General features: G+C 69.6%; 2 protein-coding genes across 2 annotated transcripts; both read left to right on the forward strand.

Moving 5' to 3' along the window:
- Positions 1 to 5,974: 5,974 nt before the first annotated feature.
- Positions 5,975 to 40,124, forward strand: LOC125443298 (zinc finger CCCH domain-containing protein 18-like). Its single transcript, XM_048515317.1, has 4 exons — positions 5,975 to 5,989; positions 36,703 to 36,935; positions 37,500 to 37,625; positions 40,003 to 40,124. Exons 1-4 carry the CDS (start codon positions 5,975 to 5,977, stop codon positions 40,106 to 40,108), a joined length of 480 nt encoding a protein of 159 aa, XP_048371274.1. The 3' UTR covers positions 40,109 to 40,124.
- Positions 40,125 to 48,105: 7,981 nt separating this feature from the next.
- LOC125443245 (zinc finger CCCH domain-containing protein 18-like) lies at positions 48,106 to 51,278 on the forward strand. Its single transcript, XM_048515226.1, has 2 exons — positions 48,106 to 48,254; positions 50,339 to 51,278. The coding sequence occupies exons 1-2, from the start codon at positions 48,121 to 48,123 to the stop codon at positions 50,535 to 50,537; spliced, it is 333 nt and encodes a 110-aa protein (XP_048371183.1). The 5' UTR covers positions 48,106 to 48,120; the 3' UTR covers positions 50,538 to 51,278.
- Positions 51,279 to 66,528: the final 15,250 nt, after the last annotated feature.

Consider the following 66,528-nt stretch of genomic DNA (forward strand, 5'->3'; position numbering starts at 1 on the left):
CCAACACTATTGTTCTCAGAAAACAGCATGCTGAGTGTGTTTAATAGCCATGAGCTGCATAAAACCCCTCAGAGGCAGAAGGGAAAGTTGTGTTTGACAAAGAGAATTTTTTTTGTGATTCCCAAAGTATGGTTTTTGGCATGGTTTAGAAGTGGGCTAGAACTTTTCATAACTGGATCGCATGCATTTTTCATAACTGGATCGCATGCAGTCCTTGGCATCTGTGAAAACACTCAGGAATGTGTGTGTGTCAGGGGTTCTTTGCCATATCTCAGACTTTGCCAAATCCATCCTTGGAAATGCCACTTGTAAAGTGGCGCAAAGTCTGGCTTGTTTTGCTGTGAACAGCCTTGATTTATTACATGGAGGAACTGGCCCCTGTTTGTATGTTGTCCGCTACCAAATGAATCCTCTGGTCTCGTGCCTCCTTCTGTACTAATCAAGCCCTATTTTAATCCACAACCTGCCAGTGTATAATGGAGTGGTTGCTGCAATGCTCAGTTTTGCTTCTCCTGATGAGTCAAGCAGTGGGGTCTGCAGCTAATTCTCAGCAGGCTGTCTTTGATTTGTGTCGGACTCATTCCGTTTGAAGATTCTGCCTTCTTCCCCCCAAAAAAGAGTCCTTTAGCACCTCAAGAGAAATGTTTTGGTGGGTTTTGAGCCTGGTTCAATCTTAAAACATGGTCTGTCACAACTTATCTTTTTAGAATAGAATAGAATAGAATCTTTATTGGCCAAGTGTGATTGGACACACAAGGAATTTGTCTCCGGTGCATATGCTCTCAGTGTACATAAAAGAAAAATACATTTGTCAAGAATCATAAGGTACAGCACTTAATGATTGTCATATAGGTCTAGTAAGCAATCAGGAAACAATCAGTAGTAATGAAAACATAAAATGTAAAATCATAAAATAAAATAAAATAAAATGTCAGCACAGGCTATAGTCATACAGTCACAAGTGGGAGGAGATGGGTAATAGGAATGATGAAAAAAGTAGTGCAGTAATTATATAATAAGTATATAATAAATAGTTTAACATTATCGAGGGAATTATTTGTTTAACAGAGTGATGGCATTCGGGAAAAAACTGTTCTTATGTCTAGTTGTCTTGGTGTGCAGTGCTCTGTAGCGACGTTTAGAGGGTAAGAGTTGAAACAGTTTATGTCCAGGATGCGAGGGGTCAGTAAATATTTTCACAGCCCTTTTTGACCCGTGCAGTATACAGGTCCTCAATGGAAGGCAGGTTAGCAGCAATTGTTTTTTTCTGCAGTTCTGATTATTCTCTGAAGTCTGTGTCGATCTTGTTGGGTTGCAGAACCAAACCACACAGTTATAGAGGTGCAGATGACAGACTCAATGAGGTCCTCTGTAGAACTGTATCAGCAGCTCCTTGGTCAGTTTGAGCTTCCTGAGGTGGGGCAGAAAGAAGATTGTTTGTTGTGCTTTTTTGATGACATTTTTGATGTTAGGTGACCATTTTAGGTCATGAGATATGATGGAGCCTAGAAATTTAAAGGTCTCTACTATTGATACTGTGTTGTCTAGTATTGTGAGAGGAGGTAGGATGGGAGGGTTTCTCCTGAAATCTACCACCATTTCTACGGTTTTAAGTGTGTTCAGTTCTAGATTGTTCCAGTGGCACCACGAGGCTAGTTGTTCAACCTCCCGTCTGTATGCGGTTTCATCGTTGTCTCGACCAATCACTGTTGTATCATCTGCAAATTTCAGTATTTTAACAGATGGATCGTTTGAGATGCAGTCATTGGTATACAGAGAGAAGAGAAGTGGTGAAAGTACACAGCCTTGGGGGGCCCCTGTGCTCATTTTACAGGTGTCTGATGTAATTTTTCCTAGCTTCACCTGCTGTTTCCTATCTGTTAGGAAGCTTGTGATCCACTTACAAATATGCTCAGGTACTGCTAGCTGATTTAGTTTGGTTAGAAGAATGTCCGGTCTGATAGTATTGAATGCTGAACTAAAGTCAACAAAGAGGACCCTTGCATAGGTCTTTGGCGATTCAAGATGCTGTAGGATTGTCAAAGGCTTTCACGGCCGGATTCAACTGGTTCTGGAGGGTTTTCCAGGCTGTGTGGCCGTGGTCTGGTGGATTTTGTTCCTAACGTTTCGCCTGCATCTGTGGCTGGCATCTTCAGAGGGGTATCACAGAGAAAAGTCTGTTTCTCACTGTGTCTAAGTGTGTCACTGTGTCTAAGTGAGAAACAGACTCTTCTCTGTGATACACCTGTGAAGATGCCAGCCACAGATGCAGGCGAAATGTTAGGAACAAAATCCACCAGACCACGGCCACACAGCCCGGAAAACCCTCCAGAACCAATTATCTTTTTGGAATTGTTCAGCTTGGGGGATTTGTCAGTAGACCAGCAGGAGTACTGATGACCTTTGTCTAATAAGAACGTCTGTGACCTTTTGCGTTGGCTGTAGTTGCTGGTAATGAATTTACTTGGTTAAGATAAGCAAGGGAGCATCTATTATGCCTGAAGAAGCTGTTTAATCCTTTGCTGACACAATCCAGTCTGCTGGTCTTCCAGGGGGCACAAGACACTGCCGCATGCGGCTGCAACAGGTTTACGTGCCTGCCCGGCTGGAATTTGCCAGACTGTGCTCTTCCGTTTGAGTCACTGAAAGCTCCAGCTGAGGACCGCATTCAGGAGAGCTGCCCTTTCCCCGTGAATTCTGGATTGGCAAATCTGGCGTGGACACTGTGTATGGGGGCAGAACTCTCAATCATTTGCATGAATAATAAAGAAGCTGTGTGGGTGTAGATTCACGCTATGCCAGCAGCTTGTCAGAGCTAGCAAAGCATCATTTAGAAGTGGTTGATTCCATTTCTGTAGGTAGCCGTCTGCTTCGTCACCCTTGTGAAGCAGCTGAGTAAATGCCTGTATGGATACACAGCTCTATAGATATATATATATATAGATACACCAAAACACTTAAGAGGATGAGTGACTGTGAAAAACGGACCAAATTAAACAGGCATGTTCTAAAAATAATGGACCCTTTTACTATCTGTTATTTTAAAATCCTGCCTGTGAAAAGCTATAATATAACAAAGCGTCAGGAATATAAAATGAGAACCAGCGTGTTATTGCAAGAGTGTCGGAGTAAAGTCTGGGAAGTGCAGGTTTAAATCCCCACATGGACGTGGGAGTTTGGCTGGGTGACTGCAGGGTTGTTGTGAGGAGAACATGGAAGAGAGGAGAACTAGCTGAGCTGCTTTGATCTGAGATTGCAAATGCCTTAACAGACCAGGTGATCGGGAGCAACAGCCGCAGAAGGCCATTGCTTTCACCTCCTGCATGTGAGCTCCCAAAGGCACCTGGTGGGCCACTGCGAGTAGCAGAGAGCTGGACTAGATGAACTCTGGTCTGATCCAGCTGGCTTGTTCTTATGTTCTTATGCTTGGAGCCCCCACTGTGAAGAGGTGGGCTATAAATACTGTAAATGAATAAATGCATCCACAGTGCTTGAGCTTTGAACCAGTAACCTCCTGGAACCTCCTTCTCTCTGCTGCTATGAAACGTTGGGTGCACAGCATTATACCCTGCAGAAGAATCCCCAGCAGAGCTACCCCCACCAGAGAGCACCGACCTTAGAAGAGGGAAACTCTACGAACGTCTGAACTGTTCAACTTCCCCAAACTCCTCAACCCGACACCCACCTTTGGGCACAGAAGCAGGAAGCTGAAAGGTAGCAATTTCCATGTTACTGATTGTAATAATTGCTTGAGGAATAATTGGTCTGAACAAAAATGGGGTCAGCTGACTCCCTACCAGCCAACAATCTCCAGTTGGATGTTGCTGCCCAGGAGTAGCATAAGTCTGTGTGACCTGCCTTTCCTCCAGAATATAGTTCTATTACTCTGCATGTATGATTCCCCCCTCCCCCCAATACACACCCCTTTATTCACTGGCAGGCTGGCATATTGATGTTGATCATTGCTGGGTTTGAGCTCCCCCTGGTGCTAGACTAAACAACAGCAAGTATTAAATAACTCCCCTTTTAAAAGCGGGGTACCATAGAATCATAGAGTTGGAAGAGACCCCAAAGGCCATCAAGTCCAACCCCCTGCAATGAAGGAACACACAACCAAAGCACTCCTTGGCAGATGGCCATCCAGCCTCTCTTTAAAAACCTCCAAAGAAGGAGACTCCACCACACTCCAAGGTAGTGCATTCCACTATCTAACAGCCCTGACAATCAGGAGGTTTTTCCTAATGTTTAGGTGTAATCTCTTTTCCTTCACCTTGAACCCACTGCTCCTGGTTCTAGTCTCTGGAGCAGCAGAAAACAAGCTTGCTCCCAGATTCAACTGGTTGTTGTGGGGTTTCTGGGCTGTGTGGCCGTGGTTTGGTAGATCTTGCTCCTAACCTTTCACCTGCATCTGTGGCTGGCATCTTCAGAGGTGTATCACAGAGAGAAGTGTGTTATAGTACGTTAGGAACAAGATGTACCAGATCATGGCCACACAGCCCGGAAAACCCACAACAACCAGTTCTTATGTAGTGTTTGAGTTTGGCTACAGATTTTTATTTTATCTTATTAAGTTTTTTTATACAGCCCTCCCAATATAGGCTCGAGGCAGTTTTCCAACGTTTACAAAATCATGCAAGAATTCAGATATAAATTGATTTATATAAATTTGATTTAAATATAATTGTGCCCTGAGACAGTCTGCCTCGAGCCATGACTGTTGCTTTGGCTTTTTTGGCCTGGTGCCATTTCAACACCGCTTGTCTGTTAGGAGGTGGTTTTATTCATCGCTGGCTCAGTAATGATTTGTCTGCCGCTGCCTCCACCGATCTCCCAAGCCGGGACAGCCGCTCCCATAGGCAAAAGCAGCGGGCATATTGCGCAGGCGCAGTTGGCCTTCCCTCCTCCTCGATGGAGGCGGGGGACTTGGGGAGAAGTCACAACTCCTCTCCTGCTGATTGGCTTCTTGCTTTCCGAGGGGTGTGGCCAAGCGCTCCTCGCCGATCTCTTTTCCCCCCCGTTCTTCTCCGCCTTCCAACTCGGGCCACGCCCCCTCTCTGTCTTCTCTGGTGTGAGGGGGCGCGATTCACCCCGCGCGTGCGCATTGATGCACACGCGCTTCGCCCTAACTGGGCCGTCGTCGTCGCTCCCGGATGACGTCACGCGATGGCCGCCCCGCTCTGCCGCCGCCAGTAGAGGCCCCGTCGCGCGCGCTGCCGCTTCCCGGAACCGCTTTTCCCACTCCCCCCTCCCCGCCCAGCCAGGTGAGGAGCGGCGGGCCTGGTCTCGGGGGCAGGAAGGGGGGATGGCGGCCAGAAGGGGCGGCTCCGGCGTCTCTGGGAGGGGGAAAGGGAGGCCGAGGCCACGGGGGAGGGGGCGGGGTGGCGTCATCGGGAGGGGAGGGGGCGAGCCCCTTCAAGAGCCGTGGGTGGGTGTTGACGGGGGAGGGTGATCTCGGTGGGTTTCCCGTGGGAGGGGTCTGATCCCGCCCCTGGTCCTGGGGGGAGCTGTTTGCGGTCAAGGGGTTATTCCGGGTCGCGTTCAGGGATTGCCGAGGGGGGCGATGCGGGCTGCTCGAGGTAATCCAAACGAGGCTTTGACAGGCGCTTGCAGATCTGGTTGTCAGCCTTCCCCTCCCCCCCCCCCACCAGATCGGACGATCCTCCATGTTCAGGAAGAGCAGCCAAGGGAGGCAGTAGCCGGCTCGCTGGGCTTGTGGCCGTCATGGGTCATCTGGTTGGCCACTATGGCAGGAGGGCTGCTAGGCTAGATGGGCCTTGGGGCTGATCTGGTGCGACACTTCTTCTGGGGGTGGCCTGGGGGACATTGCCATGGTAGGGAGTGATGGGGCAGAGCTTGTCTTCGTTCCCTGAAGAGGGGTCCTCACCCCTGATGGGAAAAGGGCAATGGCCTCATTTGTGCACAATGCCAAAGGAACTTGTCAGAAGTGAAGCTTGGGGCTGAGGAGTGGTGGGTGATGGGGGCTGAGAAAGTGGGTTTTCCACATAATGGAAGGAGAAACAGGAATGCATTTCTACACCCCCTTGTTGAGGAGAAACCTGATATTTGTAAAAGGTGAAGTGTAGGGAGGAACCTGGGTGGGTGGGGAGACTGAGAGATTCGAATATCGTTTAGAAATGGCAGCTAATCACGAAAGGGGATGCTCACCCCAGTGGTGTTAAGCCCTGGATCTGGACACATATAGGATTCAATTATTGTGATCAGAAACCTTTATTGGCAGATAGCAGCATGGCCTAGAACAGGGGTAGGGAACCTGCGGCTCTCCAGATGTTCAGGAACTACAATTCCCATCAGCCTCTGGGGGGGTGGGGGGGGGGGGGGGTGGGGGGGGGGCCGGCGGGCGTGGGGGGGGGGGGGGGGCTCGGGGTGGGGGGGGGGGGGGGGGGGGGGGGGGGGGGGTGTGGGTGTGGGGGGGTGGGGGTGTGTGGGGGTGGGTGGGGGGGTGGGGGTGTGGGTGTGGGGGGGGGGGGGTGGGGGGGGGGGGGTGGGTGTGGGGGGGGGTGGGGGTGGGGGGGGGGGGGGGTGGGGGGGGGGGGGGGGGGCGGGGGGCGGGAGTGGAGTGGGGGCGGGGGAGGTGTGGGGGGGTGGGGGTGGCGGGGGGGGGGGGTGGGGGGGGGGGGGGGTGGGGGGGGGGGGGGGTGGGGGGGGGGGGGGGTGGGGGGGGGGGGGGGTGGGGGGGGGGGGGGGTGGGGGGGGGGGGGGGTGGGGGGGGGGGGGGGTGGGGGGGGGGGGGGGTGGGGGGGGGGGGGGGTGGGGGGGGGGGGGGGTGGGGGGGGGGGGGGGTGGGGGGGGGGGGGGGTGGGGGGGGGGGGGGGTGGGGGGGGGGGGGGGTGGGGGGGGGGGGGGGTGGGGGGGGGGGGGGGTGGGGGGGGGGGGGGGTGGGGGGGGGGGGGGGTGGGGGGGGGGGGGGGTGGGGGGGGGGGGGGGTGGGGGGGGGGGGGGGTGGGGGGGGGGGGGGGTGGGGGGGGGGGGGGGTGGGGGGGGGGGGGGGTGGGGGGGGGGGGGGGTGGGGGGGGGGGGGGGTGGGGGGGGGGGGGGGTGGGGGGGGGGGGGGGTGGGGGGGGGGGGGGGTGGGGGGGGGGGGGGGTGGGGGGGGGGGGGGGTGGGGGGGGGGGGGGGTGGGGGGGGGGGGGGGTGGGGGGGGGGGGGGGTGGGGGGGGGGGGGGGTGGGGGGGGGGGGGGGTGGGGGGGGGGGGGGGTGGGGGGGGGGGGGGGTGGGGGGGGGGGGGGGTGGGGGGGGGGGGGGGTGGGGGGGGGGGGGGGTGGGGGGGGGGGGGGGTGGGGGGGGGGGGGGGTGGGGGGGGGGGGGGGTGGGGGGGGGGGGGGGTGGGGGGGGGGGGGGGTGGGGGGGGGGGGGGGTGGGGGGGGGGGGGGGTGGGGGGGGGGGGGGGTGGGGGGGGGGGGGGGTGGGGGGGGGGGGGGGTGGGGGGGGGGGGGGGTGGGGGGGGGGGGGGGTGGGGGGGGGGGGGGGTGGGGGGGGGGGGGGGTGGGGGGGGGGGGGGGTGGGGGGGGGGGGGGGTGGGGGGGGGGGGGGGTGGGGGGGGGGGGGGGTGGGGGGGGGGGGGGGTGGGGGGGGGGGGGGGTGGGGGGGGGGGGGGGTGGGGGGGGGGGGGGGTGGGGGGGGGGGGGGGTGGGGGGGGGGGGGGGTGGGGGGGGGGGGGGGTGGGGGGGGGGGGGGGTGGGGGGGGGGGGGGGTGGGGGGGGGGGGGGGTGGGGGGGGGGGGGGGTGGGGGGGGGGGGGGGTGGGGGGGGGGGGGGGTGGGGGGGGGGGGGGGTGGGGGGGGGGGGGGGTGGGGGGGGGGGGGGGTGGGGGGGGGGGGGGGTGGGGGGGGGGGGGGGTGGGGGGGGGGGGGGGTGGGGGGGGGGGGGGGTGGGGGGGGGGGGGGGTGGGGGGGGGGGGGGGTGGGGGGGGGGGGGGGTGGGGGGGGGGGGGGGTGGGGGGGGGGGGGGGTGGGGGGGGGGGGGGGTGGGGGGGGGGGGGGGTGGGGGGGGGGGGGGGTGGGGGGGGGGGGGGGTGGGGGGGGGGGGGGGTGGGGGGGGGGGGGGGTGGGGGGGGGGGGGGGTGGGGGGGGGGGGGGGTGGGGGGGGGGGGGGGTGGGGGGGGGGGGGGGTGGGGGGGGGGGGGGGTGGGGGGGGGGGGGGGTGGGGGGGGGGGGGGGTGGGGGGGGGGGGGGGTGGGGGGGGGGGGGGGTGGGGGGGGGGGGGGGTGGGGGGGGGGGGGGGTGGGGGGGGGGGGGGGTGGGGGGGGGGGGGGGTGGGGGGGGGGGGGGGTGGGGGGGGGGGGGGGTGGGGGGGGGGGGGGGTGGGGGGGGGGGGGGGTGGGGGGGGGGGGGGGTGGGGGGGGGGGGGGGTGGGGGGGGGGGGGGGTGGGGGGGGGGGGGGGTGGGGGGGGGGGGGGGTGGGGGGGGGGGGGGGTGGGGGGGGGGGGGGGTGGGGGGGGGGGGGGGTGGGGGGGGGGGGGGGTGGGGGGGGGGGGGGGTGGGGGGGGGGGGGGGTGGGGGGGGGGGGGGGTGGGGGGGGGGGGGGGTGGGGGGGGGGGGGGGTGGGGGGGGGGGGGGGTGGGGGGGGGGGGGGGTGGGGGGGGGGGGGGGTGGGGGGGGGGGGGGGTGGGGGGGGGGGGGGGTGGGGGGGGGGGGGGGTGGGGGGGGGGGGGGGTGGGGGGGGGGGGGGGTGGGGGGGGGGGGGGGTGGGGGGGGGGGGGGGTGGGGGGGGGGGGGGGTGGGGGGGGGGGGGGGTGGGGGGGGGGGGGGGTGGGGGGGGGGGGGGGTGGGGGGGGGGGGGGGTGGGGGGGGGGGGGGGTGGGGGGGGGGGGGGGTGGGGGGGGGGGGGGGTGGGGGGGGGGGGGGGTGGGGGGGGGGGGGGGTGGGGGGGGGGGGGGGTGGGGGGGGGGGGGGGTGGGGGGGGGGGGGGGTGGGGGGGGGGGGGGGTGGGGGGGGGGGGGGGTGGGGGGGGGGGGGGGTGGGGGGGGGGGGGGGTGGGGGGGGGGGGGGGTGGGGGGGGGGGGGGGTGGGGGGGGGGGGGGGTGGGGGGGGGGGGGGGTGGGGGGGGGGGGGGGTGGGGGGGGGGGGGGGTGGGGGGGGGGGGGGGTGGGGGGGGGGGGGGGTGGGGGGGGGGGGGGGTGGGGGGGGGGGGGGGTGGGGGGGGGGGGGGGTGGGGGGGGGGGGGGGTGGGGGGGGGGGGGGGTGGGGGGGGGGGGGGGTGGGGGGGGGGGGGGGTGGGGGGGGGGGGGGGTGGGGGGGGGGGGGGGTGGGGGGGGGGGGGGGTGGGGGGGGGGGGGGGTGGGGGGGGGGGGGGGTGGGGGGGGGGGGGGGTGGGGGGGGGGGGGGGTGGGGGGGGGGGGGGGTGGGGGGGGGGGGGGGTGGGGGGGGGGGGGGGTGGGGGGGGGGGGGGGTGGGGGGGGGGGGGGGTGGGGGGGGGGGGGGGTGGGGGGGGGGGGGGGTGGGGGGGGGGGGGGGTGGGGGGGGGGGGGGGTGGGGGGGGGGGGGGGTGGGGGGGGGGGGGGGTGGGGGGGGGGGGGGGTGGGGGGGGGGGGGGGTGGGGGGGGGGGGGGGTGGGGGGGGGGGGGGGTGGGGGGGGGGGGGGGTGGGGGGGGGGGGGGGTGGGGGGGGGGGGGGGTGGGGGGGGGGGGGGGTGGGGGGGGGGGGGGGTGGGGGGGGGGGGGGGTGGGGGGGGGGGGGGGTGGGGGGGGGGGGGGGTGGGGGGGGGGGGGGGTGGGGGGGGGGGGGGGTGGGGGGGGGGGGGGGTGGGGGGGGGGGGGGGTGGGGGGGGGGGGGGGTGGGGGGGGGGGGGGGTGGGGGGGGGGGGGGGTGGGGGGGGGGGGGGGTGGGGGGGGGGGGGGGTGGGGGGGGGGGGGGGTGGGGGGGGGGGGGGGTGGGGGGGGGGGGGGGTGGGGGGGGGGGGGGGTGGGGGGGGGGGGGGGTGGGGGGGGGGGGGGGTGGGGGGGGGGGGGGGTGGGGGGGGGGGGGGGTGGGGGGGGGGGGGGGTGGGGGGGGGGGGGGGTGGGGGGGGGGGGGGGTGGGGGGGGGGGGGGGTGGGGGGGGGGGGGGGTGGGGGGGGGGGGGGGTGGGGGGGGGGGGGGGTGGGGGGGGGGGGGGGTGGGGGGGGGGGGGGGTGGGGGGGGGGGGGGGTGGGGGGGGGGGGGGGTGGGGGGGGGGGGGGGTGGGGGGGGGGGGGGGTGGGGGGGGGGGGGGGTGGGGGGGGGGGGGGGTGGGGGGGGGGGGGGGTGGGGGGGGGGGGGGGTGGGGGGGGGGGGGGGTGGGGGGGGGGGGGGGTGGGGGGGGGGGGGGGTGGGGGGGGGGGGGGGTGGGGGGGGGGGGGGGTGGGGGGGGGGGGGGGTGGGGGGGGGGGGGGGTGGGGGGGGGGGGGGGTGGGGGGGGGGGGGGGTGGGGGGGGGGGGGGGTGGGGGGGGGGGGGGGTGGGGGGGGGGGGGGGTGGGGGGGGGGGGGGGTGGGGGGGGGGGGGGGTGGGGGGGGGGGGGGGTGGGGGGGGGGGGGGGTGGGGGGGGGGGGGGGTGGGGGGGGGGGGGGGTGGGGGGGGGGGGGGGTGGGGGGGGGGGGGGGTGGGGGGGGGGGGGGGTGGGGGGGGGGGGGGGTGGGGGGGGGGGGGGGTGGGGGGGGGGGGGGGTGGGGGGGGGGGGGGGTGGGGGGGGGGGGGGGTGGGGGGGGGGGGGGGTGGGGGGGGGGGGGGGTGGGGGGGGGGGGGGGTGGGGGGGGGGGGGGGTGGGGGGGGGGGGGGGTGGGGGGGGGGGGGGGTGGGGGGGGGGGGGGGTGGGGGGGGGGGGGGGTGGGGGGGGGGGGGGGTGGGGGGGGGGGGGGGTGGGGGGGGGGGGGGGTGGGGGGGGGGGGGGGTGGGGGGGGGGGGGGGTGGGGGGGGGGGGGGGTGGGGGGGGGGGGGGGTGGGGGGGGGGGGGGGTGGGGGGGGGGGGGGGTGGGGGGGGGGGGGGGTGGGGGGGGGGGGGGGTGGGGGGGGGGGGGGGTGGGGGGGGGGGGGGGTGGGGGGGGGGGGGGGTGGGGGGGGGGGGGGGTGGGGGGGGGGGGGGGTGGGGGGGGGGGGGGGTGGGGGGGGGGGGGGGTGGGGGGGGGGGGGGGTGGGGGGGGGGGGGGGTGGGGGGGGGGGGGGGTGGGGGGGGGGGGGGGTGGGGGGGGGGGGGGGTGGGGGGGGGGGGGGGTGGGGGGGGGGGGGGGTGGGGGGGGGGGGGGGTGGGGGGGGGGGGGGGTGGGGGGGGGGGGGGGTGGGGGGGGGGGGGGGTGGGGGGGGGGGGGGGTGGGGGGGGGGGGGGGTGGGGGGGGGGGGGGGTGGGGGGGGGGGGGGGTGGGGGGGGGGGGGGGTGGGGGGGGGGGGGGGTGGGGGGGGGGGGGGGTGGGGGGGGGGGGGGGTGGGGGGGGGGGGGGGTGGGGGGGGGGGGGGGTGGGGGGGGGGGGGGGTGGGGGGGGGGGGGGGTGGGGGGGGGGGGGGGTGGGGGGGGGGGGGGGTGGGGGGGGGGGGGGGTGGGGGGGGGGGGGGGTGGGGGGGGGGGGGGGTGGGGGGGGGGGGGGGTGGGGGGGGGGGGGGGTGGGGGGGGGGGGGGGTGGGGGGGGGGGGGGGTGGGGGGGGGGGGGGGTGGGGGGGGGGGGGGGTGGGGGGGGGGGGGGGTGGGGGGGGGGGGGGGTGGGGGGGGGGGGGGGTGGGGGGGGGGGGGGGTGGGGGGGGGGGGGGGTGGGGGGGGGGGGGGGTGGGGGGGGGGGGGGGTGGGGGGGGGGGGGGGTGGGGGGGGGGGGGGGTGGGGGGGGGGGGGGGTGGGGGGGGGGGGGGGTGGGGGGGGGGGGGGGTGGGGGGGGGGGGGGGTGGGGGGGGGGGGGGGTGGGGGGGGGGGGGGGTGGGGGGGGGGGGGGGTGGGGGGGGGGGGGGGTGGGGGGGGGGGGGGGTGGGGGGGGGGGGGGGTGGGGGGGGGGGGGGGTGGGGGGGGGGGGGGGTGGGGGGGGGGGGGGGTGGGGGGGGGGGGGGGTGGGGGGGGGGGGGGGTGGGGGGGGGGGGGGGTGGGGGGGGGGGGGGGTGGGGGGGGGGGGGGGTGGGGGGGGGGGGGGGTGGGGGGGGGGGGGGGTGGGGGGGGGGGGGGGTGGGGGGGGGGGGGGGTGGGGGGGGGGGGGGGTGGGGGGGGGGGGGGGTGGGGGGGGGGGGGGGTGGGGGGGGGGGGGGGTGGGGGGGGGGGGGGGTGGGGGGGGGGGGGGGTGGGGGGGGGGGGGGGTGGGGGGGGGGGGGGGTGGGGGGGGGGGGGGGTGGGGGGGGGGGGGGGTGGGGGGGGGGGGGGGTGGGGGGGGGGGGGGGTGGGGGGGGGGGGGGGTGGGGGGGGGGGGGGGTGGGGGGGGGGGGGGGTGGGGGGGGGGGGGGGTGGGGGGGGGGGGGGGTGGGGGGGGGGGGGGGTGGGGGGGGGGGGGGGTGGGGGGGGGGGGGGGTGGGGGGGGGGGGGGGTGGGGGGGGGGGGGGGTGGGGGGGGGGGGGGGTGGGGGGGGGGGGGGGTGGGGGGGGGGGGGGGTGGGGGGGGGGGGGGGTGGGGGGGGGGGGGGGTGGGGGGGGGGGGGGGTGGGGGGGGGGGGGGGTGGGGGGGGGGGGGGGTGGGGGGGGGGGGGGGTGGGGGGGGGGGGGGGTGGGGGGGGGGGGGGGTGGGGGGGGGGGGGGGTGGGGGGGGGGGGGGGTGGGGGGGGGGGGGGGTGGGGGGGGGGGGGGGTGGGGGGGGGGGGGGGTGGGGGGGGGGGGGGGTGGGGGGGGGGGGGGGTGGGGGGGGGGGGGGGTGGGGGGGGGGGGGGGTGGGGGGGGGGGGGGGTGGGGGGGGGGGGGGGTGGGGGGGGGGGGGGGTGGGGGGGGGGGGGGGTGGGGGGGGGGGGGGGTGGGGGGGGGGGGGGGTGGGGGGGGGGGGGGGTGGGGGGGGGGGGGGGTGGGGGGGGGGGGGGGTGGGGGGGGGGGGGGGTGGGGGGGGGGGGGGGTGGGGGGGGGGGGGGGTGGGGGGGGGGGGGGGTGGGGGGGGGGGGGGGTGGGGGGGGGGGGGGGTGGGGGGGGGGGGGGGTGGGGGGGGGGGGGGGTGGGGGGGGGGGGGGGTGGGGGGGGGGGGGGGTGGGGGGGGGGGGGGGTGGGGGGGGGGGGGGGTGGGGGGGGGGGGGGGTGGGGGGGGGGGGGGGTGGGGGGGGGGGGGGGTGGGGGGGGGGGGGGGTGGGGGGGGGGGGGGGTGGGGGGGGGGGGGGGTGGGGGGGGGGGGGGGTGGGGGGGGGGGGGGGTGGGGGGGGGGGGGGGTGGGGGGGGGGGGGGGTGGGGGGGGGGGGGGGTGGGGGGGGGGGGGGGTGGGGGGGGGGGGGGGTGGGGGGGGGGGGGGGTGGGGGGGGGGGGGGGTGGGGGGGGGGGGGGGTGGGGGGGGGGGGGGGTGGGGGGGGGGGGGGGTGGGGGGGGGGGGGGGTGGGGGGGGGGGGGGGTGGGGGGGGGGGGGGGTGGGGGGGGGGGGGGGTGGGGGGGGGGGGGGGTGGGGGGGGGGGGGGGTGGGGGGGGGGGGGGGTGGGGGGGGGGGGGGGTGGGGGGGGGGGGGGGTGGGGGGGGGGGGGGGTGGGGGGGGGGGGGGGTGGGGGGGGGGGGGGGTGGGGGGGGGGGGGGGTGGGGGGGGGGGGGGGTGGGGGGGGGGGGGGGTGGGGGGGGGGGGGGGTGGGGGGGGGGGGGGGTGGGGGGGGGGGGGGGTGGGGGGGGGGGGGGGTGGGGGGGGGGGGGGGTGGGGGGGGGGGGGGGTGGGGGGGGGGGGGGGTGGGGGGGGGGGGGGGTGGGGGGGGGGGGGGGTGGGGGGGGGGGGGGGTGGGGGGGGGGGGGGGTGGGGGGGGGGGGGGGTGGGGGGGGGGGGGGGTGGGGGGGGGGGGGGGTGGGGGGGGGGGGGGGTGGGGGGGGGGGGGGGTGGGGGGGGGGGGGGGTGGGGGGGGGGGGGGGTGGGGGGGGGGGGGGGTGGGGGGGGGGGGGGGTGGGGGGGGGGGGGGGTGGGGGGGGGGGGGGGTGGGGGGGGGGGGGGGTGGGGGGGGGGGGGGGTGGGGGGGGGGGGGGGTGGGGGGGGGGGGGGGTGGGGGGGGGGGGGGGTGGGGGGGGGGGGGGGTGGGGGGGGGGGGGGGTGGGGGGGGGGGGGGGTGGGGGGGGGGGGGGGTGGGGGGGGGGGGGGGTGGGGGGGGGGGGGGGTGGGGGGGGGGGGGGGTGGGGGGGGGGGGGGGTGGGGGGGGGGGGGGGTGGGGGGGGGGGGGGGTGGGGGGGGGGGGGGGTGGGGGGGGGGGGGGGTGGGGGGGGGGGGGGGTGGGGGGGGGGGGGGGTGGGGGGGGGGGGGGGTGGGGGGGGGGGGGGGTGGGGGGGGGGGGGGGTGGGGGGGGGGGGGGGTGGGGGGGGGGGGGGGTGGGGGGGGGGGGGGGTGGGGGGGGGGGGGGGTGGGGGGGGGGGGGGGTGGGGGGGGGGGGGGGTGGGGGGGGGGGGGGGTGGGGGGGGGGGGGGGTGGGGGGGGGGGGGGGTGGGGGGGGGGGGGGGTGGGGGGGGGGGGGGGTGGGGGGGGGGGGGGGTGGGGGGGGGGGGGGGTGGGGGGGGGGGGGGGTGGGGGGGGGGGGGGGTGGGGGGGGGGGGGGGTGGGGGGGGGGGGGGGTGGGGGGGGGGGGGGGTGGGGGGGGGGGGGGGTGGGGGGGGGGGGGGGTGGGGGGGGGGGGGGGTGGGGGGGGGGGGGGGTGGGGGGGGGGGGGGGTGGGGGGGGGGGGGGGTGGGGGGGGGGGGGGGTGGGGGGGGGGGGGGGTGGGGGGGGGGGGGGGTGGGGGGGGGGGGGGGTGGGGGGGGGGGGGGGTGGGGGGGGGGGGGGGTGGGGGGGGGGGGGGGTGGGGGGGGGGGGGGGTGGGGGGGGGGGGGGGTGGGGGGGGGGGGGGGTGGGGGGGGGGGGGGGTGGGGGGGGGGGGGGGTGGGGGGGGGGGGGGGTGGGGGGGGGGGGGGGTGGGGGGGGGGGGGGGTGGGGGGGGGGGGGGGTGGGGGGGGGGGGGGGTGGGGGGGGGGGGGGGTGGGGGGGGGGGGGGGTGGGGGGGGGGGGGGGTGGGGGGGGGGGGGGGTGGGGGGGGGGGGGGGTGGGGGGGGGGGGGGGTGGGGGGGGGGGGGGGTGGGGGGGGGGGGGGGTGGGGGGGGGGGGGGGTGGGGGGGGGGGGGGGTGGGGGGGGGGGGGGGTGGGGGGGGGGGGGGGTGGGGGGGGGGGGGGGTGGGGGGGGGGGGGGGTGGGGGGGGGGGGGGGTGGGGGGGGGGGGGGGTGGGGGGGGGGGGGGGTGGGGGGGGGGGGGGGTGGGGGGGGGGGGGGGTGGGGGGGGGGGGGGGTGGGGGGGGGGGGGGGTGGGGGGGGGGGGGGGTGGGGGGGGGGGGGGGTGGGGGGGGGGGGGGGTGGGGGGGGGGGGGGGTGGGGGGGGGGGGGGGTGGGGGGGGGGGGGGGTGGGGGGGGGGGGGGGTGGGGGGGGGGGGGGGTGGGGGGGGGGGGGGGTGGGGGGGGGGGGGGGTGGGGGGGGGGGGGGGTGGGGGGGGGGGGGGGTGGGGGGGGGGGGGGGTGGGGGGGGGGGGGGGTGGGGGGGGGGGGGGGTGGGGGGGGGGGGGGGTGGGGGGGGGGGGGGGTGGGGGGGGGGGGGGGTGGGGGGGGGGGGGGGTGGGGGGGGGGGGGGGTGGGGGGGGGGGGGGGTGGGGGGGGGGGGGGGTGGGGGGGGGGGGGGGTGGGGGGGGGGGGGGGTGGGGGGGGGGGGGGGTGGGGGGGGGGGGGGGTGGGGGGGGGGGGGGGTGGGGGGGGGGGGGGGTGGGGGGGGGGGGGGGTGGGGGGGGGGGGGGGTGGGGGGGGGGGGGGGTGGGGGGGGGGGGGGGTGGGGGGGGGGGGGGGTGGGGGGGGGGGGGGGTGGGGGGGGGGGGGGGTGGGGGGGGGGGGGGGTGGGGGGGGGGGGGGGTGGGGGGGGGGGGGGGTGGGGGGGGGGGGGGGTGGGGGGGGGGGGGGGTGGGGGGGGGGGGGGGTGGGGGGGGGGGGGGGTGGGGGGGGGGGGGGGTGGGGGGGGGGGGGGGTGGGGGGGGGGGGGGGTGGGGGGGGGGGGGGGTGGGGGGGGGGGGGGGTGGGGGGGGGGGGGGGTGGGGGGGGGGGGGGGTGGGGGGGGGGGGGGGTGGGGGGGGGGGGGGGTGGGGGGGGGGGGGGGTGGGGGGGGGGGGGGGTGGGGGGGGGGGGGGGTGGGGGGGGGGGGGGGTGGGGGGGGGGGGGGGTGGGGGGGGGGGGGGGTGGGGGGGGGGGGGGGTGGGGGGGGGGGGGGGTGGGGGGGGGGGGGGGTGGGGGGGGGGGGGGGTGGGGGGGGGGGGGGGTGGGGGGGGGGGGGGGTGGGGGGGGGGGGGGGTGGGGGGGGGGGGGGGTGGGGGGGGGGGGGGGTGGGGGGGGGGGGGGGTGGGGGGGGGGGGGGGTGGGGGGGGGGGGGGGTGGGGGGGGGGGGGGGTGGGGGGGGGGGGGGGTGGGGGGGGGGGGGGGTGGGGGGGGGGGGGGGTGGGGGGGGGGGGGGGTGGGGGGGGGGGGGGGTGGGGGGGGGGGGGGGTGGGGGGGGGGGGGGGTGGGGGGGGGGGGGGGTGGGGGGGGGGGGGGGTGGGGGGGGGGGGGGGTGGGGGGGGGGGGGGGTGGGGGGGGGGGGGGGTGGGGGGGGGGGGGGGTGGGGGGGGGGGGGGGTGGGGGGGGGGGGGGGTGGGGGGGGGGGGGGGTGGGGGGGGGGGGGGGTGGGGGGGGGGGGGGGTGGGGGGGGGGGGGGGTGGGGGGGGGGGGGGGTGGGGGGGGGGGGGGGTGGGGGGGGGGGGGGGTGGGGGGGGGGGGGGGTGGGGGGGGGGGGGGGTGGGGGGGGGGGGGGGTGGGGGGGGGGGGGGGTGGGGGGGGGGGGGGGTGGGGGGGGGGGGGGGTGGGGGGGGGGGGGGGTGGGGGGGGGGGGGGGTGGGGGGGGGGGGGGGTGGGGGGGGGGGGGGGTGGGGGGGGGGGGGGGTGGGGGGGGGGGGGGGTGGGGGGGGGGGGGGGTGGGGGGGGGGGGGGGTGGGGGGGGGGGGGGGTGGGGGGGGGGGGGGGTGGGGGGGGGGGGGGGTGGGGGGGGGGGGGGGTGGGGGGGGGGGGGGGTGGGGGGGGGGGGGGGTGGGGGGGGGGGGGGGTGGGGGGGGGGGGGGGTGGGGGGGGGGGGGGGTGGGGGGGGGGGGGGGTGGGGGGGGGGGGGGGTGGGGGGGGGGGGGGGTGGGGGGGGGGGGGGGTGGGGGGGGGGGGGGGTGGGGGGGGGGGGGGGTGGGGGGGGGGGGGGGTGGGGGGGGGGGGGGGTGGGGGGGGGGGGGGGTGGGGGGGGGGGGGGGTGGGGGGGGGGGGGGGTGGGGGGGGGGGGGGGTGGGGGGGGGGGGGGGTGGGGGGGGGGGGGGGTGGGGGGGGGGGGGGGTGGGGGGGGGGGGGGGTGGGGGGGGGGGGGGGTGGGGGGGGGGGGGGGTGGGGGGGGGGGGGGGTGGGGGGGGGGGGGGGTGGGGGGGGGGGGGGGTGGGGGGGGGGGGGGGTGGGGGGGGGGGGGGGTGGGGGGGGGGGGGGGTGGGGGGGGGGGGGGGTGGGGGGGGGGGGGGGTGGGGGGGGGGGGGGGTGGGGGGGGGGGGGGGTGGGGGGGGGGGGGGGTGGGGGGGGGGGGGGGTGGGGGGGGGGGGGGGTGGGGGGGGGGGGGGGTGGGGGGGGGGGGGGGTGGGGGGGGGGGGGGGTGGGGGGGGGGGGGGGTGGGGGGGGGGGGGGGTGGGGGGGGGGGGGGGTGGGGGGGGGGGGGGGTGGGGGGGGGGGGGGGTGGGGGGGGGGGGGGGTGGGGGGGGGGGGGGGTGGGGGGGGGGGGGGGTGGGGGGGGGGGGGGGTGGGGGGGGGGGGGGGTGGGGGGGGGGGGGGGTGGGGGGGGGGGGGGGTGGGGGGGGGGGGGGGTGGGGGGGGGGGGGGGTGGGGGGGGGGGGGGGTGGGGGGGGGGGGGGGTGGGGGGGGGGGGGGGTGGGGGGGGGGGGGGGTGGGGGGGGGGGGGGGTGGGGGGGGGGGGGGGTGGGGGGGGGGGGGGGTGGGGGGGGGGGGGGGTGGGGGGGGGGGGGGGTGGGGGGGGGGGGGGGTGGGGGGGGGGGGGGGTGGGGGGGGGGGGGGGTGGGGGGGGGGGGGGGTGGGGGGGGGGGGGGGTGGGGGGGGGGGGGGGTGGGGGGGGGGGGGGGTGGGGGGGGGGGGGGGTGGGGGGGGGGGGGGGTGGGGGGGGGGGGGGGTGGGGGGGGGGGGGGGTGGGGGGGGGGGGGGGTGGGGGGGGGGGGGGGTGGGGGGGGGGGGGGGTGGGGGGGGGGGGGGGTGGGGGGGGGGGGGGGTGGGGGGGGGGGGGGGTGGGGGGGGGGGGGGGTGGGGGGGGGGGGGGGTGGGGGGGGGGGGGGGTGGGGGGGGGGGGGGGTGGGGGGGGGGGGGGGTGGGGGGGGGGGGGGGTGGGGGGGGGGGGGGGTGGGGGGGGGGGGGGGTGGGGGGGGGGGGGGGTGGGGGGGGGGGGGGGTGGGGGGGGGGGGGGGTGGGGGGGGGGGGGGGTGGGGGGGGGGGGGGGTGGGGGGGGGGGGGGGTGGGGGGGGGGGGGGGTGGGGGGGGGGGGGGGTGGGGGGGGGGGGGGGTGGGGGGGGGGGGGGGTGGGGGGGGGGGGGGGTGGGGGGGGGGGGGGGTGGGGGGGGGGGGGGGTGGGGGGGGGGGGGGGTGGGGGGGGGGGGGGGTGGGGGGGGGGGGGGGTGGGGGGGGGGGGGGGTGGGGGGGGGGGGGGGTGGGGGGGGGGGGGGGTGGGGGGGGGGGGGGGTGGGGGGGGGGGGGGGTGGGGGGGGGGGGGGGTGGGGGGGGGGGGGGGTGGGGGGGGGGGGGGGTGGGGGGGGGGGGGGGTGGGGGGGGGGGGGGGTGGGGGGGGGGGGGGGTGGGGGGGGGGGGGGGTGGGGGGGGGGGGGGGTGGGGGGGGGGGGGGGTGGGGGGGGGGGGGGGTGGGGGGGGGGGGGGGTGGGGGGGGGGGGGGGTGGGGGGGGGGGGGGGTGGGGGGGGGGGGGGGTGGGGGGGGGGGGGGGTGGGGGGGGGGGGGGGTGGGGGGGGGGGGGGGTGGGGGGGGGGGGGGGTGGGGGGGGGGGGGGGTGGGGGGGGGGGGGGGTGGGGGGGGGGGGGGGTGGGGGGGGGGGGGGGTGGGGGGGGGGGGGGGTGGGGGGGGGGGGGGGTGGGGGGGGGGGGGGGTGGGGGGGGGGGGGGGTGGGGGGGGGGGGGGGTGGGGGGGGGGGGGGGTGGGGGGGGGGGGGGGTGGGGGGGGGGGGGGGTGGGGGGGGGGGGGGGTGGGGGGGGGGGGGGGTGGGGGGGGGGGGGGGTGGGGGGGGGGGGGGGTGGGGGGGGGGGGGGGTGGGGGGGGGGGGGGGTGGGGGGGGGGGGGGGTGGGGGGGGGGGGGGGTGGGGGGGGGGGGGGGTGGGGGGGGGGGGGGGTGGGGGGGGGGGGGGGTGGGGGGGGGGGGGGGTGGGGGGGGGGGGGGGTGGGGGGGGGGGGGGGTGGGGGGGGGGGGGGGTGGGGGGGGGGGGGGGTGGGGGGGGGGGGGGGTGGGGGGGGGGGGGGGTGGGGGGGGGGGGGGGTGGGGGGGGGGGGGGGTGGGGGGGGGGGGGGGTGGGGGGGGGGGGGGGTGGGGGGGGGGGGGGGTGGGGGGGGGGGGGGGTGGGGGGGGGGGGGGGTGGGGGGGGGGGGGGGTGGGGGGGGGGGGGGGTGGGGGGGGGGGGGGGTGGGGGGGGGGGGGGGTGGGGGGGGGGGGGGGTGGGGGGGGGGGGGGGTGGGGGGGGGGGGGGGTGGGGGGGGGGGGGGGTGGGGGGGGGGGGGGGTGGGGGGGGGGGGGGGTGGGGGGGGGGGGGGGTGGGGGGGGGGGGGGGTGGGGGGGGGGGGGGGTGGGGGGGGGGGGGGGTGGGGGGGGGGGGGGGTGGGGGGGGGGGGGGGTGGGGGGGGGGGGGGGTGGGGGGGGGGGGGGGTGGGGGGGGGGGGGGGTGGGGGGGGGGGGGGGTGGGGGGGGGGGGGGGTGGGGGGGGGGGGGGGTGGGGGGGGGGGGGGGTGGGGGGGGGGGGGGGTGGGGGGGGGGGGGGGTGGGGGGGGGGGGGGGTGGGGGGGGGGGGGGGTGGGGGGGGGGGGGGGTGGGGGGGGGGGGGGGTGGGGGGGGGGGGGGGTGGGGGGGGGGGGGGGTGGGGGGGGGGGGGGGTGGGGGGGGGGGGGGGTGGGGGGGGGGGGGGGTGGGGGGGGGGGGGGGTGGGGGGGGGGGGGGGTGGGGGGGGGGGGGGGTGGGGGGGGGGGGGGGTGGGGGGGGGGGGGGGTGGGGGGGGGGGGGGGTGGGGGGGGGGGGGGGTGGGGGGGGGGGGGGGTGGGGGGGGGGGGGGGTGGGGGGGGGGGGGGGTGGGGGGGGGGGGGGGTGGGGGGGGGGGGGGGTGGGGGGGGGGGGGGGTGGGGGGGGGGGGGGGTGGGGGGGGGGGGGGGTGGGGGGGGGGGGGGGTGGGGGGGGGGGGGGGTGGGGGGGGGGGGGGGTGGGGGGGGGGGGGGGTGGGGGGGGGGGGGGGTGGGGGGGGGGGGGGGTGGGGGGGGGGGGGGGTGGGGGGGGGGGGGGGTGGGGGGGGGGGGGGGTGGGGGGGGGGGGGGGTGGGGGGGGGGGGGGGTGGGGGGGGGGGGGGGTGGGGGGGGGGGGGGGTGGGGGGGGGGGGGGGTGGGGGGGGGGGGGGGTGGGGGGGGGGGGGGGTGGGGGGGGGGGGGGGTGGGGGGGGGGGGGGGTGGGGGGGGGGGGGGGTGGGGGGGGGGGGGGGTGGGGGGGGGGGGGGGTGGGGGGGGGGGGGGGTGGGGGGGGGGGGGGGTGGGGGGGGGGGGGGGTGGGGGGGGGGGGGGGTGGGGGGGGGGGGGGGTGGGGGGGGGGGGGGGTGGGGGGGGGGGGGGGTGGGGGGGGGGGGGGGTGGGGGGGGGGGGGGGTGGGGGGGGGGGGGGGTGGGGGGGGGGGGGGGTGGGGGGGGGGGGGGGTGGGGGGGGGGGGGGGTGGGGGGGGGGGGGGGTGGGGGGGGGGGGGGGTGGGGGGGGGGGGGGGTGGGGGGGGGGGGGGGTGGGGGGGGGGGGGGGTGGGGGGGGGGGGGGGTGGGGGGGGGGGGGGGTGGGGGGGGGGGGGGGTGGGGGGGGGGGGGGGTGGGGGGGGGGGGGGGTGGGGGGGGGGGGGGGTGGGGGGGGGGGGGGGTGGGGGGGGGGGGGGGTGGGGGGGGGGGGGGGTGGGGGGGGGGGGGGGTGGGGGGGGGGGGGGGTGGGGGGGGGGGGGGGTGGGGGGGGGGGGGGGTGGGGGGGGGGGGGGGTGGGGGGGGGGGGGGGTGGGGGGGGGGGGGGGTGGGGGGGGGGGGGGGTGGGGGGGGGGGGGGGTGGGGGGGGGGGGGGGTGGGGGGGGGGGGGGGTGGGGGGGGGGGGGGGTGGGGGGGGGGGGGGGTGGGGGGGGGGGGGGGTGGGGGGGGGGGGGGGTGGGGGGGGGGGGGGGTGGGGGGGGGGGGGGGTGGGGGGGGGGGGGGGTGGGGGGGGGGGGGGGTGGGGGGGGGGGGGGGTGGGGGGGGGGGGGGGTGGGGGGGGGGGGGGGTGGGGGGGGGGGGGGGTGGGGGGGGGGGGGGGTGGGGGGGGGGGGGGGTGGGGGGGGGGGGGGGTGGGGGGGGGGGGGGGTGGGGGGGGGGGGGGGTGGGGGGGGGGGGGGGTGGGGGGGGGGGGGGGTGGGGGGGGGGGGGGGTGGGGGGGGGGGGGGGTGGGGGGGGGGGGGGGTGGGGGGGGGGGGGGGTGGGGGGGGGGGGGGGTGGGGGGGGGGGGGGGTGGGGGGGGGGGGGGGTGGGGGGGGGGGGGGGTGGGGGGGGGGGGGGGTGGGGGGGGGGGGGGGTGGGGGGGGGGGGGGGTGGGGGGGGGGGGGGGTGGGGGGGGGGGGGGGTGGGGGGGGGGGGGGGTGGGGGGGGGGGGGGGTGGGGGGGGGGGGGGGTGGGGGGGGGGGGGGGTGGGGGGGGGGGGGGGTGGGGGGGGGGGGGGGTGGGGGGGGGGGGGGGTGGGGGGGGGGGGGGGTGGGGGGGGGGGGGGGTGGGGGGGGGGGGGGGTGGGGGGGGGGGGGGGTGGGGGGGGGGGGGGGTGGGGGGGGGGGGGGGTGGGGGGGGGGGGGGGTGGGGGGGGGGGGGGGTGGGGGGGGGGGGGGGTGGGGGGGGGGGGGGGTGGGGGGGGGGGGGGGTGGGGGGGGGGGGGGGTGGGGGGGGGGGGGGGTGGGGGGGGGGGGGGGTGGGGGGGGGGGGGGGTGGGGGGGGGGGGGGGTGGGGGGGGGGGGGGGTGGGGGGGGGGGGGGGTGGGGGGGGGGGGGGGTGGGGGGGGGGGGGGGTGGGGGGGGGGGGGGGTGGGGGGGGGGGGGGGTGGGGGGGGGGGGGGGTGGGGGGGGGGGGGGGTGGGGGGGGGGGGGGGTGGGGGGGGGGGGGGGTGGGGGGGGGGGGGGGTGGGGGGGGGGGGGGGTGGGGGGGGGGGGGGGTGGGGGGGGGGGGGGGTGGGGGGGGGGGGGGGTGGGGGGGGGGGGGGGTGGGGGGGGGGGGGGGTGGGGGGGGGGGGGGGTGGGGGGGGGGGGGGGTGGGGGGGGGGGGGGGTGGGGGGGGGGGGGGGTGGGGGGGGGGGGGGGTGGGGGGGGGGGGGGGTGGGGGGGGGGGGGGGTGGGGGGGGGGGGGGGTGGGGGGGGGGGGGGGTGGGGGGGGGGGGGGGTGGGGGGGGGGGGGGGTGGGGGGGGGGGGGGGTGGGGGGGGGGGGGGGTGGGGGGGGGGGGGGGTGGGGGGGGGGGGGGGTGGGGGGGGGGGGGGGTGGGGGGGGGGGGGGGTGGGGGGGGGGGGGGGTGGGGGGGGGGGGGGGTGGGGGGGGGGGGGGGTGGGGGGGGGGGGGGGTGGGGGGGGGGGGGGGTGGGGGGGGGGGGGGGTGGGGGGGGGGGGGGGTGGGGGGGGGGGGGGGTGGGGGGGGGGGGGGGTGGGGGGGGGGGGGGGTGGGGGGGGGGGGGGGTGGGGGGGGGGGGGGGTGGGGGGGGGGGGGGGTGGGGGGGGGGGGGGGTGGGGGGGGGGGGGGGTGGGGGGGGGGGGGGGTGGGGGGGGGGGGGGGTGGGGGGGGGGGGGGGTGGGGGGGGGGGGGGGTGGGGGGGGGGGGGGGTGGGGGGGGGGGGGGGTGGGGGGGGGGGGGGGTGGGGGGGGGGGGGGGTGGGGGGGGGGGGGGGTGGGGGGGGGGGGGGGTGGGGGGGGGGGGGGGTGGGGGGGGGGGGGGGTGGGGGGGGGGGGGGGTGGGGGGGGGGGGGGGTGGGGGGGGGGGGGGGTGGGGGGGGGGGGGGGTGGGGGGGGGGGGGGGTGGGGGGGGGGGGGGGTGGGGGGGGGGGGGGGTGGGGGGGGGGGGGGGTGGGGGGGGGGGGGGGTGGGGGGGGGGGGGGGTGGGGGGGGGGGGGGGTGGGGGGGGGGGGGGGTGGGGGGGGGGGGGGGTGGGGGGGGGGGGGGGTGGGGGGGGGGGGGGGTGGGGGGGGGGGGGGGTGGGGGGGGGGGGGGGTGGGGGGGGGGGGGGGTGGGGGGGGGGGGGGGTGGGGGGGGGGGGGGGTGGGGGGGGGGGGGGGTGGGGGGGGGGGGGGGTGGGGGGGGGGGGGGGTGGGGGGGGGGGGGGGTGGGGGGGGGGGGGGGTGGGGGGGGGGGGGGGTGGGGGGGGGGGGGGGTGGGGGGGGGGGGGGGTGGGGGGGGGGGGGGGTGGGGGGGGGGGGGGGTGGGGGGGGGGGGGGGTGGGGGGGGGGGGGGGTGGGGGGGGGGGGGGGTGGGGGGGGGGGGGGGTGGGGGGGGGGGGGGGTGGGGGGGGGGGGGGGTGGGGGGGGGGGGGGGTGGGGGGGGGGGGGGGTGGGGGGGGGGGGGGGTGGGGGGGGGGGGGGGTGGGGGGGGGGGGGGGTGGGGGGGGGGGGGGGTGGGGGGGGGGGGGGGTGGGGGGGGGGGGGGGTGGGGGGGGGGGGGGGTGGGGGGGGGGGGGGGTGGGGGGGGGGGGGGGTGGGGGGGGGGGGGGGTGGGGGGGGGGGGGGGTGGGGGGGGGGGGGGGTGGGGGGGGGGGGGGGTGGGGGGGGGGGGGGGTGGGGGGGGGGGGGGGTGGGGGGGGGGGGGGGTGGGGGGGGGGGGGGGTGGGGGGGGGGGGGGGTGGGGGGGGGGGGGGGTGGGGGGGGGGGGGGGTGGGGGGGGGGGGGGGTGGGGGGGGGGGGGGGTGGGGGGGGGGGGGGGTGGGGGGGGGGGGGGGTGGGGGGGGGGGGGGGTGGGGGGGGGGGGGGGTGGGGGGGGGGGGGGGTGGGGGGGGGGGGGGGTGGGGGGGGGGGGGGGTGGGGGGGGGGGGGGGTGGGGGGGGGGGGGGGTGGGGGGGGGGGGGGGTGGGGGGGGGGGGGGGTGGGGGGGGGGGGGGGTGGGGGGGGGGGGGGGTGGGGGGGGGGGGGGGTGGGGGGGGGGGGGGGTGGGGGGGGGGGGGGGTGGGGGGGGGGGGGGGTGGGGGGGGGGGGGGGTGGGGGGGGGGGGGGGTGGGGGGGGGGGGGGGTGGGGGGGGGGGGGGGTGGGGGGGGGGGGGGGTGGGGGGGGGGGGGGGTGGGGGGGGGGGGGGGTGGGGGGGGGGGGGGGTGGGGGGGGGGGGGGGTGGGGGGGGGGGGGGGTGGGGGGGGGGGGGGGTGGGGGGGGGGGGGGGTGGGGGGGGGGGGGGGTGGGGGGGGGGGGGGGTGGGGGGGGGGGGGGGTGGGGGGGGGGGGGGGTGGGGGGGGGGGGGGGTGGGGGGGGGGGGGGGTGGGGGGGGGGGGGGGTGGGGGGGGGGGGGGGTGGGGGGGGGGGGGGGTGGGGGGGGGGGGGGGTGGGGGGGGGGGGGGGTGGGGGGGGGGGGGGGTGGGGGGGGGGGGGGGTGGGGGGGGGGGGGGGTGGGGGGGGGGGGGGGTGGGGGGGGGGGGGGGTGGGGGGGGGGGGGGGTGGGGGGGGGGGGGGGTGGGGGGGGGGGGGGGTGGGGGGGGGGGGGGGTGGGGGGGGGGGGGGGTGGGGGGGGGGGGGGGTGGGGGGGGGGGGGGGTGGGGGGGGGGGGGGGTGGGGGGGGGGGGGGGTGGGGGGGGGGGGGGGTGGGGGGGGGGGGGGGTGGGGGGGGGGGGGGGTGGGGGGGGGGGGGGGTGGGGGGGGGGGGGGGTGGGGGGGGGGGGGGGTGGGGGGGGGGGGGGGTGGGGGGGGGGGGGGGTGGGGGGGGGGGGGGGTGGGGGGGGGGGGGGGTGGGGGGGGGGGGGGGTGGGGGGGGGGGGGGGTGGGGGGGGGGGGGGGTGGGGGGGGGGGGGGGTGGGGGGGGGGGGGGGTGGGGGGGGGGGGGGGTGGGGGGGGGGGGGGGTGGGGGGGGGGGGGGGTGGGGGGGGGGGGGGGTGGGGGGGGGGGGGGGTGGGGGGGGGGGGGGGTGGGGGGGGGGGGGGGTGGGGGGGGGGGGGGGTGGGGGGGGGGGGGGGTGGGGGGGGGGGGGGGTGGGGGGGGGGGGGGGTGGGGGGGGGGGGGGGTGGGGGGGGGGGGGGGTGGGGGGGGGGGGGGGTGGGGGGGGGGGGGGGTGGGGGGGGGGGGGGGTGGGGGGGGGGGGGGGTGGGGGGGGGGGGGGGTGGGGGGGGGGGGGGGTGGGGGGGGGGGGGGGTGGGGGGGGGGGGGGGTGGGGGGGGGGGGGGGTGGGGGGGGGGGGGGGTGGGGGGGGGGGGGGGTGGGGGGGGGGGGGGGTGGGGGGGGGGGGGGGTGGGGGGGGGGGGGGGTGGGGGGGGGGGGGGGTGGGGGGGGGGGGGGGTGGGGGGGGGGGGGGGTGGGGGGGGGGGGGGGTGGGGGGGGGGGGGGGTGGGGGGGGGGGGGGGTGGGGGGGGGGGGGGGTGGGGGGGGGGGGGGGTGGGGGGGGGGGGGGGTGGGGGGGGGGGGGGGTGGGGGGGGGGGGGGGTGGGGGGGGGGGGGGGTGGGGGGGGGGGGGGGTGGGGGGGGGGGGGGGTGGGGGGGGGGGGGGGTGGGGGGGGGGGGGGGTGGGGGGGGGGGGGGGTGGGGGGGGGGGGGGGTGGGGGGGGGGGGGGGTGGGGGGGGGGGGGGGTGGGGGGGGGGGGGGGTGGGGGGGGGGGGGGGTGGGGGGGGGGGGGGGTGGGGGGGGGGGGGGGTGGGGGGGGGGGGGGGTGGGGGGGGGGGGGGGTGGGGGGGGGGGGGGGTGGGGGGGGGGGGGGGTGGGGGGGGGGGGGGGTGGGGGGGGGGGGGGGTGGGGGGGGGGGGGGGTGGGGGGGGGGGGGGGTGGGGGGGGGGGGGGGTGGGGGGGGGGGGGGGTGGGGGGGGGGGGGGGTGGGGGGGGGGGGGGGTGGGGGGGGGGGGGGGTGGGGGGGGGGGGGGGTGGGGGGGGGGGGGGGTGGGGGGGGGGGGGGGTGGGGGGGGGGGGGGGTGGGGGGGGGGGGGGGTGGGGGGGGGGGGGGGTGGGGGGGGGGGGGGGTGGGGGGGGGGGGGGGTGGGGGGGGGGGGGGGTGGGGGGGGGGGGGGGTGGGGGGGGGGGGGGGTGGGGGGGGGGGGGGGTGGGGGGGGGGGGGGGTGGGGGGGGGGGGGGGTGGGGGGGGGGGGGGGTGGGGGGGGGGGGGGGTGGGGGGGGGGGGGGGTGGGGGGGGGGGGGGGTGGGGGGGGGGGGGGGTGGGGGGGGGGGGGGGTGGGGGGGGGGGGGGGTGGGGGGGGGGGGGGGTGGGGGGGGGGGGGGGTGGGGGGGGGGGGGGGTGGGGGGGGGGGGGGGTGGGGGGGGGGGGGGGTGGGGGGGGGGGGGGGTGGGGGGGGGGGGGGGTGGGGGGGGGGGGGGGTGGGGGGGGGGGGGGGTGGGGGGGGGGGGGGGTGGGGGGGGGGGGGGGTGGGGGGGGGGGGGGGTGGGGGGGGGGGGGGGTGGGGGGGGGGGGGGGTGGGGGGGGGGGGGGGTGGGGGGGGGGGGGGGTGGGGGGGGGGGGGGGTGGGGGGGGGGGGGGGTGGGGGGGGGGGGGGGTGGGGGGGGGGGGGGGTGGGGGGGGGGGGGGGTGGGGGGGGGGGGGGGTGGGGGGGGGGGGGGGTGGGGGGGGGGGGGGGTGGGGGGGGGGGGGGGTGGGGGGGGGGGGGGGTGGGGGGGGGGGGGGGTGGGGGGGGGGGGGGGTGGGGGGGGGGGGGGGTGGGGGGGGGGGGGGGTGGGGGGGGGGGGGGGTGGGGGGGGGGGGGGGTGGGGGGGGGGGGGGGTGGGGGGGGGGGGGGGTGGGGGGGGGGGGGGGTGGGGGGGGGGGGGGGTGGGGGGGGGGGGGGGTGGGGGGGGGGGGGGGTGGGGGGGGGGGGGGGTGGGGGGGGGGGGGGGTGGGGGGGGGGGGGGGTGGGGGGGGGGGGGGGTGGGGGGGGGGGGGGGTGGGGGGGGGGGGGGGTGGGGGGGGGGGGGGGTGGGGGGGGGGGGGGGTGGGGGGGGGGGGGGGTGGGGGGGGGGGGGGGTGGGGGGGGGGGGGGGTGGGGGGGGGGGGGGGTGGGGGGGGGGGGGGGTGGGGGGGGGGGGGGGTGGGGGGGGGGGGGGGTGGGGGGGGGGGGGGGTGGGGGGGGGGGGGGGTGGGGGGGGGGGGGGGTGGGGGGGGGGGGGGGTGGGGGGGGGGGGGGGTGGGGGGGGGGGGGGGTGGGGGGGGGGGGGGGTGGGGGGGGGGGGGGGTGGGGGGGGGGGGGGGTGGGGGGGGGGGGGGGTGGGGGGGGGGGGGGGTGGGGGGGGGGGGGGGTGGGGGGGGGGGGGGGTGGGGGGGGGGGGGGGTGGGGGGGGGGGGGGGTGGGGGGGGGGGGGGGTGGGGGGGGGGGGGGGTGGGGGGGGGGGGGGGTGGGGGGGGGGGGGGGTGGGGGGGGGGGGGGGTGGGGGGGGGGGGGGGTGGGGGGGGGGGGGGGTGGGGGGGGGGGGGGGTGGGGGGGGGGGGGGGTGGGGGGGGGGGGGGGTGGGGGGGGGGGGGGGTGGGGGGGGGGGGGGGTGGGGGGGGGGGGGGGTGGGGGGGGGGGGGGGTGGGGGGGGGGGGGGGTGGGGGGGGGGGGGGGTGGGGGGGGGGGGGGGTGGGGGGGGGGGGGGGTGGGGGGGGGGGGGGGTGGGGGGGGGGGGGGGTGGGGGGGGGGGGGGGTGGGGGGGGGGGGGGGTGGGGGGGGGGGGGGGTGGGGGGGGGGGGGGGTGGGGGGGGGGGGGGGTGGGGGGGGGGGGGGGTGGGGGGGGGGGGGGGTGGGGGGGGGGGGGGGTGGGGGGGGGGGGGGGTGGGGGGGGGGGGGGGTGGGGGGGGGGGGGGGTGGGGGGGGGGGGGGGTGGGGGGGGGGGGGGGTGGGGGGGGGGGGGGGTGGGGGGGGGGGGGGGTGGGGGGGGGGGGGGGTGGGGGGGGGGGGGGGTGGGGGGGGGGGGGGGTGGGGGGGGGGGGGGGTGGGGGGGGGGGGGGGTGGGGGGGGGGGGGGGTGGGGGGGGGGGGGGGTGGGGGGGGGGGGGGGTGGGGGGGGGGGGGGGTGGGGGGGGGGGGGGGTGGGGGGGGGGGGGGGTGGGGGGGGGGGGGGGTGGGGGGGGGGGGGGGTGGGGGGGGGGGGGGGTGGGGGGGGGGGGGGGTGGGGGGGGGGGGGGGTGGGGGGGGGGGGGGGTGGGGGGGGGGGGGGGTGGGGGGGGGGGGGGGTGGGGGGGGGGGGGGGTGGGGGGGGGGGGGGGTGGGGGGGGGGGGGGGTGGGGGGGGGGGGGGGTGGGGGGGGGGGGGGGTGGGGGGGGGGGGGGGTGGGGGGGGGGGGGGGTGGGGGGGGGGGGGGGTGGGGGGGGGGGGGGGTGGGGGGGGGGGGGGGTGGGGGGGGGGGGGGGTGGGGGGGGGGGGGGGTGGGGGGGGGGGGGGGTGGGGGGGGGGGGGGGTGGGGGGGGGGGGGGGTGGGGGGGGGGGGGGGTGGGGGGGGGGGGGGGTGGGGGGGGGGGGGGGTGGGGGGGGGGGGGGGTGGGGGGGGGGGGGGGTGGGGGGGGGGGGGGGTGGGGGGGGGGGGGGGTGGGGGGGGGGGGGGGTGGGGGGGGGGGGGGGTGGGGGGGGGGGGGGGTGGGGGGGGGGGGGGGTGGGGGGGGGGGGGGGTGGGGGGGGGGGGGGGTGGGGGGGGGGGGGGGTGGGGGGGGGGGGGGGTGGGGGGGGGGGGGGGTGGGGGGGGGGGGGGGTGGGGGGGGGGGGGGGTGGGGGGGGGGGGGGGTGGGGGGGGGGGGGGGTGGGGGGGGGGGGGGGTGGGGGGGGGGGGGGGTGGGGGGGGGGGGGGGTGGGGGGGGGGGGGGGTGGGGGGGGGGGGGGGTGGGGGGGGGGGGGGGTGGGGGGGGGGGGGGGTGGGGGGGGGGGGGGGTGGGGGGGGGGGGGGGTGGGGGGGGGGGGGGGTGGGGGGGGGGGGGGGTGGGGGGGGGGGGGGGTGGGGGGGGGGGGGGGTGGGGGGGGGGGGGGGTGGGGGGGGGGGGGGGTGGGGGGGGGGGGGGGTGGGGGGGGGGGGGGGTGGGGGGGGGGGGGGGTGGGGGGGGGGGGGGGTGGGGGGGGGGGGGGGTGGGGGGGGGGGGGGGTGGGGGGGGGGGGGGGTGGGGGGGGGGGGGGGTGGGGGGGGGGGGGGGTGGGGGGGGGGGGGGGTGGGGGGGGGGGGGGGTGGGGGGGGGGGGGGGTGGGGGGGGGGGGGGGTGGGGGGGGGGGGGGGTGGGGGGGGGGGGGGGTGGGGGGGGGGGGGGGTGGGGGGGGGGGGGGGTGGGGGGGGGGGGGGGTGGGGGGGGGGGGGGGTGGGGGGGGGGGGGGGTGGGGGGGGGGGGGGGTGGGGGGGGGGGGGGGTGGGGGGGGGGGGGGGTGGGGGGGGGGGGGGGTGGGGGGGGGGGGGGGTGGGGGGGGGGGGGGGTGGGGGGGGGGGGGGGTGGGGGGGGGGGGGGGTGGGGGGGGGGGGGGGTGGGGGGGGGGGGGGGTGGGGGGGGGGGGGGGTGGGGGGGGGGGGGGGTGGGGGGGGGGGGGGGTGGGGGGGGGGGGGGGTGGGGGGGGGGGGGGGTGGGGGGGGGGGGGGGTGGGGGGGGGGGGGGGTGGGGGGGGGGGGGGGTGGGGGGGGGGGGGGGTGGGGGGGGGGGGGGGTGGGGGGGGGGGGGGGTGGGGGGGGGGGGGGGTGGGGGGGGGGGGGGGTGGGGGGGGGGGGGGGTGGGGGGGGGGGGGGGTGGGGGGGGGGGGGGGTGGGGGGGGGGGGGGGTGGGGGGGGGGGGGGGTGGGGGGGGGGGGGGGTGGGGGGGGGGGGGGGTGGGGGGGGGGGGGGGTGGGGGGGGGGGGGGGTGGGGGGGGGGGGGGGTGGGGGGGGGGGGGGGTGGGGGGGGGGGGGGGTGGGGGGGGGGGGGGGTGGGGGGGGGGGGGGGTGGGGGGGGGGGGGGGTGGGGGGGGGGGGGGGTGGGGGGGGGGGGGGGTGGGGGGGGGGGGGGGTGGGGGGGGGGGGGGGTGGGGGGGGGGGGGGGTGGGGGGGGGGGGGGGTGGGGGGGGGGGGGGGTGGGGGGGGGGGGGGGTGGGGGGGGGGGGGGGTGGGGGGGGGGGGGGGTGGGGGGGGGGGGGGGTGGGGGGGGGGGGGGGTGGGGGGGGGGGGGGGTGGGGGGGGGGGGGGGTGGGGGGGGGGGGGGGTGGGGGGGGGGGGGGGTGGGGGGGGGGGGGGGTGGGGGGGGGGGGGGGTGGGGGGGGGGGGGGGTGGGGGGGGGGGGGGGTGGGGGGGGGGGGGGGTGGGGGGGGGGGGGGGTGGGGGGGGGGGGGGGTGGGGGGGGGGGGGGGTGGGGGGGGGGGGGGGTGGGGGGGGGGGGGGGTGGGGGGGGGGGGGGGTGGGGGGGGGGGGGGGTGGGGGGGGGGGGGGGTGGGGGGGGGGGGGGGTGGGGGGGGGGGGGGGTGGGGGGGGGGGGGGGTGGGGGGGGGGGGGGGTGGGGGGGGGGGGGGGTGGGGGGGGGGGGGGGTGGGGGGGGGGGGGGGTGGGGGGGGGGGGGGGTGGGGGGGGGGGGGGGTGGGGGGGGGGGGGGGTGGGGGGGGGGGGGGGTGGGGGGGGGGGGGGGTGGGGGGGGGGGGGGGTGGGGGGGGGGGGGGGTGGGGGGGGGGGGGGGTGGGGGGGGGGGGGGGTGGGGGGGGGGGGGGGTGGGGGGGGGGGGGGGTGGGGGGGGGGGGGGGTGGGGGGGGGGGGGGGTGGGGGGGGGGGGGGGTGGGGGGGGGGGGGGGTGGGGGGGGGGGGGGGTGGGGGGGGGGGGGGGTGGGGGGGGGGGGGGGTGGGGGGGGGGGGGGGTGGGGGGTGGCCGGAAGGTGGGGGGGGGGGGGGGAGCCCCTGCCAGCATGGTCAATTGGCCATGCTGGCAGGGGCTGATGGGAATTGTAGTCCATAACATCTGGAGTGCCAAAGGTTTGCCACCACGGCCTTAGTGATTCTCCACTCCTCTACCTGAGTGGCAGAGAGGCTTATCTGGTGAACCAGATGTGTTTCCACACTCCTACATTCCTGCTGGATGACCTTGGGCTAGTCACAGTTCTTTTGGAACTCTCTCAGACCCACCTGCCTCACAAAATGTGTCTGTTGTGGGGAGTGGAAGGAGGAGGAGCTTGTAAGCCACCCTGAGTCTCCTTACAGGAGAGAAGGGTGGGGTATAAATCTAAACTCTCCTTCTTCTATAGATAATACTTAATACAATGAAGCAATATTACGTGCATATGTGGCTATTGGACCATGCTTTCATGTTACCCTGGGAATCACATTTCCCAGCATCAGAAAGAATGGCAGGTGTGCCTGCCGGTTGGTGGGCCAGGAGCCACACGGTCTGAGTGGCTTCAGCTGGCAGGTGTGTGTCTGCCCTGAGCACGGAGAGATGGGTGTGAAGGACGGTTTTTTTATCAAATCAAGTAGGTCAAGCCAATGGAAGAGATCACAAACGAAAGCGTGATCCTGTCAGAGTGGATGTGACCCATTCCCAACTGATGACAAATCGGCAGCACAAGATGAATAATAGCCCAGCTATCCAAAATAATTTCCCAGCTATCCCGATGGGAGCCACTTCCTGTCTCTGTTGAGCCCAAGGATGGTGGGGCCAGGCTGCTCATGAAATCCCAACCTAGCTGCTTCATGTTGGGGATCACCCCTCTGGAAAGTGTTTTTTGCTGAAGTGTGAAGGGTTTGGAGGCAGGGAAACGGGAAATGCCTCTTTTGCTGCTGTTGGAGTTTGGCTTCTTTCAAGCATAGCGGGCCGGACGTGGGGCAAGTGGCAATTGCCTCCGGGGCAGGAGGCCGGGAAGATTTTACAGTAGATGCTGCTCCTTCTGTCTTGATGACTAACCAGCGTGGTTAGAGCCAGCGTGGATGTAGTGGTTAAGAGCAGGTCGATTCTAATCTGGAGAACCGGGCTTGATTCCCAACTCCTCCACACGAGTGGCGGAGGCTTATCTGGTGAACCAGATGTGTTTCCGCACTCCTACATTCCTGTTGGGTGACCTTGGGCTAGGCACAGTTCTCTCAGAACTCTCTCAGCCCCACCTGCCTGATGAGGTGTCTGTTATGGGGAAAGGAAGGGAAAGGAGCTTGTCAGCCACCTTGACTCTCCTTACAGGAGAGAAAGGTGGGGTATAAATCCAAACTCTTCTTCTTCTTCTAACAGAGATGGCCGAGCGATGGGGCTTAGGCTTTGCATGCAGAAGGCAATCCTAGAAGAGTCTTTGAAGCATTCCTTTTAGGATATGAGCAGCAAGGGCACTGGCATCTCAGCGGCAGAAATTTGGGGGCTCCATGCCTCTTAGAGGAGTGAACCTTAGTGAACCTCTTAGAGAAGAGGAGAAGAGGAATGGATTTATACCCCACTTTTCTCTCCTGTGAGGAGACTCAAGGTGGCTTACAAGCTCCTTTCCCTTCCTCTCCCCATAACAAACACCCTGTGAGGCAGGTGCAGCCGAGAGAATTCTGAAAGAGCTGTGACTAGCCCAGCAGAAATGTAGGAGTGTGGAAACACATCTGGTTCACCAGATAAGCCTCTCTGCCACTCAGGTGGAGAAGTGGGGAATCAAACCCAGTTGTCTGGGTTAGCCAGCAAAGATGTACAGATTTGGGCTGTACAAGGTTTGCATTTCACCCCGTGAAATGGTGCCTTTTAATTTTCCTCTGCCTTCTCCATCCTTGCCTCAACCTGAGTCAGAAATCCCTTAAGAAACCCCAGCAAGCGAGAAAGTGTTGGAACAAATTAGCTCAGAGCCGGAAGGGAGCGTCAGCAATCAGGTCGAGCGACTGTAATTGCATGACCGTACCTCAGTGACACAGGCAGGCAGAGTCATGACCTTGCGGGGCCAGTGTGGGGCAAGAACGGATTTATGTAACCTCTAGACTCTTTCCTAGGAGTTAGTCCTCTTGTGGTTAGTCATAGGAGAGCCTCACTCGGTCCAGTCTTCCTCCTTGGGATGCCACTCGGAAGGATCCAGGCCACCAAAACACAGGGCTACAGTGAGCCACAGTTCTCTTGTCTGGCGATGCACAAGTAACCATGGCTGTTTGTTGAGGGCCCTGAGCCCTTTTTGACACAGTTCAGATTCTGAGCCAAAACAACCCAGGTTTTGCAAAGCCTTGACCTGGATGGCCCGGGCTAGCCTGACCTTATCAGAGATGGAAAGCATTTATGCAGCCCTCTGCGTTTCTTTCATTGTTTTGCCATCGAATTTCAGCCAACTTTACAAGGCCCCTGTAGAGTTTTCAAGGCAAGTGACATGAAGAAGAGATGAAGAAGAGTTTGGATTTATATCCCCCCTTTCTCTCCTGCAGGAGACTCAAAGGGGCTGACAATCTCCTTGCCCTTCCCCCCTCACAACAAACACCCTGTGAGGTGGGTGGGGCTGAGAGAGCTCCGAGAAGTTGTGACCAGCCCAAGGTCACCCAGCTGGCATGTGTGGGAGTGCACAGGCTAATCTGAATTCCCCAGATAAGCCTCCACAACTCAAGCGGCAGAGCTGGGAATCAAACCCGGTTCCTCCAGATCAGAGTGCACCTGCTCTTAGCCACTGCTCTTAGCCACTACGCCACTGCTGCTCCTGATGAAGATGAAGAAGAAGAAGTAGTAGTCTTTATTTACGGTGGTTTCCCACCTTCTGCCTCTGCGCAGCTGCCCTGGACTTCCTCGGTGGTCTTCCATCCAAGTTCTAACCAGGGCCGACCCTGCTTGGCTTCTGAAATTGGGCTAGCCTGAATCATCCCGGTCAGAGCTGGCCTATGCATATACTGCAATCAAGGGCAGTCCTCTTATCTCCACGGCATCTCAGACTTCCTCACACAGCTCCCATGTCCCCTTTGCCTCAGATTTAAAGGTTCCTTTTGCAAAGGTTATTTTAAAAATAATCATCAATGGGGGAGAGGGGGGTGTTCAGACCTTTTTCAAACAGGCGTCTGTTGGGTAATTACTTCCAAACCTTTCGTTTCCTGTTGACAGTCCTGGGAAACTTGGGGGTGATGTCACCACAACACCTTTCTTGTAAAAAATAAATAAATCCTCAACTACTTCCTTGCTGTGGACGGACTTTCTGCCTGCATCAGGTGTAGCTTCTCAGTGATGATCTTCAAAGAGCCGAGCTATCACGTCACCAGCCTTTCCTTCCTGATAAGATTAGTACATCAGTCAAAAGCCCTCCTGATGTCACGCTTGCAGGACAGGGCAGAGGGAAGGAAGGAACTTTCTCCGACTAGGTCATTTTCCGAAGCACACAATAGCCCAGCGCAAATATTTGCATGAATGCATTCCAAGGGATTTTTTTTTTTGTCTAAAAAAATTCCGGTGTCCTGGCTCGGATCCCAGTTCCCCTGCTTGGTTTGCTCTCCAATGAAGTCACCTGTCTGAAATCAACTGTGGCAGGATTTGTTCCCGGCTCATGTCCAGGATAGCTGGGAAGGAGGCCTTTTGAGCTGTGCTAAGATGGTCAGTCTTTCAGGACTGGTCCGTTTGTCTTGTCCGAAAACGTCTCTCTGAATCGGGATGGCAGCCTCAGGCTTCTGTCCTTCTGCCCATGTGTCACTCTTTCCTTTCCCGTAACAAACAGCCAGCTTTTGGGAGAGTTCAAACGTTCTGGGGGGGGGGTGGTGGTGGTGGTGAGGGAGAGCGTGTAGCCCCAAGGACAGGGTGCTGCATTCCTTGCTGGCTTCAGATAGAATGTTAAGAATCCCTGCAAGAGAATATTGAGTGAGGAACACAAATATTTCTTTGCAGCAGGAGGCAGAGGCAGTCTAGCCAGGGTTCAGATGTCATGTTATGGTGGAAGTCTTCGAAGGGGTTTGGTAGAACCCCTGGAGAGAGAACTGAATATTCCTGAGGGATAGGAACCCCTTAAGAACATAATAACAGCCTGCTGGATCAGACCAGAGTCCATCTAGTCCAGCTCTCTGCTACTCGCAGTGGCCCACCAGGTGCCTTTGGGAGCTCACATGCAGGAGGTGAAAGCAATGGCCTTCGGACCGTTATTCAGTTTTTCCTGCAAGCTTTCAATCTTTCTCGACGCTCCTTTCACGGTCTCTGTGCAGACACGCAGAACTGCAAAAAAAATGTCAGGAGCTGTTTCCTCCCTCCTGTTGTGTGGTTAGAGGGGCAAGCTCTTTGGCGAGGACCAGGGACTCTTGGCCCTCGCTTCTTAGCCCACGACCTCCAGAGACCATGCAGTGGATCCCAGAGTTGCCCAAGATATTTTGAGTGCCTTTTGTTGCGCCTTGCTTCTCTGTTTTTTCCCACGTATTTTATTCATGCACGTCATTTAAATTCGCTGTGTTTTGTAAGCTGCTTTGGATCCCCATTGAGGAGGAAAGCAAAAAGGATCTGCCCTCACCCAGCAACCACTGCCTGGACTGGAGGAGGTCACGGACGCAGGGAAGCAGGAAGATGTACGAGCTTCAGTGTGTCATGTTAATACTTACGTGCTATTCATCAGTTCTATTGCGTACATTTCTAGCTGGCTCCAGGTTTCTTCAATCCCAGTGAGTTAACGAATGTCCCGTTTTGCTTGACTGCCTAGTGTAGTGGTTAAGGACAGGTGGACTCTAATCTGGAGAACCGGGCTTGATTCCCCGCTCCTCCACATGAGCAGCAGACTCTTATCTGGTGAACTGGGCTTGTTTCCCTGCTCCTCCACATGAAACTTTCTGGGTGACTGTGGGCCAGCCACAGTTCTCTCAGAACTCTCTCAACTCCACCTGCCTCACGAGGTGTCTGCTGTGGGGAGAGGGAGGGAAATGGAGCTTGTAAGTCTCACTGAGACTCCTTGCGGTAGAGACAAGCAGGGTATAAACCCAAACTCTTCTTGGCGTAGGAGGTTAAGAGCTGGTGTATCTAATCTGGAGGAACCGGGTTTGATTCCCTGCTCTGCCGCCTGAGCTGTGGAGGCTTATCTGGGGAATTCAGATTAGCCTGTGCACTCCCACACACGCCAGCTGGGTGACCTTGGGCTAGTCACAGCTTCTCGGAGCTCTCTCAGCCCCACCCACCTCACAGGAGATTGTAAGCCCCTTTGAGTCTCCTGCAGGAGAGAAAGGGGGAATATAAATCCAAACTCTTCTTCTTCTTCTTGCTTTGTGTAATCCAACTTGAGTCCCTGTGAGAAAGGTGGGCAATAAGTAATGTAAATGAATAAAATAAACATTCCACCACAGCCACTGACTGACTGGGAGAGCAGCTCTTTCCCCCACAGCGCTCATCTCTTCTGCCTGTCTTGTCTTCCAGCCGCCAGCCTGAGCCACCAAAGAAGGAGAAGGAGACGACCACAACCACCCCTTCTCAGTCCAAGAGAGCAGACGAGTGGAAGGACCCTTGGCGCCGATCCAAGTCCCCCAAGAAGAAGCACGGGATGTCTGCTTCTCCCAGCCGCGCTCGCCGGCGCCGGAAAACCTCTGCTTCATCAGCATCTGGCTCTGGTTCTTCAAGGTACGTTCCTGAGAGGGCCAGGTGCAGGGCTTGCCTCCTTCCCAGGTGGTTACCTGGACTTAGTCCCAGTGGGAGAAGCAGTGCCGGATGGGGAGGAAACTAGCTGAGATGGTGGGGAAAGAGTGTGGGTGTCCCGGGAAGGGGATTGTGGGACGTGGGGAGGGGATTGTGCTGAAGGCTCTCTAATGTTATCCTAAGGCAGTGGGGGTGAACCTTTGGCACTCCAGATGTTATGGACTACAATTCCCATCAGCCCCTGCCAGCATGGCCAATTGGCCATGCTGGCAGAGGCTGATGGGAATTGTAGTCCATAACATCTGGAGTGCCAAAGGTTCGCCACCATGGTCCTAAGGAAAGGGAAACCATTTGGCCATGGGGAGCAGTCTCCAGGTGTGGCATGAGATGTGGCTAAGCAGAAGCCCTGGGATCATGTAAATTTAGGGGAGTCACAAAGGTGCACAGATAGAGCTTGCAAGGTCCTTCGAGCAAGGAAGTCCACGCGCAAGAGTCTTGCTGTGAGAGCTGTGCTCCAGAAAATTCTGCAGAATCGTCTCTTCCTTTCAGGTCGTCGTCTTGCTCCTCCTCCTATTCTGGCTCTGGCTCTTCACGGTCCCGATCCCGGTCGTCGTCGTACAGCTCCTATTCCAGTCGCTCCTCCAGGCACAGCTCTTTCTCAGGCAGCCGATCCAGGTACGGCTCCTCCGGCCTCTTCGCCGGGAGGCTCTCAAAGCGCTGCCTCTGCCGAATCTCCAAGATGAGGCTCAGCAGTGCCGGGCGCGAAGCTCAGAGCTGCTGGGAGATTCCCAGGGGCTGATGGGAATCGTAGGCCCATGAACATCTGGGACGCCAGAGTTGGACACCCCTGGGATGGTGACATTAGGTGGGAATAGAGGCTTGGAAAGAGTCCGGGGAAATTCATGAGAATTTCTTGGGGGTATTTGTCCCAATGGGAAGGAAACCCGAGAGGGGGGGGGAGGGAGGGGAGGGGGCAGTATTTTATGGAAGTATGGCAGTATCCTATGGAAAAATTTGGAAATTTTGGGCAGTACTACAGGAGGAAGAAAAAAATATAAGGAGAAGACAGAGCAAAAACTGCCGCGAAGCCTCAGAGGAAAACGGGAAGTTTCATTGAGAACTTAGTTCTCTCTAACCAGATGGCAAAACTTAAGACCCCTGAGCTAAGATAGTGGGGGGTGGGGGTGAGGGTCAGCTCGCAGCTTGCTATCAAGCGTTGGATATATTTAAAGCTTTGCTTGTACAAAACTGAGGCATTTATAACTTTTAAAATGCGTCAGTGTGTCACATTTTGCAGTTTTATACGCCAAGCTATAAATGTTGCATTTTATGTTAAAGCAATAATATTAAAGTTTGATATTTTAATTTTTCCCAAAATGACCATTTTTCTCCTCAGGAAAAAATGCCCCCCCCCCCCCCCCCCCCCAATGGCTACAAAATGTCTGGAATTTTTACTTCTGTGGGTTGGAATTTCAGTTGGGGCTATTCTCTACTGTAACCCTGCGTACTTATGTCGCTTCAGCGTGTGACCAAATTCAAGGGAAATTTCCCAGTCAGTCACTTGAGCTGTGTGTTTGAATTGGCCGCTTCTGCCAGAAACGCTCCAGGGTGGTGCAGTGTCTGGGTAAACCCATAATGTTCCTCCTGTGTCAACATATCTGTGGCGCTCCTGTGACTCCCAGGTCTCCTTTCTGTTCACAAGGGCAGCTGTGTGGGAAAATGTAAAAGCCTTTATGGGCGTTTATAGCACCCCATGACAGTGTCAGGTGTCAGAGAAGTTCACGACTTCTCCTCGGCCTTGAGCCAGGCAGCCGCTGATTCTCTTCCGATGTCGCCTTCCCATCCTCGGAGCGGCCTGCGAGAGTCTCGTTTGCCTGCTGACTATTACCCTGCTTTTCCTTCTCCCAGGAAAACCGGGCTGTAGTTTAAGGCATTTCAGCAAAGAGCTTTGACCTAGAAGCTGAGTGCTTTGGCTGAAAGTAGATGTACAAAGCTCAGCCCCCACCGGGTTCCACTCCGGGCAGGGAGAAGCAGTGGCGTAGTGGCTAAGAGCAGTGGCTAAGAGCAGGTGCACTCTGATCTGGAGGAACCGGGTTTGATTCCCAGCTCTGCCGCTTGAGTTGTGGAGGCTTATCTGGGGAATTCAGGTTAGCCTGTGCACTCCCACACACGCCAGCTGGGTGACCTTGGGCTAGTCACAGCTTCTCGGAGCTCTCTCAGCCCCACCCACCTCACAGGGTGATTGTTGTGAGGGGGGAAGGGCAAGGAGATTGTAAGCCCCTTTGAGTCTCCTACAGGAGAGAAAGGGGGGGATATAAATCCAAACTCTTCTTCTTCCACTCCCACCCCTGGGTCCTGGAAAAGACCGAGCCCTGCATTGCTGGAACCTGAATAGGGGAGAGGAAAGAGTCTTCACTCTCTAGGGTTCAGGACACGGCAACATAGAACTCTTTCTTGGACAGGACGAGGGAAGGGGAAGGCCCGTCCTGGTGGGTAATCACCCGAGTGCCCTCGGCACCCTCCCCTTCTTCCTGCAAATGGCACCAATCAATTCGTCTGTTTTTACATCACTCTTGTTTTTGTAAGTCCGGGGGTTTTTCCCAAGGAATGTACGAGGACTTCAGGAACTGGAAAGAGGGAAGTCTGTGATGTCAGACGCCTTGCCGGGGACAAAGGGACAGGAGAGGTTGTAGGGAGCAGACGTGCCACTCCTGATTCCTGGAATCCTTGGCAGGCACTCCTTGGCCTCGGAGGTTATGAGGTGCATCACCGACATGTTTTGAAACTTCTCCCCTAGAAAGCCGATTGTTTATCTGGTTGCCAAGAGACAGTGAAGGTTTTCGGGTGCTGTGGGCCCCAGCAGCACCCCGGCAGGCATGGGATGGGGAACATTTTGCTGCACTTAAAAGCCACCAATCCTCAGAAAGAATTTTCAGAATCTTTGGCTATCCCGGGGGTGTCCAACTCTGGCACCCCAGATGTTCATGGACTACGATTCCCATCAGCCCCTGCCAGGCCTCCCCCCCAACGCTCCTCCCTCTTTCTCTTGCAGGTCGCGCTCTTTCTCATCCTCCCCGTCTCCTTCCCCAACGCCGTCTCCACATAAACTTCCTGCCAAACCAAAAGGGGAGCCTGTGCCGCCTGCTGGAAAGAGGTAACGCTCCTGTACTTACTCTGAGTGAGGCCCTTTGTTCGTGCAGCCTGGGGGAGGTGGGTTATATCTACGGCCGGCTGGCCGGCCGGAGAAACTCATGCAGCAAACCAGGTAAGGCTCAGCGATGGAGGCTGTGCCGTTGGGTCAAGAGTTCTCAACATGGTGCTTGTGGGTGCTGCGGCACCTGCCAACACCGGTGCCCACCAAATGCTTTTAGAAAACAGGCAGGGTTAGGCAGGCCTTTGCCCAGCAGGGCTTCTGATTGGCTGCAGAGGATAAAAGGTGTCCTATGAGAAATCTTCTGCCCGGAATATTGCAGAGCTGCTATTTGAGTTGTATGTCCCCTCGCTCCCTGACGTTTTGCGGCTGGCTCTGCCCCCTTTGGCAGCCGCTGTGTGACTGGGCCCCCCACCCTGCGTCAGAATTCCAAAGGCATCCGCAGGCTCAGAAATTCCAGGGATCTTTGCATTAGAGGGAGGGAGCAAAACAACCGGGGGGTCGGGGGGTGGGATTGTGTGTCCGTGCAAGGCTGAGAGCTGCCAATGTGTGTCTGTTTTGCCCTCTGTAGAGAGACATTGGGGATGGTACTACCGTGTTTCCCCGAAAATAAGACAGTGTCTTATATTAATTTTTGTTCCTAAAGATGTGCTATGTCTTATTTTCGGGGGATGTCTTATTGTTCTGTTCATCGGGTTCATCCAAACAAAAATTTTGCTACGTCTTACTTTCCGGGAATGCCTTATATTTAGCACTTCAGCAAAACCTCTACTATGTCTTATTTTCAGGGGATGTCTTATTTTCGGGGAAACAGGGTAACTAAAGGTAGAAAGGCTGGGAGGCAAGAGCTGCTCCCACGGTTTCCAGTGTAGGCCCTGAGGGATGCTGGCCACGTCTGCATCAGCAAGCTCAAAAGGGAAAGTCCCAAAGGTGTGCAGGGGAGAGTGATTCCCACCCACCCACCCCCTTCCTCCCAAACTTCCGAATGCTCGTGGGGCCGGATTTACTGCTGATATCGAGCACAGAGGGTGTTTTTTTAAGCCCCTTCAGAGCACTTCCTTTTCCGTCGTTGTTAGTAGCTCCCTTTGTTCAGGTTCTATTTAGAGCCAGGAAGGAGCCTGACCACGTTCCAGCAGTGTGGTCCAGGGCTATTGTAACGGCTGCGCGTGAATCAAAGCAAACACAACAGCCGTATAGGGTGCTTAAATATTGATTTTGAAGCTGATGTCATCCCCTTACAAACAGAAGCATGCCCGCTCCTTACTAGCGTGACATGCATGCCCGCCACAACTAGAGTACACACAACAGGCCCGAGAAGGATGACTTCCCAACCAGAAGCAATTTTGTTAGCAAATCTCTTATTTAGGCCTCCTGCACGGTTGAGGCTCGTGGTGACATCAGGTGAGCGTAGCCGCAGTTATGCAAATAGCCACCGTGCCCAGAGCATTTGTGCTTTTGGGGCCCTGTGCCCCTGGCTAATCAAATAGGTTGGGGTGAGATAGGAAGAAGAAGAGTTGGATTTTAATATCCCCCCTTTCTCTCCTGTAAGGGGACTCAAGGTGGCTTACAAGCTCCTTTCCCTTCCTCTCCCCACAACAGACACCTTGTGAGGCAGGCGGGGCTGAGAAAGTTCTGAGAGAACTGTGACTGGCCCAAGTTCACCCAGCAGGAATGTTGGAGTGTGGGGGGGGGGGGGGGTGGGGGGGGGGGGGGGGGGGGGGGGGGGGGGGGGGGGGGGGGGGGGGGGGGGGGTGGGGGGTGGGGGTGGGGGGGGGGGAGGTGGTGTGGGGGGGGGTGGGGTTGGGGGGGGGGGGGTGGGTGGGGGGGTGGGGGGGTGGGGGGGGTGGGGGGGGGGGCGGGGGGGTGGGGGGGCGTGGGGTGTGGGGGGGGGGACGGGGGGGGGGCGTGGGTGGGGGGGCGGGGGGGTGGGGGGGGGGGGGGGTGGGGGGGGGGGGGGGTGGGGGGGGGGGGGGGTGGGGGGGGGGGGGGGTGGGGGGGGGGGGGGGTGGGGGGGGGGGGGGGTGGGGGGGGGGGGGGGTGGGGGGGGGGGGGGGTGGGGGGGGGGGGGGGTGGGGGGGGGGGGGGGTGGGGGGGGGGGGGGGTGGGGGGGGGGGGGGGTGGGGGGGGGGGGGGGTGGGGGGGGGGGGGGGTGGGGGGGGGGGGGGGTGGGGGGGGGGGGGGGTGGGGGGGGGGGGGGGTGGGGGGGGGGGGGGGTGGGGGGGGGGGGGGGTGGGGGGGGGGGGGGGTGGGGGGGGGGGGGGGTGGGGGGGGGGGGGGGTGGGGGGGGGGGGGGGTGGGGGGGGGGGGGGGTGGGGGGGGGGGGGGGTGGGGGGGGGGGGGGGTGGGGGGGGGGGGGGGTGGGGGGGGGGGGGGGTGGGGGGGGGGGGGGGTGGGGGGGGGGGGGGGTGGGGGGGGGGGGGGGTGGGGGGGGGGGGGGGTGGGGGGGGGGGGGGGTGGGGGGGGGGGGGGGTGGGGGGGGGGGGGGGTGGGGGGGGGGGGGGGTGGGGGGGGGGGGGGGTGGGGGGGGGGGGGGGTGGGGGGGGGGGGGGGTGGGGGGGGGGGGGGGTGGGGGGGGGGGGGGGTGGGGGGGGGGGGGGGTGGGGGGGGGGGGGGGTGGGGGGGGGGGGGGGTGGGGGGGGGGGGGGGTGGGGGGGGGGGGGGGTGGGGGGGGGGGGGGGTGGGGGGGGGGGGGGGTGGGGGGGGGGGGGGGTGGGGGGGGGGGGGGGTGGGGGGGGGGGGGGGTGGGGGGGGGGGGGGGTGGGGGGGGGGGGGGGTGGGGGGGGGGGGGGGTGGGGGGGGGGGGGGGTGGGGGGGGGGGGGGGTGGGGGGGGGGGGGGGTGGGGGGGGGGGGGGGTGGGGGGGGGGGGGGGTGGGGGGGGGGGGGGGTGGGGGGGGGGGGGGGTGGGGGGGGGGGGGGGTGGGGGGGGGGGGGGGTGGGGGGGGGGGGGGGTGGGGGGGGGGGGGGGTGGGGGGGGGGGGGGGTGGGGGGGGGGGGGGGTGGGGGGGGGGGGGGGTGGGGGGGGGGGGGGGTGGGGGGGGGGGGGGGTGGGGGGGGGGGGGGGTGGGGGGGGGGGGGGGTGGGGGGGGGGGGGGGTGGGGGGGGGGGGGGGTGGGGGGGGGGGGGGGTGGGGGGGGGGGGGGGTGGGGGGGGGGGGGGGTGGGGGGGGGGGGGGGTGGGGGGGGGGGGGGGTGGGGGGGGGGGGGGGTGGGGGGGGGGGGGGGTGGGGGGGGGGGGGGGTGGGGGGGGGGGGGGGTGGGGGGGGGGGGGGGTGGGGGGGGGGGGGGGTGGGGGGGGGGGGGGGTGGGGGGGGGGGGGGGTGGGGGGGGGGGGGGGTGGGGGGGGGGGGGGGTGGGGGGGGGGGGGGGTGGGGGGGGGGGGGGGTGGGGGGGGGGGGGGGTGGGGGGGGGGGGGGGTGGGGGGGGGGGGGGGTGGGGGGGGGGGGGGGTGGGGGGGGGGGGGGGTGGGGGGGGGGGGGGGTGGGGGGGGGGGGGGGTGGGGGGGGGGGGGGGTGGGGGGGGGGGGGGGTGGGGGGGGGGGGGGGTGGGGGGGGGGGGGGGTGGGGGGGGGGGGGGGTGGGGGGGGGGGGGGGTGGGGGGGGGGGGGGGTGGGGGGGGGGGGGGGTGGGGGGGGGGGGGGGTGGGGGGGGGGGGGGGTGGGGGGGGGGGGGGGTGGGGGGGGGGGGGGGTGGGGGGGGGGGGGGGTGGGGGGGGGGGGGGGTGGGGGGGGGGGGGGGTGGGGGGGGGGGGGGGTGGGGGGGGGGGGGGGTGGGGGGGGGGGGGGGTGGGGGGGGGGGGGGGTGGGGGGGGGGGGGGGTGGGGGGGGGGGGGGGTGGGGGGGGGGGGGGGTGGGGGGGGGGGGGGGTGGGGGGGGGGGGGGGTGGGGGGGGGGGGGGGTGGGGGGGGGGGGGGGTGGGGGGGGGGGGGGGTGGGGGGGGGGGGGGGTGGGGGGGGGGGGGGGTGGGGGGGGGGGGGGGTGGGGGGGGGGGGGGGTGGGGGGGGGGGGGGGTGGGGGGGGGGGGGGGTGGGGGGGGGGGGGGGTGGGGGGGGGGGGGGGTGGGGGGGGGGGGGGGTGGGGGGGGGGGGGGGTGGGGGGGGGGGGGGGTGGGGGGGGGGGGGGGTGGGGGGGGGGGGGGGTGGGGGGGGGGGGGGGTGGGGGGGGGGGGGGGTGGGGGGGGGGGGGGGTGGGGGGGGGGGGGGGTGGGGGGGGGGGGGGGTGGGGGGGGGGGGGGGTGGGGGGGGGGGGGGGTGGGGGGGGGGGGGGGTGGGGGGGGGGGGGGGTGGGGGGGGGGGGGGGTGGGGGGGGGGGGGGGTGGGGGGGGGGGGGGGTGGGGGGGGGGGGGGGTGGGGGGGGGGGGGGGTGGGGGGGGGGGGGGGTGGGGGGGGGGGGGGGTGGGGGGGGGGGGGGGTGGGGGGGGGGGGGGGTGGGGGGGGGGGGGGGTGGGGGGGGGGGGGGGTGGGGGGGGGGGGGGGTGGGGGGGGGGGGGGGTGGGGGGGGGGGGGGGTGGGGGGGGGGGGGGGTGGGGGGGGGGGGGGGTGGGGGGGGGGGGGGGTGGGGGGGGGGGGGGGTGGGGGGGGGGGGGGGTGGGGGGGGGGGGGGGTGGGGGGGGGGGGGGGTGGGGGGGGGGGGGGGTGGGGGGGGGGGGGGGTGGGGGGGGGGGGGGGTGGGGGGGGGGGGGGGTGGGGGGGGGGGGGGGTGGGGGGGGGGGGGGGTGGGGGGGGGGGGGGGTGGGGGGGGGGGGGGGTGGGGGGGGGGGGGGGTGGGGGGGGGGGGGGGTGGGGGGGGGGGGGGGTGGGGGGGGGGGGGGGTGGGGGGGGGGGGGGGTGGGGGGGGGGGGGGGTGGGGGGGGGGGGGGGTGGGGGGGGGGGGGGGTGGGGGGGGGGGGGGGTGGGGGGGGGGGGGGGTGGGGGGGGGGGGGGGTGGGGGGGGGGGGGGGTGGGGGGGGGGGGGGGTGGGGGGGGGGGGGGGTGGGGGGGGGGGGGGGTGGGGGGGGGGGGGGGTGGGGGGGGGGGGGGGTGGGGGGGGGGGGGGGTGGGGGGGGGGGGGGGTGGGGGGGGGGGGGGGTGGGGGGGGGGGGGGGTGGGGGGGGGGGGGGGTGGGGGGGGGGGGGGGTGGGGGGGGGGGGGGGTGGGGGGGGGGGGGGGTGGGGGGGGGGGGGGGTGGGGGGGGGGGGGGGTGGGGGGGGGGGGGGGTGGGGGGGGGGGGGGGTGGGGGGGGGGGGGGGTGGGGGGGGGGGGGGGTGGGGGGGGGGGGGGGTGGGGGGGGGGGGGGGTGGGGGGGGGGGGGGGTGGGGGGGGGGGGGGGTGGGGGGGGGGGGGGGTGGGGGGGGGGGGGGGTGGGGGGGGGGGGGGGTGGGGGGGGGGGGGGGTGGGGGGGGGGGGGGGTGGGGGGGGGGGGGGGTGGGGGGGGGGGGGGGTGGGGGGGGGGGGGGGTGGGGGGGGGGGGGGGTGGGGGGGGGGGGGGGTGGGGGGGGGGGGGGGTGGGGGGGGGGGGGGGTGGGGGGGGGGGGGGGTGGGGGGGGGGGGGGGTGGGGGGGGGGGGGGGTGGGGGGGGGGGGGGGTGGGGGGGGGGGGGGGTGGGGGGGGGGGGGGGTGGGGGGGGGGGGGGGTGGGGGGGGGGGGGGGTGGGGGGGGGGGGGGGTGGGGGGGGGGGGGGGTGGGGGGGGGGGGGGGTGGGGGGGGGGGGGGGTGGGGGGGGGGGGGGGTGGGGGGGGGGGGGGGTGGGGGGGGGGGGGGGTGGGGGGGGGGGGGGGTGGGGGGGGGGGGGGGTGGGGGGGGGGGGGGGTGGGGGGGGGGGGGGGTGGGGGGGGGGGGGGGTGGGGGGGGGGGGGGGTGGGGGGGGGGGGGGGTGGGGGGGGGGGGGGGTGGGGGGGGGGGGGGGTGGGGGGGGGGGGGGGTGGGGGGGGGGGGGGGTGGGGGGGGGGGGGGGTGGGGGGGGGGGGGGGTGGGGGGGGGGGGGGGTGGGGGGGGGGGGGGGTGGGGGGGGGGGGGGGTGGGGGGGGGGGGGGGTGGGGGGGGGGGGGGGTGGGGGGGGGGGGGGGTGGGGGGGGGGGGGGGTGGGGGGGGGGGGGGGTGGGGGGGGGGGGGGGTGGGGGGGGGGGGGGGTGGGGGGGGGGGGGGGTGGGGGGGGGGGGGGGTGGGGGGGGGGGGGGGTGGGGGGGGGGGGGGGTGGGGGGGGGGGGGGGTGGGGGGGGGGGGGGGTGGGGGGGGGGGGGGGTGGGGGGGGGGGGGGGTGGGGGGGGGGGGGGGTGGGGGGGGGGGGGGGTGGGGGGGGGGGGGGGTGGGGGGGGGGGGGGGTGGGGGGGGGGGGGGGTGGGGGGGGGGGGGGGTGGGGGGGGGGGGGGGTGGGGGGGGGGGGGGGTGGGGGGGGGGGGGGGTGGGGGGGGGGGGGGGTGGGGGGGGGGGGGGGTGGGGGGGGGGGGGGGTGGGGGGGGGGGGGGGTGGGGGGGGGGGGGGGTGGGGGGGGGGGGGCGTGGGGGGAGGGGGGGTAGGTGGGGGGGGGGGGGGGTGGGGGAGGGGGGGGGTGGGGTGGGGGGGGGGTGGTGGGGGGGGGGGTGTGGGGGGGGGTGGGGGGGGGGGGGGGGGGGGTGGGGGGGGGGGCGGGGGGGGGGGGGCGGGGGTGGGGGGGGGGGGGGTGGTGGGGGTGGGGGTGGGCGGGGGGGGGGTTCGGGCGGGGGGGGCGGGGGGGTGGGGGGGAACATCTGGAGTGCCAAAGGTTCGCCACCACTGCCCTGAGGTCTTCCGACTGTTCCCAAGTTAGACTCGCTTTCCGTGAGCAAAGATTTATTTTTCGTTTTAGGGCAGTAAATTGCTTTGCCGCCCTTTCTTCTAACATACGTAGTGAAGAAAGTTGTAGGACTGCATCCTGTAGCCATTTTTAAAAGTAGTAAAAACATCCCATTATCTACAGTGTGTGTGTAAATGAAAATAAGTTTGCCCTCCTGGCTATTAAAAATGCCCTTTTGAGCACACTTGACATATTTTAGTGTTTGGAGGGATCGGTATGTTTGCATCATTGCTTAGAAAGTCTTATCAATATCCAACTGGGAAAGGTAACTTAAAACTGTGATTTAAATTCCCATGAATGAGTCCACCTATCAGCTAGACAGGTAATCTTGAACAAGATACTTTTTGGTTTTCCTTTCCTCCATTCAAGTATCTTGTTCTTAACCTTTCAGGGGTCAAGCCTTCCGGGCACGTCGTTCTTAATTTTTGCCCAGCGCCTCACGTGTTTGCTTTATAAATAATAAACCGTTTGGGCCACATATGGAATAGCGACTGGGGAGGGAGGGGCCTGTTACGCAGTCTCTACCGCCGCTGCCGGCAGAGTTGGCCTGATCGTGTCCATTTAATTGGGTCCCAGAATTCAGAAAGGTGCTCAGGAGCAGCAGGAGCAGAAGGCCATTGCTTTCACATCCTGCATGTGAGCTCCCAAAGGCACCTGGTGGGCCACTGCGAGTAGCAGAATGCTGGACTAGATGGACTCTGGTCTGATCCAGCTGGCTAGTTCTTATGTTCTTAGAATTGAGCTTTCTGTGATGTGGCTTTTTTATTTCAAATGGTCCGTTGCAACATCTCCGAGGGCTGCTCCCCAGCCTTCCTGTGCGCCCGCTGGGGTTGATTCAACCAAGCAGAGCTGCTCTTGCATATGAGGCAAGCAGTGTGCAACCTGGATTCCTTTGGTGTTTGCTGTTGGGCATCGGATGGCTTCTCTGAGCCTGTCTTTTGCTTGTTCAACTGTTGCCAAGAGGACGGCTTTCCTTGGAGCATCAGTTAACTGTGCCTCATTCCTGAGGCTAATCTGTCTTCCAAGAAGCTGCTGAGTGTTAATTATGGGCTTGGGTAGCGCTTATGGCAACGAGAGTGAGAGAGATGGAAAGTCCCCAGTTCCAATCTCACCCCTGACCTGAATCCAGCCACGCACAGTCTCCTGTCTGCAGTCGCCTGCCTTACCGCGCAGGGGCATTGCAAGGATTTTAGAGCGAACGTGCGCAGAGGTTTTTGGACAGTGCTACTCGGATCATGCAACTCTTTTGTTTTTCCTTCCACTCTGTCCCAGGTCCTCGCGACAGGAAGCTCGGGGCAAGGATCTCTTCGCCCAAGCAGGACCGCCAGCGGGGCTCAAATCCCAAACCCTCCCCTGCTCAGACCGACAAGTGAGTTTCGCTCGTGGTTCTCAGCCGGCTGTTTTTTGGCTGCTCCACCTGGCTTATCCCTGCAGGCTCTTTGAAGGGCTGCCTTGTCTTTGGCAGCGGCTGATAGCGATCTGACTTGGCAGGGAACCTCCTGCAGGAAGCTGCGTGGGCTCCCCTTGTTCTGGAGGCGGCTGGATTCCTTTCCCCAGTACGTGTGTCGTGTGCCTACTCACAGGCAGGGCGGCAGAAGGGTGGAGCTTTCCTCCTTGTCAGAGGACTCTGGTCGCAGGTGGGAGGATTCTGAGCAGCATCCATTATTGCCCGTGTTCAATCCCCACTGCTCCTTCTCTGCTCGTCTCTGAGCTGTGGCGAAGCAGCAGTGCCAGCGCTTCGGACAAGATCTTCCAAGCTGCCGTGGGTCTTCCTGGACGCTCAGGCATCCTGCTGCTGTAGGACGGATGCTGTCCGCTCAGCCAGACTGCCGCTGTGCCCGAGTGGGCGGCTCCCGGGCCTGCTACCGTGCCTTGACTCATGGGCGTTGAGTATGACCCTCGGGCAGTGGTTGTGTAACACCGGTCGTGTCTGAAGACATGATGCAAACCCAGTGAGTGCAGGCCAGGCGAGCACTTGCTTCCTGGCTTGGGTGTGACGTCACAAGGCATTACCTGGAAGGCAGAGCTTTCCTCCGCAGAGATGCTGCACAGGGCGGTCCTTCCGGAAAAGGAGGAGCCGGGATATTGGTAGAGCTGAATAACCCACATTTGGGTTTACCGTTTGCTCAAGATTTTTTTAAACTGTTTTTGTGTGACTGTTTTCCTTTCGGCCTCCTGATGAAAGGTTCTGGGAAGGTTGCACACTTAACAGGCTAACGTAAATTTACCCACTTTGTGCCAGTTCAGTGACTTTTCGGTAAAATACCACGCATCAGCCAGGTGAACACAGTGACGAAGTTAGAGCCCCGCATCTCAGTCACGTTCGTGCTCCCAAGCTTTTTGAGTCGCCCCCGTAGTGGTTTGCACAGGTGTCGTTTCTCTACAGCTGCTTTGACCAGTCCCAGAGGTGGCTGCTCACCAGGAGCACAGCATCCTGGATGTCAGGCCCACAAACTGGCCCCCCGTAGGCTTCCCTTAAGTTTTGCTGTGCAGCGAGCTTTAAACCTGCTTGGCGCTTCTGACACCTATTTCTGAAACAGCTGGTTTCTCCAAAGCAACAGCCTCTGAAGAATGTTTCACCAGGATCCCCAGACAGCTGAACCTTCTCTTTCAGAATTTGTAGTCTTGATAATGAAAAGCTAGGAGAGTTCAGAATTCATCATATTTCACTTGAATGGTTGGAACCAGATTTTTGTTTCTCCCACCTTTGGAAGGGGTGGGGGGTGTTCACAGGGGAATGTATCCTACCACAGTCGAGCATTTCTGTTTGCAGAAGGGAGGGACGGTGATTCCTGCCAATTTTCGTTTTCCACTGCAGAGCCTTTGCCCAAAATTAGAAGTGAAGGGGCTCAGTGGGCCACTGCGAGTAGCAGAGAGCTGGACTGGATGGACTCTGGTCTGATCCAGCTGGCTTGTTCTTATGTTCTTATTTTCTTAGTGGGCCCCAGAAAAAAAGGGGGAAATAGCAAAATTCATCTCTGCAGACAGTTGCATAGAGACCAATTTATCTCAAAACTTTCTTCAGGATATATACATATCATGTAAAAGTGGAGAGTGCTTTGGGGGTAGGGTAAATACTGTTGGAATGCCAGACTTCTTGGAATAAATTCTGTGCTGTGAATGTTGAATTCCTCCCAGCAAATCCAGGGAGGGATCATGGCTCAGTGGTAAAGCACCAGTTTCACGTTTCAAATTTTTTTTAAAGCAGAGCGCCTTCTTCCCAGAACCAAGAGGGTCAGTGGCTCCGCTGCCACAGACTATTCCTCGCTTAGTGGGGTGCTGTGTGGTTTCCGGGCTGTATGGCCGTGTTCTAGCAGCATTCTCTCCTGATGTTTCGCCTGCATTTGTGGCTGGCATCTTCAGAGGATATTCCTCGCTTAATTGGGAACCAGCCATTTCCTGCCATCCCTTCTCTTCCTCCTCCTCACTGCTGTGTCCCTTTTTCTGCCCTAGGAAGCGTCCACCTTCTCCCCAGTCCAAGAGCAAAGTCACGAGCATCCCGGGCAAGGGAGCCGATCCTGCCCCCCCAGCTGCTACTGCAAAATCGGGCAAGTCCAGCACATTATCGCGGCGGGAGGAACTCCTGAAGCAGCTCAAGGCCGTGGAGGACGCCATCGCCCGCAAACGGGCCAAGATCCCCGGGAAAGCATAGACTTCATCGGCCCGCCCCAGATTAGAGACTGCTCTCTGTGTTTTTATAAATAGCGTACAAGCAGCCACTTCGGATTCTGCAGTTCTGTTTTTTTTTTTCTTTTGGCTGTGATCCTTTTTAAAAAAATAAAATGTGGGGGGGGAGAAGAGAAGTTTGTCAGCTGCAAAAAAAAACAAAACACCACCACCACCTTCTGGATTTGAGGCTGCTCCCTCAGTCTTCCTTCCCAACCCACACGTTGCTGGCACCGCGGCACAGGCGAGCCGGCCAACCCTCTGGGTGTGTTTCCATGGTCATCGGGCACAACAGACTGAACAGCACCTCTGCCAGCCGCCCCCGCCCTGCCCTGCTCTCCTGTCTGCTAGCTATGAGCCGTATTCCGTAGTTAGCTCTGCTGTCTGTGGGGTGTCTTCAGCATTGCAGTTCTGCCTCCTGTGCAAGGAGAGAATCTGAAACCACCATCGCCTTCCGGAAGCGTCTTTACCCGCCCCCCTCCCCTCCACAGGTTGTCTCTCTTGCCTCCCTTTCTACCTGATCCCCTCCAGGAACTAAATCAATTTGCATAGAAATCCTCTGAAATGGAAGTTTGGTCGGAAGATCCCCAGTGTCTTTTATTTTAAACAAAAGATTGTTTTAGTTGGATTAAAAGAAAAGGCAAAAGTCTTGTCAAGATGTGTGTTTCAGAAGGAGGGCCATTTTTTTTTGAGGGATTACACTGAAAATAAAGTATTTTGATAAACAGTTCCTCTCCTTCGGCCTTTTCTGTTGCTGTCCCCAGCTCTGCCTTGAGGTATCCAGCAACATTTACCCTTTACCATTTGGTGGTATGTGTCGTCGCCCCCCCACCCCACCCAACCCCCAGTCTTTCTGGTAATTTTTCCTCTGTGGGTTGATCTGACTATGCAAAATAAGATGTATTTGTCCTTGTGCACCTGGGAGGGGGGTAGTAAACGAGGGAATCGGTCTGTTCCAAAACAGTTCTTCTGTAGCTGCTAGAAAACTGAAAACATCTCTCTGACGAGCGGTTCTGAGCCGCTCAAGCATTTTCTATAGGCCAGCTTTTGCATGAAAGATTCTGTTTGGCGGTTTCTGCTTTGTCACTGGCAGCCATCAGCTGCTCCTCAGCGGCCTCGCCCCCTCTCGTGCCAGCTCTCAGCCAATCAGCCTCATCACAAGAGGGGACTCTTCTGCCGCGCCCTGGTTGCTCAGGCAGAACCTTCCAGACAGTTCCAAGGAGGGCTAGTTTCCGTACGGACACGCTGGCCCCTGCACAGCCTGAGCCATAGTGGGTGCCCCGGGGCAGCCATGACACTGTAGGCGTGGAAATGGACAGTTTATCTCTTTAAATCATAGAATCATAGAGTTGGAAGAGACCCCAAGGGCCATCAAGTCCAACCCCCCTGCCATGCAGGAACACACAATCAAAGCACTCCTGACAGATGGCCACCCAGCTTCTCTTTAAAAAACCCCAAAGAAGGAGACTCCACCACACTCCGAGGTAGTGCCTTCCACTGTCGAACAACCCTGATGGTCAGGAAGTTCTTCCTGATGTTTAGGTGGAATCTCTTTTCCTTCACCTTGAACCCATTAATCCTGGTCCTGGTCTCTGGAGCACCAGAAAACAAGCTTGCTCCTTTGCCAACATGACATCTCTTCAAATATCTAAACATGGCTATCATGTCACCACTTAACCCTCTCTTCACCACACTAAACATACCCAGCTCCCTACGTCTGTCCTCGTAGGATATGGATTCCAGACCTTTGACAATTTTAGTTGCCCTCCTCGACCCATTCCAGCTTGTTAATATCCTTCTTGAATTGCGCTGCCCAGAACTGTACAGAATCTTGTCTGGACGTTCCCAGAGGGTTAGACTGGGAAATCGGGTTTCCTCAGTTCTTACTCTAAATATGGGAACGCCACAGGGCTGTGTGTTGAGTCCTTTACTGTTCACCCTTTATACATATGATTGTACTCCTGTCTATCATAGTAACACCATTATCAAATTTGCTGATGACACAACGGTGGTGGGGCTCATCTCTGGAGGGGATGAGTCTGCCTATCGGAATGAAGTGGACCGACTGCTCTCATGGTGCAGGGAAAATAACCTGGTTCTTAACACTAACAAGACAAAGGAGCTCATAGTGGACTATAGAAGGAATAGCTCAGAAATTCAGCCCTTGACTATAAATGGAGATCAAGTGGAGCGGGTGGCTAGTTTTAAATTTCTGGGCGTTATGATTAAAGAGGATTTGACCTGGGGAGTACAGACTGCCGCGGTGGTTAAGAAAGCCCAGCAAAGACTGTACTATCTGAGACTTTTAAGGAAGCAGCAACTGGATGGAAAACTCCTGGTGTCCTTTTACCGCTGTGCTATAGAGAGTGTCCTAACCTACTGCATCTGTGTATGGTTCTCCAGTTGCACAGTGGCGAATAGGAAGGCGCTCCAAAGGGTGATCACCACTGCACAAAGGATTATCGGCTGCCCTCTCCCCTCCTTGGAAGAAATCTATAATGCCCGAAGCCTAAATAAAGCCCAAAATATTCTGAGGGACCCGTCTCATCCAGCACACTCTCTTTTTAAACTGCTACCATCTGGCAGACGATACAGGGCCCTCAGAACTAGGACAAAGAGGTTTAGAGACAGCTTCTACTCTAGAGCTGTGGCTATGCTAAACTCCGCTGCTTCATATTGATGTATTTGGGGCTGTGTAGGGATGGGTGGAGGATGATGATGTATGAGTCTGAAATTGTGTGCATCGAGGAATGCTGCTGTAAATTTCGTTGTGCGTGCACAATGACAATAAAATGCTTATGCTAGAATATTCCTGGTGAGGTCTAACCAATGCAGAATAGAGAGATACAATTACATCTCTCGATCTAGACACAAGACTCCTATTGATACAGCCCAGAATCACCTTGGCTTTCTTGGCCGCTGCATCACACTGCTGACTCATGTTCGGTTTGTGGTCTACTGAGACTCCCAAATCCCTTTCACATGTAGTGTTGTCAAGCCAGGTGTCACCCATCCTATATCTGTGCATTTCATTTTTTTCTGCCTAAGTGTAGAATCTTACATTTATCTCTGTTGAAATTTCATTTTGTTTCTTTTGGCCCAGTTCTCCAATCTGTCCAGGTCATTTTGAATCCTGTCCTCTGGGGTATTAGCTGCCCCTCCTACTTTGGGGTCATCTGCCTGCTAGCAGTGCCCGCTGCTTCCCTGGGCAGATGAGCTCCAGAGCGGCTGGCACAGATTTGGAGGTTTGCCTTCCTGTTGGCTGGGGGCACCATGAGAAAAGGCGATAGCAGAAATCTAACAGAGTGGTTTTTTTCCCACTCTAGGAATGCAGCAAAGGACAAAGCTGCACCTGTTGGATGTCATAGCTAGACTCTATGGTGCATCAGCTCCTCCCCCCGTTTTTTTCAAAATAAAAAGCAGCAGGTGTTCCACTGCCTTGGAACTGGGGACCACAAGAAGGATGTGAAATTGCCAATGCTGGGAAAGGTGTCGGCCAGCCAAAGCCTGTCCATTCTTGCCTAATTTGGGAGTACTGGCCTTCCGGTGCACAACACAGCCCAGGAAGCATGGAGTGGGTGATGTCACCTGGGGGGCCCTCAGGTAAGAGGGGTGTGGCTTTTGTCAGGGCCTGATTGGTTGCCAGCCCATGTATGCCTCTTAAGACAACTGCCTGTCCAGCCAGTGATCAGAGGTGGGATCCAGCAGGTTCTCACAGGTTCCCGAGAGTAGGCTACTAATTATTTGTGTGTGCCGAGAGGGGGTTACTAATGGGTGATTTTGCCACGTGATTTTTGCCTTAGTTGCGCCCCTCCTCAACAGCAGTAGCGCGCAGAACTTGAAGCAGTCTAGCCGGAGGTGCACCGGCGTGTGTGGCAGCCTGCGCCTGCGTGCATTCGTTTCCCGTCCAAGGACCGGCGCAGCGGCTGCGTCCTTGCCACAGCCCCGCCCAGAAATGCCCCACCCCTGGGATGCCTGGCCATGCCCCCATCATGCCCTGCCCAGCCCCACTGGCGCGATGCCACAGTTTGAATCCCACCACCATGGGAACCTGTTACTAAAATTTTGGATCCCACCACTGCCAGTGATGATAGGCCTTGGTTGGACCTGCCAAACAGCCCACGGCAGCTGAAATACCACAAGCCCCTTGGGTGGGTCTTTGGGGAGGCAGAGCCAGCCAAGGGGGGAGGGGGAAGGCCAAAAGACAGCTGATTTCATGTCTCAGTGCTGTACTGAATTAAAAGCAGGCAGTCAATGCAGTTAAAATAAATGCACAAAAATGCCCCGCAAATCTGGAAGGTCAGTACTCATGTTACAGAGGTCGAAGCTGTGCCAAAAACTTTCTCAATCGTGTAAGTGAGGAAAGATTACGATTCTCTTATCAATAGGCAATTAGCACAGATTGGTCAAGCTGTATTCTCAGTGAACAAACAAGACATATGATCATATTCTAGTTTATTTGATCACAGGTCTGAAGTCATCATGAAATCCTAGTTGGTATAATAATACATAAGAACATAAGAACAAGCCAGCTGGATCAGACCAGAGTCCATCTAGTCCAGCATTCTGCTACTCGCAGTGGCCCACCAGGTGCCTTTGGGAGCTCACATGCTGTTTGAAAACAAAATAAGAGTAATAGTTCCCTGCTATCTATACCAACACAGGGTGTGTTCATGAAGATAAGACCACAAATGTTTTAAAATCCAGCCAGCACACAAGAATAGACCCAAAAATCCCATTTAAGAGAAGGAGGCTTTAAACTCACTGGCTATAATAGTGCTCAGTATTTACATATTTGTTTTCTATTTCCTCCATTTGGGGGAAAGGGGAGGGGGCTGTGACCAGGAATACGGCTTTCCTGAGCCCCCCCCCCAAGCAACATTGCGGAAAGGGCGAGATTTGAACAGGTGACCCTGTGTATTGGTAGCACTGCTGAGCCACTCGTTCAACTCTTTTTTCAGATAAGTTCATAAATAATTAATTCTTAACAATTACTATAGGATACTCAAGACTTTGTGCAGCTTATTCTATTTTTTATTAAACGTACACCCCCCACCCAATTCCTGGCCAAAGGTTGCTTTTACACATGCGGTTAAAATCATCCATCAACGACATACATAAATTAATTCTACAATAATTTTCCAGCCCGATTCTAAAATACAGTTCCTATAAAGACGGCAAAACAATCAATCAATCTGAGTCTCAAATAACTCATCCCCTGTCTCTGAGACCTCGTGGCTTAGCCAGTGGATTAACTGGCCATAAACGTTATGAAAACTTTTTCGTGCAATCCAGTCACAACTGACTTATGGTGATCTTGTAGGGTTTTCAGCACAAGCTACCTTCAGAGGTGGTTTGTCATCCCTTGCCTTGGGGTCACGACCCTGGAATTCCTTGGAGATCTCCCATCCAAATACTACCCAGGGCAGCCTCTGCTTAGCATCAAGAGCGGATGTGATCAGCCTATCTGGGGCTCATTCCGCACATGCAGAATAATGCACTTTCAAACTGCTTTCAGTGCTCTTTGAAGCTGTGTGGAATGGCAAAATCCACTTGCAAACAGTTGTGAAAGTGGTTTGAAAACACATTATTCTGCGTGTGCGGAAGGGGCCAGGTCAAGGTAATGAAAACTACAAGGGCTTTGCCCAACAAAGCACAGGGAGGTCCTTAAGCATGTCAGAAAGCACAGGGAAACTCATTCCAACACCCTTAGTAGCTTCTTTGGGTGCTAGTGGGCTAGTAGGAGAGATGCTAATAGACGGGGCCAGGGCTGGGGGCTTGGCAGGTTCAAGACCCATCATTTCAAGTTGAAAAGCAATTGTCTTCCTTGAGAAACACAGATTTCATTGGCATGAAATGTCCTGATTCTGTAGCAAAATATAGATAGATGAAACCAGTGGTGGGATCCAAAAATTTTAGTAACAGGTTCCCATGGTGCTGGGATTCAAACAGTGGCGTAGCGCCAATGGGGCTGGGCGGGGCATGACGGAGGCGTGGCCAGGCATTCAGGGGGCGAGGCATTAATCATTTCTCTGTTACTGTAAAAAACTCTTACTGTAAAAAAAAAGTTCCTAATTTCCAGCTGGTCTCTTTCTGTCCATAATTTAAACTCATTACAGCAAGTCCTATCGTCTATTGCCAACAGAAACAACTACTTCTCCTCTAATTGACTGCCTGTCAAATACTTAATACTTTCAAATACTTAATTTTGTTTCTAGAAATCAAAAGAAGGATACTTTCCTTAAACAAGGAACTTTACCATATTTCTAAAAAATGTTTTTAAAACAGCCCAACAGGGAGAATTATCCTGTTTTCTACCTTCGCTAACCAGCCACATAGGAAACAACAGGACTTTATGATTTTTGGACCGAATGGAATTTCTAACGGAAAAGCAGACCCAATTAGTAACCCCCTCTCGGCACACACAAATAATTAGTAACCCACTCTCGGGAACTGGTGAGAACCTGCTGGATCCCACCTCTGGATGAAACCCAGCACTATGCCAGCCACAGATGCAGGCGAAACGTCAGGAGAGAATGCTGCTAGAACACGGCCATGCAGCCCGGAAACCACACAGCACCCAAACTATGCTAAGAGTTGGACAGTGTGGTTACAGTGATGGACCAGGGGTGGAGAAAAAGAAATATTATGGCCTGGGCCTTAGAAGACCGTATGGCAAGCCTCAAGGGGCAAAGCATCCCAAAGGCAAATCTCCACTCAGTCACACAGTGCACAGGTGGCCGGGGCCGATCACTTCCTCTCAGCCCAGCCTACCTCAAAGGGTTGTGAGGAGGATAAAAATGTAAGTGAATGGAACTCTGTACTCCACCCGGAGTTCCTTGCAGGGAAACAGAATGAACTTGGCTTTGCATCCAGGCACCAATTCCAGCGTTCAGAGCCCTCAGCAGAAGATTTATGGTTCTAATGAGCTCTTCCTCCTGCACTGAAATGGGATTGGGCGCTGCGGCTCCCAGACCACGTGGAGGGATTTTCCCTGCACCGGAGAAGGTGGGATCATGTGACCGGCCCAGTGGGTGAGTGAGTGACACACAGCTTGCAGAAGAGTGGCAGCTTGCAGGTCCGGTTTCCGAGGATCCCGTGACCCAAAAAGTTCATCTCGGCCTGACTTTTCACCTACATCCAAGATCAGTGCAAGAGTTATTAACCCTTTGAGCGACGGCTCCTGTATGTCTGTGAGGTTGCACCTGATGTGAGACTAGAGGCCTCTTACAATGGGGGGCAACAGGGCAGCAAGTTCCCCCCTGGTCTCCAGTGTGGAATGAGGGGTAGGGCTGCCAGCTGCAGAATGGGAAACTGTTGCAGATTGGGGGGTGAAGGAGCCCTCCTGAGGAGGAGGAGGAGGAGTTTGGATTTATACCCCCCCCCCTTTCTCTCCTATAAGGAGACTCAAGGAGGCTTACAAACTCCTTTCCCTTCCTCTCCCACAACAGACACTTTGTGTGGTAGGTGGGACTGAGAGAGTTCGGATAGAACTGTGACTAGCCCAAGGTCACCCAGCAGGAATGTAGAAGTGCGGAAACACATCTGGTTCACCAGATAAGCTTCTGCCACTCAGATGGAGGAGTGGGGAATCAAGCCCAGTTCTCCAGATTAGAATCCACCTGCTCTTAACCACTACACCACGCTGGACCTCAGTGGACTACCAGGGCACTCTCCGAAGCAGCCAATTTCTCTCTGTAATCTGTAGATGAGGCGTAATTTCAGGCTGCACTTGGAGTCTGACATCCCAAAAGAGAAGCTGTGTTTCCAAAATTCACATTCCTGCCCCTGCTAACTAAGATAAATACCTTGCTCAGGAACTGCAATGCCAGAGGCCATCTCCTCCTGCCCATCTGTGGGATGGGGACTGTGGCGCCATTGCCCATCGCACTGCCCAGAAGGGCCCTTCTGAAATTATGAAATGCAAGCATATCTAGACCTGACTTGGTTGTAGCAGTTTAACAAACAACATTTTTCTCATATTGTGAACCGCCTAGAGCCCTTTGGGGATGAGGCGGTCTATGAAATCTAAATAAATAAATAAATAAATATGTACGTACGAAGAGGAGGAAGAGGAAGAAGAAGAGGAGGAGGAGGAGGAGTTTGGATTTATATCCTCCCTTTCTCTCCTGCAGGAGACTCAAAGGGGCTGACAATCTCCTTGCCCTTCCCCCCTCACAACAAACACCCTGTGAGGTAGGTGGGGCTGAGAGAGCTCCAAGAAGCTGTGACTAGCCCAAGGTCACCCAGCTGGTGTGTGTGGGAGTGTACAGGCTAATCTGAATTCCCCAGATAAGCCTCCACAACTCAAGCGGCAGAGCTGAGAATCAAACCCGGTTCCTCCAAATCAGAGTGCACCTGCTCTTAGCCCCTGCTCTTAGCCACTACGCCACTGCTGCTTCCCACATACATACATGCATACATACATGCATACATACATACATACATACATACATACATACATACATACATACATACATACATACTGCCATGGTCAGAATATAGTCCTTTAACACAGGCCTGCCCTGGGGCTTCCTGCCTCTGCGCTCAAAACTCTTTTCCAGCACAAGCATGACTTGCATGTTCAAAATTCCCCAGATTTCACATCTGACCTGCCCTTTCTCTAAGAAGCTCAGACCTCCTCCCTGCTTTTTTTCCTCGCAACAACAACCCTGCAGGGTAGGTAAGGCTCAGAAGAAAGGACTTTCTCAGTCAGCCAGTGTGCTTTGTGAGCCAGTGAGCCTGCCACATAGGGGTTTGAACCCTCGCCCCTCTGATAAATGCAGCTGCTACATCACACTGACCCAAGGCATGTGTTTCTTTTAATTAATTCTGCCAGACACCCCCCCCCCCGCCCCCGCCCCATGTCATCCTTTCACATGGCTAGCTTACGGAAATGGGCCCCCTGTGCCGGTCTGGAGAGGGCTGGGCGTCACCGGAACAACTGCCCACTTTGTTGTGACCAAAAGGCCTTGCAGTATGCTCCAGCAGACACGGAGCTCCGGCAAAGCATCATTCAGAGCAACCCAGCAGGCTCCTCCAGCCCAGCCCAGCATCTCCAGCCCAGCATCTGCTTCCAGCGTGGTGTCGTGGTTAAGAGCAGGTGGATTCTAATCTGGAGAACCGGGTTTGATTCCCCACTTCTCCACCTGCCGGGGGCTCATGGGAATTGTAATCTACGTGCATCAGGGGCGCCAGAGTTGGACACCCCTGCCCTATAGGGTTTGGAACCAGAGGTGGGATCCAGCAGGTTCTCACAGGTTCCCGAGAGTAGGTTACTAATTATTTGTGTGTGCCGAGAGGGGGTTACTAATTGGTGATTTTGCCACATGATTTTTGCCTTAGTTACACCCCTCCTCTCAGCAGTAGCGCGCAGAACTTGAAGCAGTCTAGCAGGAGGTGCACCGGCGTGCGTGGCAGCCTGCGCCTGCGTGCATTCGTTTCCCGCCCAAGGACCGGCGCAGCGGCTGCGTCCTTGCCACAGCCCCGCCCAGGAATGCCCTGCCCCCGGAATGCCTGGCCACGCCCCCGTTGTGCCCCGCCCAGCCCCATTGGCGCTACGCCACAGTTTGAATCCCACCACCATGGGAACCTGTTACTAAAATTTTTGGATCCCACCACTGTTTGGAACCAACATACTTGAAGGGCCCCTTACTCCCTTGTGAACTTGCCTGATCACTACAGTCATCTTTGGAGGTCTGCTTTGGGTGCCCCTACCTTCTGAGATTAGGCGGGGGCCACCAGGGAGAGGGCCTTCTTGGTCTTGGCTCCTGAAGCTCTGGAACGTTCTCCTTGAGAAGATTCATCTGACACCTTTGATTGCCGTCTTTTGCCAGTGGGTGAAAACGTTTTGTTTCTTCCTTCAATTATATCTGGCATGTAGTGATGGTCATCAACTTAGATGGCTTAAAGGGGGATTAAACAGATTCCAGAGGTGTCAGTTTTTAGATTCTGAAACTTGTAGAAATGCAAAGCAAAAGTGTAATAAGTTATAAGGTGCCCTATAGACACATGTTTGCATATTACTGTTTCTAATAATATTAACTATTATTGTCAGCTGTCTGGAACCGAGAAGGAAGGCAGGATATCATTTTCACATTCATGTACTTATTAAAACATTTCTATCTCACCTTTCCTCTTGCTTCGAGTCAGCTGACAATAATAGTTAAACATCCCCAGGTAAAACCAAAGATAAAACAGCAAGCTCCAAACCTCTTTCCCTTCCACTTCTTCAAAGCTGCCCGGCATTTAATGTAGGGCTAAAAAGGTAGCGGTAATCCCCTGCTCAAGCAGCGGGTCATTTCTGACCCACAGGGTGACGTCACATCATTCACTAAGTAGACTTTGTTTACAGGGTGGTTTGCCCCTGCCTTTCCCAGCCGTCCACCCGTTTCCCCTAGCAGCTCACGGATCTGGGAAGGATGGAAGGCTGAGACGACCTTGAACCAGCTGCCCGAAACTGACTTCTGTCGGGATCGAACTCAGTTCTTGGGCAGATCTTTGACTGCAGTCCGCTGCTCTGCGCCACGGGCTCCTTTAACGTAGGATAGGAATCCCCAATAACCAGGTTTTCAGTTTTCACTTACTGAAGGTTCCCGCACATTTAATTCCATTGTCAAGAGTCTCATACAACAAAGCAGATTAGCCACCAAGTTACAACCCATGCGCTGAATCACAAACTGCTTTCAGTAAATAAGCAAATGAATCCTTTCTCTTGTAGGGCCGGCATAGCTGGTTCACACAAGGCTCACAAGAATTTCCTCCGTTGGACAGCACATAGCGCTGGAGTGGTTAAAAACGCTCTGTGGACCATTCACACATGCAAGTTGTCAAGCACAAAATGGCCCCTGAATTCCAGCATCTTCTGGAACTATACATCAGTTCAACATCTGAGCCACAATTCAGCAGAGAAGCAGTTATTTTAAATCAAACCAGCAGTTTGATATTGGATAATGTAAAAGAGATGTGAAATAATTATAATAATGTTGGTAGCATTTTGAAATAAGATAAGGGGTATGTTAAATGACAAATGTTCTTCTTTTTGCCTTATTAGTACATAAGGCGGGGAAAATAATAATTTGATAGAATAATAAGTGTTGAGCAGCAGTGGCGTAGGAGGTTAAGAGCTCGTGTATCTAATCTGGAGGAACCGGGTTTGATTCCCAGCTCTGCCGCTTGAGTTGTGGAGGCTTCTCTGGGGAATTCAGATTAGCCTGTACACTCCCACACACGCCAGCTGGGTGACCTTGGGCTAGTCACAGCTTCTCGGAGCTCTCTCAGCCCCACCCACCTCACAGGGTGTCTGTTGTGAGGGGGGAAGGGCAAGGAGATTGTCAGCCCCTTTGAGTCTCCTGCAGGAGAGAGAGGGAGGATATAAATCCAAACTCTTCTTCTTCTAATATGTTTATTGTACTAACGAGGCAGTAGATAAACAACGTAACTACATTTTATTGTTCTTGTTAATATTAACATTTATTTTTTTCTTTTCATAATAATTGTAACTTTGTAATTGTATTTTTTTATTTTTATTAACAATAAAGTATAACATTTTAAAAAATTAAATCAAACCAGCAGTTTACAATCTTTTAGAAACATAAGAATATAAGAACTCTTAACATAAGAACTCTTAACATAAGAACAAGTCCTGCTGGATCAAACCAGAGGTCCATCTAGCCCAGCAGCTAACCGACTGCCTCTCCCACAAACAGGAAGACTGCGACAGAATTCCCCTCCCATGTTCCCAGACAGATGTGTAACCTCTGGAACAGGGGGGAAGGGGGAGGAGATATCTATAGCCCCACCTTCTCTGCATTGTCCATTCTTCTATTAAAGCCTTCCAAGTTGGTGACCATCACCACATCCTGTGGCAATGAGTTCCACAGGTTAACTATGTGCTGTGTGAAGAAGTGTCTGTCCTGCATCTTCCACCCTCCAACTTCAGTACATAACCCCAGGTTCCAGTATTATGGTCCACTCTCTCCACAACATGCATCATGGGCTTCTATTACGCCCCTCCTCACAGGCCTTTTTTGTAGGGTAAACAACCTTACGTGTTCTAACCAGTCCTCATACACCAGCTGCTCCAGCCTCAATCATTCTGATTGCTCTTTTCTGTACCTGTTCACAGCTCTACAATATTATTTTTGAGGTGCGTTATTTTTTATAAGAATTGAACACCGTCTTCCAAGACTTCCAAGTCAATTATCTCTTTGGGATAATTGATAAGTACAAATAGAAGAAGGAAAAAATAAGGGGGGAGGACAGACTGAAGGAGATGAGGACTGGCACTTGGTCGCAGTTGGAGAACAGAAGGAGGAAATAAGAAAAATATATTTTACTGGATGCAGAGTATGTAGGCATTGGTGTTTCACAGAGCTCTTCATATTATGGAATGGAAAGGCAACTAGGCCTCCGGCACATAGACCGGATGTCATGTAGATCCCTCTCTATCTCCATGACGCTCTGTGTGTGTGTGTGTGTGTGTGTGAGAGAGAGAGAGAGAGAGAGAGAGAGAGAGAGAGAATATTTTATGAGGAATTCTGTGGAACTCAGAGACAGGCATACTTTGTCAAACCAAAGTCAAAGCAGCTCAGCAGAAGAACTTGTTCACCTCTACAGTGAAATCCCAAACGGAACGACACAGCTTGGGTTTTTAGATAAACAGTATAGAGCCCTTGGGGAGGGGAGGCAGCGCGGCATTGCCTGATCTCGTCAGATCTCTGAAGCAATACAGGGTCAGTACTTGGATGGGAGACCACCAAGGAAGTCTATGCAGAGGAAGCCCATGGCAAACCACTTCTGCTTTTCACTTGCTTTGGGAACCCCTTGCTAGGTTTGATAGCGGGATGTTTGTAGTCTCCTAAATGGGATTGCCCCCAGTTTCTGTTCAGCGCACAGCTCCAGAGGTCCTACTGCAGCATGCTTGCTTCGGCTAACTCCCACCGCCCCCAACAACAGGGATGGAAACCCACAAATCCAGCCATTAGACTACTGATAGCAAAAAGCCCCAATATAAAGTTAAACAGAGCAGAAAGATTGTAATAGATCTGTGTGCCTGACAGGCAATTCATTGGCAGTAAATAAATGTTAGCGGGGTGTTAGTAGACGTCGTAGCAGAACTATTTCATGAATGCACCAGGATTGCAGAATAAAGAACCAGGTTATTAAAATCAGGTGCCCCTGCTCGGGAAGGGAGGAGGAAGTGAGTAGACTCAGCTATTTCCCCAAAGGGGAGGAGGGACCAGGAGTTGGAGTTTCCAGGTGTGTAACATCGCTGTGTATAAAAGGAGACAGGTGCAAAGCTGGCTTCAGATCACCTGTCATTACACCTGGCTAACACTCCCCCCTACTGCTACAAGCAGGGGAAGAGGGAGTCACTGAGCAAGCCCGCCAGCATCCTTCCGCAAGCACAGCTGCTCCAGCCAAAATGGTAAGGGGGCCGTCTCTGCCACCTCCAGGCGCCCGAGGGAAATGCTGGGAGGTACCAACACGCCAGCTGGGCTTCAAGAGGCAGGCCCAGCCTAGCAGAGAGCAGGACGGGCTGAGGTGCCGCCAGGTGTACGCAGGCATTCATCTCCACCACGCAACTTTTTGGGTGTGACTGTGTGGATGCTTAAGTTTGTAGGAAGGGGCCATAATTCAGCTGTGGAGCACATGGCTTTATGTGCAGGATAACGCCCAGATTCCATGCATGGGAGCATCTTCAGTCTCAGGATCTTAGGTAGCTGGTGGTAGGCAAGATCTGCTCTCTGCTGGAGCCCTTGGAGAGGTGCTGCCAGCCAGAACAAGCAATGCGCAGCTAGGTGGATATCTTGCATGTTCAGTGTATGTCGAGTTTAGCTACACAGTGCAGGGTGCTGCGGCGGCTTTAGATCCTCCATTTATTTTTTAAACTAACATATTGATGTACTGCTTTTACTCTCAGCTTAAGGAGGCCAGGTGCTTTGGTTTCAATTGTGATCTTTGTTTTGGAAGAGAATAACCCCCTGCTCTTAGCAGCAGTGGCATAGTGGCTAAGAGCAGGTGCACTCTGATCTGGAGGAACCGGGTTTGATTCCCCGCTCTGCTGCCTGAGCTGTGGAGGCTTATCTGGGGAATTCAGATTAGCCTGTGCACTCCCACACACGCCAGTGACCTTGGGCTAGTCACAGCTTTCCAGAGCTCTCTCAGCCCGATCTACCTCACAGAGTGTTTGTTGTGAGGGGGGAAGGGCAAGGAGATTGTAAGCCCCTTTGAGTCTTCTATAGGAGAGAAAGGGGGGATATAAATCCAAACTCTTCTTCTTCTTTTCCCTCTGTTCCATCCAGCCCACATCCCTTCCCTCGGGGATATTTAAGATATTTATTACCATCTGTAGAAATACAGTGATAATAGTGAGGTTTTAAATTGTTTCATCTTACTGAGATTTTACCCTGTTTAAATTGATATATTGTAAGTGCTGGAAGCCACCCTGGGCTCAGGAAGGGAGGGGTGGCATACAAGACCAACAAAATGAATAAATAAATAAATTTTGGAGTTTTCAAGAATAACCATACATTTAGCTGTCCAGAAATCATTTTAACATTTCTAAGGACAAATGCGGACTAAACAAATAAACCCAAGCCGAATACTTCAAGTTGGCTACTCTAGCTTACGGGTCTTTCTTTTATTCAGCGTTATCTGAGTTTTCAAAAACGACCTGCTGGTTAGCTTCCAAATCTGCACCTTCATTGTCTCCTGTCTAGGAAAATCCTTAAAATATTCTCCCTCCTTTTTTAAAATGTAAAGTATTATGACATTCAACCTCTCTTACGAGAGCCTGTGTGATATAGCGGTTAGGCTGCTGGACGACAGTCTGGGAGGAGTTCGAATTCCCACTCCGCCGTGGCATCTTGTTATGCAATCTTGGGCTAGTTACATACATTGAGCCTGACCTGCCTCACAGAGGGTAGAATGAACAAGAGAAGAAAGATGCAGGCCACTTTGGGACTTTATTGAGAAATATTTGGGGGCGTAAATGAAGTAACTAACCATAACAATAGGCTCTGGTTTTCCATGCAACCGTAGAAGCTCTCCGTCATGCGTGTGGCAACTCTTTTAAAATGATGTTCCTTGTTTTTCTCTTATTTTGTTCTGTTGCTTGACATGCAAATAGCAGGCTGTCAAATTGCTAACCGACTGATGTCTGGGGCAACCCTAAATACAGCTCTGTATCTTTTAAGTCCCTGTGCTTGGGGCTGCAATAGCTGTTTTTCTCCTGCTTGAAGAGTACTTGAGTTGTATTGTCGAAGGCTTTCACGGCCAGAATCACTAGGATGTTGTGGGTTTTCCGGGTTGTATGGCCGTGTTCCAGTAGCATTTTCTCCTGACAATTTGCCAGCCAAAGATGGAGGCGAAACGTCAGGAGAAAATGCTGCTGGAACACGGCCATACAACCCGGGGTGGGGGGGGGGGGGGGTGGGGGGGGGGGGGGGTGGGGGGGGGGGGGGGTGGGGGGGGGGGGGGGTGGGGGGGGGGGGGGGTGGGGGGGGGGGGGGGTGGGGGGGGGGGGGGGTGGGGGGGGGGGGGGGTGGGGGGGGGGGGGGGTGGGGGGGGGGGGGGGTGGGGGGGGGGGGGGGTGGGGGGGGGGGGGGGTGGGGGGGGGGGGGGGTGGGGGGGGGGGGGGGTGGGGGGGGGGGGGGGTGGGGGGGGGGGGGGGTGGGGGGGGGGGGGGGTGGGGGGGGGGGGGGGTGGGGGGGGGGGGGGGTGGGGGGGGGGGGGGGTGGGGGGGGGGGGGGGTGGGGGGGGGGGGGGGTGGGGGGGGGGGGGGGTGGGGGGGGGGGGGGGTGGGGGGGGGGGGGGGTGGGGGGGGGGGGGGGTGGGGGGGGGGGGGGGTGGGGGGGGGGGGGGGTGGGGGGGGGGGGGGGTGGGGGGGGGGGGGGGTGGGGGGGGGGGGGGGTGGGGGGGGGGGGGGGTGGGGGGGGGGGGGGGTGGGGGGGGGGGGGGGTGGGGGGGGGGGG

Source organism: Sphaerodactylus townsendi, linkage group LG14 (genome assembly GCF_021028975.2).
Source record: "Sphaerodactylus townsendi isolate TG3544 linkage group LG14, MPM_Stown_v2.3, whole genome shotgun sequence".
Taxonomy (NCBI): domain Eukaryota; kingdom Metazoa; phylum Chordata; class Lepidosauria; order Squamata; family Sphaerodactylidae; genus Sphaerodactylus; species Sphaerodactylus townsendi.

Bases quoted from the DNA above. Each gene is read 5' to 3' on its own strand.
- LOC125443245 (XM_048515226.1), top strand. From the start codon at position 48,121: ATGCAACTCTTTTGTTTTTCCTTCCACTCTGTCCCAGGTCCTCGCGAC. The intron at 48,255-50,338 runs GTGAGTTTCGCT...TTTCTGCCCTAG, and splicing joins TCCCCTGCTCAGACCGACAA to GAAGCGTCCACCTTCTCCCC.
- LOC125443298 (XM_048515317.1), top strand. The intron at 36,936-37,499 runs GTACGTTCCTGA...TCTTCCTTTCAG, and splicing joins TCTGGCTCTGGTTCTTCAAG to GTCGTCGTCTTGCTCCTCCT. The intron at 37,626-40,002 runs GTACGGCTCCTC...TTTCTCTTGCAG, and splicing joins TTCTCAGGCAGCCGATCCAG to GTCGCGCTCTTTCTCATCCT.